This window comes from Schistocerca piceifrons, chromosome 3, assembly GCF_021461385.2.
Source record: "Schistocerca piceifrons isolate TAMUIC-IGC-003096 chromosome 3, iqSchPice1.1, whole genome shotgun sequence".
NCBI classification, from domain to species: Eukaryota; Metazoa; Arthropoda; class Insecta; order Orthoptera; family Acrididae; genus Schistocerca; species Schistocerca piceifrons.
This window is the reverse complement of record NC_060140.1, coordinates 270,587,546-270,659,634: the sequence shown is the minus strand read 5'-3', so window position 1 is coordinate 270,659,634 and position 72,089 is coordinate 270,587,546. Positions and strand designations below refer to the sequence as shown.

At 42.7% G+C, this 72,089-nt stretch overlaps 1 protein-coding gene across 1 annotated transcript; it reads left to right on the top strand.

The window, feature by feature from the left end:
• The first annotated feature begins 13,946 nt into the window (after window positions 1-13,946).
• Window positions 13,947-64,183, top strand: LOC124788583 (histone transcription regulator 3 homolog). The gene is made up of 3 exons (XM_047255856.1): window positions 13,947-14,970; window positions 46,352-46,511; window positions 63,547-64,183. Exons 1-3 carry the CDS (start codon window positions 13,947-13,949, stop codon window positions 64,181-64,183), a joined length of 1,821 nt encoding a protein of 606 aa, XP_047111812.1.
• The last annotated feature ends 7,906 nt before the right edge of the window (window positions 64,184-72,089 follow it).

Genomic DNA, 72,089 nt, shown 5'->3' with positions numbered 1-72,089 from the left:
CTGCATTTATTAATTTCTGTTTATCTTATTGATATTGCTTAAGTTCCTTATGTATTCTGTATTTACATTGATAACTGTCTTTTCTTTTAATTGGTTGTGTATCACTCTCCATGTTTCATACCTCATGATGCAGCCTTGTCTAGTGCTAATTTATTTTATTTTATTAGTTTTGTTTATTAATAGAAACTGTTATGTAGGGACGCTATTCCTATTTTGTGCTAAAGGTTTTCCTGTCTACTACATTGTTATTCATTTACTGTTCAGTTTTTACTTTTTCGTTGCAAAGATGCTACTTACTGTATGTTACTACTTCAGTCTAGATGTGTTACTTTTCTTCCAGTGTTGTCTGCTAACATTTAACTTCTTTGGTGATAATACTCAGTAAATGTCTGAAGATGGCCTTGTAAGCCGAAAACCGGTTAACAATAACAGTAACATTGTAGAACAAAAGCAAACTGATGCTTTTCATTTATTATAATGTTGTTCTACCAAGAACCGACGGAAGATTCTGTTAATATAATAATAAAAATAATATATATGTGAATGGAAAATTTTTTTTTAAAGGACAATACAATTGCATTATTAGAAACGTTCTGCTTGTACGAATTTAGGCTGTTCGGACTTCCTCTCTTACATTTCAGTTGTAGATGCAGGCAGCCGACTTCAAGGACACCAGTGTGTGTCAAAAAATGAAGAAAATCCTCCTTATTTGGTTCCATTTCACTTCAATAAAAATACTTAACACTGTTGTTAAGTCTTCTCTTATTCATACACACGTATAATACGTAACGCTCGTAATACTTCATACTTTAAGCAATACATCTTCACCATCGTTCGACATATGATAGAGTGGAAAACAGAATCATGTACAAATAAAAACGAATGACGTTTCTTTTTTTTAATTCGTCTGCACCTTACCACGCATTCATAATTCATGTCTTTGCCAACGCTTATGGTCGATCGCTGTTTCAAAAAAAAATGTTCAAATGGCTCTGAGCTCTATGGGACTTAACATCTGAGGTCATCAGTCCCCTGGAACTTAGAACTACTTAAACCTAACTAACCTATCACACACATCCATGCCCGAGGCAGGATTCGAACCTGCGACCATAGCGGTCGCGCGGTTCCAGACTGAAGCGCCAAGAACCGCTCGGCCACACCGGCCGGCGATCGCTGTTTCATTTTATTTTTTAAAAATAAATTTTAGCTTTACCATATCTGGGGAGTGTTTCACCATCTACCTACGCAGTTGCCCCCACACTGTCCGTTGACATGGAATGGAGACGTACAGTGTTTTTTGCTTGTACATATTTCCATATACATTTGCCGATAGGCGTCGATGCCCTTTATTTGTCGGCTTCTGTTTTATTTAATGGAATGGATGTGCCACCTTATCCTATGTATGTTAAAGTTCTACAAGAAATTGAAAGAGTAAATACATAATATGATAGTTCATTACGTATTTGAATTTAGCACGCTGACAATATTTTGCAGTTTGTTTCGGCCTTGCTGCCGGGTTTTGCGTTTGCTCACTAGCAAGGTTTGGCGGCTAAGCACTAGTCGTTAACGGTCAACATCCTAGTTGCTAAGGTCGCACGTGAGTGCACTCGTTTTCTTACTGTTGATTTCACATTGAGTGTCACACTGTCACTTGAGTATTACGTATCAAAGAATTATCGTGGCGTTTGTCTTCATTCTGGGTGCAGTGGGTATGTGCTTATTGTTCAAAATCCGATGCTGTGGCAGAAGATCTCCAGTTTTACGGCTCGGGCGAAATTATTACCCGTCGTACTCGCATTTTCAGCAGAGAGAACCTGGCCAACATCGTCAGTAGACGAAGTAAATACTGGCACGAACAACTATAGTTCACTTATTAATGTATCAAGCGTTGTGAGCCACGATACTCAGAAATTATTTCGTTTCGCACGTATGTTAATGTCGCCATACTTGACCTTCTACTTGTTGAAAGACACATACAGCCGATCAAAGCATTGTGTAAATTGCTTGTCTTTACACATAGAGTTTGGTTTCCAATGAAAATTCATACAAGTATTGAGTTACAACATTATACGTACATAACATGATAACTTATACCTATGGCCGACATTGCATCCATCGCTTATATTACGAACATAAATTTCTTAAATTTTAAAACGTCATAAATTTTTTATTAACTGGGTTCTGTAACTACAGTTTGTTTGTTAGTTTTGACTTATCTCCGTTCACATCCCATATACAAATTAATTACATAACATATTGTTATGGTACAATACGAGCATATTAGATATCTATACTTCATTTTGTAGATAGGCTTTTATCACTTACGGGAGCTGATTTCTTCCTTAGGTACAGGAGGGAGAAAAACATTCGAAACAGGACTAAAGCATTACGCAGTGCTGGCCTAGCTAAGCTTGGGGCAGCCTCCTTTGTTTGGGAGGGAAGAAAGGAAATACTCATCTACTGGTTCTAGGATTTATGAGGAAATGTTACTCGAACAATCATGGACTAGTGGCCAAGGGACTTTTATTTCATGGCAATAATGTGTACTGACTAATCACTCACTCAGTACCTTAATGTTTCTTCATGCACTAGTGCTGTTTACTTCAATTCACGTGTAGCTTAGTATGAAATATGAAGAAGTTACAACCATCGTAGACTTATCTTTCTCGAATACCTGGAAATGTCATTATTGAAGCTTTCCTGTGACACGATAAAAATTAATTGGTTTTTGCAAAATCACATGCTTAAACGTTTATGAGTACTGCGCAGCGAATAGGTACTGGTAACTGTCACGGAGATATACTGCGACGATGCATATTTTCATTTTTCATTTGCCTTATGACCTTTGTATAAATATAGTTACAACTAAATTGTTTACTTGAGGTGTGGCCCGTTTCTTTATTTGGTACCTGCTACTCTCGACATAATTCTCTTATTGTGCGCCGTGACGATGCACTGGTCGCTGAAAGACATGAACTTAAAACTAACTTAACATTTTGCCGTCCGCATGTCTTGTACAAATTTATTCGAGTGGCACCGGCAGCGCTAATTTGAGTTACTTGACTTGTCGTCGGCCTCTTGTCACCTTTCCGTTGATGACAAGCTTCAAACACATTGGCGTTTGTGCGCTTTAATTTTTCCGGAAATCCTTTATTTTGCATACAGTGTGATATGTTTAGAGAAAATATTATATAGTGCTACTACGTATCTTACCCCTTTACTTCTTGGATATGAACCAGCTATGTCCAGGGATACTATATTCCGAGGTTTTTTTTGTGAGTATTGGTTGTAGCTCAGTATATTTTGACGCTATGGACTGTTTTGATTTTTCACATACTGCACACTTTCTTAATACCTGTAGAACCCGCCTTCTCAAATTTGAAAAATAACGAAGTGTTGCAATTTTTTTCAGTACATTTGCCTACTCCCCATACTTCATGTGTGTGTTTTATAAATCCGTCAATATAACTTTCAGGAATACATAGACCATTGATCAGATTTTTCATGTTTCCTAAGAAAACAAATGCCCTTGTACTCCTACTGCCATTTACTTACCTTTTCATCTTCATCTTGCTTATGGTTTTGCATGACTTTACTCCATATGCGATCGTGTTGTTGTATAATTTTCGTTTGCTTACAAAACTTATGGTAATCAGAATGTTGTGTTGTATCTTGCATTAATAACGTTTTGATTTCTGCATCTTGCTCTGTTAATTCACTAAATTCCTCTAAACCTTGTGGTAACCTAGACAAGGCATCTGCAATAACATTCTGACTTCATTTAATTTAAATGATCTCGAAATTGAATTATTGTAAATATAGACACCACCTAGCTAATCTACCGTGCAATAGTTCACAAGTTAGAAGAAATGACAGTGAATGACGGTCACAGTAAACTTTGGCATTCTAACCCCACAAAAATTATTCAAACTTTTTAAATGCCCATATTACAGCTAAACTTTCCAATTCTGAGACAGAGTAAGGTCTTCCTGCTTCTGATAATGTGAGATTAGCAAAATTGATGACATTCAGTACTTCTTTAACTTCTTCTTCTTCTCGCATCTGGAACAAGCATGCCCCCAGCAAATGAGATGAGGCATCAGTGCATAGGCATGTCAGGGTGACTCAGAAAGTTTGCATTGACTAATGCCTGCTTAATGTTACTAAAGTCGTCCTGACCCTTATCATCCCTTAACCAAGACTATTTTTTCGTAACAAGTTGAGTAACGCATCACTGTTCATTAGTTGCTGTGATACGAATCTACGAAAAAAGGATTCTAGTCCTAAAGAAACTTTTAGTTGTTTTTTATTCCTTGGGACTGGACAGTTGCGTATGGCATCAAGTTTTTTCGAATCGTATAATATACCTTGTTCTGACACAACATGTCCTAAAAATTTGACTTGCTCCCTACCAAAACTAGACTTTTTTAAATTGGCTGCTACTCTGGAATCTGCAAATCGTTGAAATACCTGTTCAATCAGCCTGATATGCTGCAATGCAGTGCAGAACTGAAATGAAATGGGCGTACGACGTTGTTGGCCGGGAGACCCCATCAGGGGAAGTTCGGCCGCCAAGTACAAGTCTTATTGCAGTCGACGCCACATTGGGCGACTTGCGTGCCGGTGATGAGGATTAAATGATGATGGTGACAACACAACACCCAGTCCACGAGCGGAGAAAATCTGCAACCCGGCCGGGAATCGGACCCGGGCCCGCTTGCACGTGAGGCAAGCACGTTACCATCCAGCTAAGCAGGCGGACAGTGCAGAACTGGTCGCCACTGTAAGCAATACACATAATGGTATGTAACGTTCTCTAGCCATCCTCGAACCCCAAACGCTTCCATCGTACTGCCACAGGGTACACGGTGATTCATCACTCCAAACCGCTCGTTCCCCATCATTTATTGTCCAGTGGCGTCTCTCTTCACTCCACCTTAAGCTTAGCGGTCACTACAGAAGCCTGTGGCTCATGAGGAGCTGCGCGACCATTTGACCCCATTGTTTTTAACAAGAAGACAATTCCAGCAATTCAGTGCAGTATTTATTTGTTTGTATGTCGATATTTCCCGCACAAACTTGCCTGTTTCGACTTAAAATGCCATTTTCAAGTGCACATGCGGGTTTTTGATTTATAAATTTTATTTACATCTTACGTATGATCAAAAATGTATTTTCGTAGAATACATTTTTACCTACGTCCGGGTGGAGCTGTCGAATATATGTCCTCCAGAGGCCAACTATGAGCTTTTTGTTGTGAAATATTGTTTTTGTTATTACCATCAAGCAGCTATTACGATATGAAATTTTTCGTGGTAATAGTTGTTTCGCGGCTATTTGACAGTCGAGATCCTTAGACGCTATACGTTTACAGAATTTTTATCTTTGGGAGTCATGTTTGTATGTGTGTTATTTGCGATTTCACATGTTTATCCTTCCTTCTGGTCGAAAATTTTAATAACATTTTCCAATTAGGGCTTGTGTTGCAGGTCAATTTGTTCACGGAGTAGTTCGTTCGGGAAATTGTACGTATGAGTGTATTCAGTGTTTTCAGTGTGCTCTGGACTGCGGTCTTCATTTTTAAGGTGTAGGTACATTGTTGCATGATTGCTTTCACAAGCTCTCGTATGTTCTTCGAGTCTAGCGTCGACGTTTCTTCGTGTTTGTCGGATATATAATTTCGTACGTTGATGTTTCTTCCCGTTTTTCCGGTGCAGAATTACGCACAGTTTACACAATAAATTTTGTAGACTTCTGCGTTCGAAAATTGTTCCTTGGCGCTTCCACTTCACAATAACATCATGTGACTTGGACGTCTATAGAAATCTTGAAATTTCCCTGATGGATTTGTTACTCAGGTGCCACGCAATGACTAGTACACGTCCGACGCTACTGAGCTGTTCTGACCGACTAATCCCACTGTTACTACTTCTCTGCACACAACAGAATTCTACGAGCCTCCATTCATCTCTAGTGACACTCAGCGGGCAATTCCGCATTAAGTAATGGTGCACGGACGCTTTTGTTCAGATAGAGTAGGCAGATCTCAGCTGCTCTTCCTCCCCAACATGTTCTGTTGTGTCTGCTGGTAAATGTAATAACATCTACAAGGACCTTCACCGACAGACCAGGAACGAAAGCCGCAACCACTCATAAAGAGAGCGTTGCCTCTTACACCACCAGTTCGAAGCTGCAGCCGCTCATTAGTGGCTACTTAAAACGGCCATGTGTCCTGAATAGGCGCGCAACGCCATGCACTACGCTAGTTTTCCGCTTCCGTTTACCTTCCCCTAGAAGGACCCTTCACCAACTTGTGAAATTTCCGCTCCAATAATGCAATCGTTTCCCCTCTACTTCCCAATCCTCATATGCTGCCGTGCTTTTACCAACACATCCCACCAACTCTCCTCTCACACATCCTCCACATACTCTCCCAAGGAAACTTCAGCCATCAGCCCCTCCCAGATCATGAACTCCACACAGAAATTTACCCATCCTACGAACTATAGGTTCTCCCCACCCACTCCACCTCATCAAGGCTTCCTCTCACACATCCCCCCACATTGTCTTACCCCCTTTTTCCCCATCTGCCTTTCTTCCTCCATCCCCGTTTTGCCAGCAACTATTAGTGTCACCAGCACCCCCCTCTACTCCACCTCCACTCCCACCGCAATCCTACCCATCACTGCTATGCACCAGGTCCTCCATCCTTATACCACCACAATCCTACCTTCATCAGCATCCAATATTTTTCCCTCCACCAACCGACTCTCTATACTACGCCAGGTCCTTCCAATGGCAGGAAAATGCTTCTTTAAAAAATCAGTATTCCAGCAACATGTTTAAACTGTTTTAAATGTGCACATATTGCGTTTCATTTCTTCTTTTACTATCACTGTTTTTAACTACCAGTGCAAAAAGTCATCATCATCTTTCTAAATGCTTCCATTTTATTTTTCACCCTTAAAAAGCTGTAAATTCAGTGTAAACATCTCCCATAGTGGTAAATGGAAAACCACATAGAATCTACATCCAGACTGCTCGGTACACGGATCCTTGTCGTTATTCGCCACGTGGATTAAATTCGGGGCCGGCGCTCCTTCCCATCCCGTAAGCGGCGCTTCAACACGCACGGCTGTCTGGGCTATCTGAGCGTGTCACAGCAGCACTAGCGTGCTGTTGGTATGGAAATCCACCTAATAAGAAAACATGCCGTTATCAACAAGCGAGGCCGATTACTATTAGGCCAGTCACTGAAGGGGAGGATACCAGAGCAACCGTACAAAGGTTTCGCACTTCACGTGTGGCAACTATCACACAGCTAGATACACAGGAGAACTTCAGCACTACACTGAGATGCCATAAGTCATGGGACAGCGATATGCACACGTATAGATGGCGCCAGTATCGCGCACACGAGGTATAAAAGGGTAGTGTATTTGGGAAGCTGTCATTTTTACTCAAGTGATTCATGTGAAAAGTTGTCCGACGTGATTATGCCACACGATAGGAATCAACAGTGTTTGAAGGTAGTATCCTGGTTGAAGCTAGAGGCATGGGACTTTCCATTTCGGAAATCATTAGAGAATTTAATATTCCCAAATAAACAGTGTCAAGAACGTGGCGAGAATGCTAAATTTCATATATTATCTCTCGCCACGGGCAACGCAGGGGTCGACGCCCTACTTAACAACCAAGACCAGAGGCGTTTGGGTAGAGTTGTCAGTGCTAACAGACAAGCAACACTGCGTGTAATAACCACAGAAATCAATGTGGGACGTATGACGAACGTATCCGTTGGAACAGTACGACGATAATTTCGTGTTCATGGGCTATAGTAGCAGACGACCGACATCGCCTACAGCGCCACTCCTGGTCTCGTAACCATACCGGTTGAATCCAAGACGACTGGAAAACCCTAGCATGGTCGGATGAGCCACGATTTCAGTTGGTAAGAGCGTTAGAGTGTGACACATACCTCAAAGTGACGTACCAAAGTTGACAACAAGGTGCTGTGTAAGTTGGTTGTCACTCCATAACGGTGTGGGCTGTGTTTACATGGGATGGACTTGGTCCTCTGGTCCAGTTGAAGCGATGATTGACTGGAAATGGTTATGTTCGGCTACTTGGAGATCATTTGCAAACCATTCATGCACTTCATCTCACAAACAACGATGGAATTTTTATGGACGACAATGCGCCATGACACTGGGCCAACATTTTTTTGGACAAGTAAAACGAATGATTTGGCTACCCAGATCGCCCGACATGAATTACACCGTACATTTTTGGTGCATAACCGAGAGATCAGTTCATCACAAAATCCTGCACTGACGACACTTTCGCAATTATGGGCGATTGTAGAGGAAGCATGGCTCAATATTTTTGCAGGAGACTTCCAACGACTTGAATCCATGCCACGTCGGGATGCTGCGCTATTGTCGCAATTAATATTATATTGTCAATTGGCTGAAGAGCGGGTCGCCTAGACCGCTGAGAGCCCACCATCTGCCCACATGAGCCGCGGGCGGATGAAACAACAATAAAGAAAGAAAAGAAAAGGAACGGAGGCGCCTTCGGCAGCCAGCGCGTCGTGCCGTGTGGGCCGGCTGGACTTGGCCCAGCTGGCGGCCGTCCGCGCCGAGTCCTTGACCGATGCCGGCCGCGGATCGTTCACCCGCACTGGTGCGGCGCGGTCCGCCAGAAATACGCGCGTGCCGCTAAATGGGGCGCGCCTAGCAGGCCCTCCCGCAGCACCACCCTCCACGCCCCGGCGCACATCACTCCAAACGGAGAGCTTTCCTCACATTCTTCCGTACACGCCAGGTTACCAGTGATACTCAGTACTCAGATTCGCCCGTGACTTTGCTGTCCTCAGTGAAAGCGAGGGAGAACTGCAGGTCCCAGTGAATGGAATGAGCAGTCTAATGAGCACACGATATGAACTGAGAGTAAACCGAAGAAAGCTGAAAGTAATGAGGAGGAGCAGAAACGAGATCAGCAATAAATTTATCATCGAAATTGGGGACTGAAACGCCCGCTAAACCCGCTGGACAGTACAGGTGATTAGGATTGTGGAAAGGGGCAAATAACGTTGGGGTCAGTTTCACCTTAAAATTGTAATTTATTGCAATTTAATAAAACATTTACAACCAAAGCGGCACATAGCCGAACTTTTACAACCACGAGTTTCAAAATGCAATTCTTTCACAGCTGAAAGCCTCCAAACAAGAAATTTTAAAAATCAACAAGATAAAAATGCAGTTAAAATAGCAAATAATATATATGTTATTGTTGTGGTCATCAGTCCTGAGACTGGTTTGATGCAGCTTTCCAAGCTACTCTATCCTGTGCAAACTTCTTCATCTCCCAGTACCTACTGCAACCTACATCCTTCTGAATCTGTTTAGTGTGTTCATCTCCTGGTCTCCCTCTACGATTTTTACCCTCCACGCTGACCTCCAATACTAAATTGGTGATCCCTTGATGCCTCAGAACATGTCCTACCAACCGATCCCTTCTTCTAGTCAACTAGTGCCACAAACTCCTCCCTAATTCTGTTCAGTATTTCCTCATTAGTTATGTGATCTACCCATCTAATCTTCAGCATTCTCCTGTAGCACCACATTTCGAAAACTTCTATTCTCTTCTTGTCCAAACTATTTATCGTGCACGTTTCACTTCCATACATGGCTACACTCCATACAAATACACTCCTGGAAATGGAAAAAAGAACACATTGACACCGGTGTGTCAGACCCACCATACTTGCTCCGGACACTGCGAGAGGGCTGTACAAGCAATGATCACACGCACGGCACAGCGGACACACCAGGAACCGCGGTGTTGGCCGTCGAATGGCGCTAGCTGCGCAGCATTTGTGCACCGCCGCCGTCAGTGTCAGCCAGTTTTCCGTGGCATACGGAGCTCCATCGCAGTCTTTAACACTGGTAGCATGCCGCGACAGCGTGGACCTGAACCGTATGTGCAGTTGACGGACTTTGAGCGAGGACGTATAGTGGGCATGCGGGAGGCCGGGTGGACGTACCGCCGAATTGCTCAACACGTGGGGCGTGAGGTCTCCACAGTACATCGATGTTGTCGCCAGTGGTCGGCGGAAGGTGCACGTGCCCGTCGACCTGGGACCGGACCGCAGCGACGCACGGATGCACGCCAAGACCGTAGGATCCTACGCAGTGCCGTAGGGGACCGCACCGCCACTTCCCAGCAAATTAGGGACACTGTTGCTCCTGGGGTATCGGCGAGGACCATTCGCAACCGTCTCCATGAAGCTGGGCTACGGTCCCGCACACCGTTAGGCCATCTTCCGCTCACGCCCCAACGTCGTGCAGCCCGCCTCCAGTGGTGTCGCGACAGACGTGAATGGAGGGACGAATGGAGACGTGTCGTCTTCAGCGATGAGAGTCGCTTCTGCCTTGGTGCCAATGATGGTCGTATGCGTGTTTGGCGCCGTGCAGGTGAGCGCCACAATCAGGACTGCATATGACCGAGGCACACAGGGCCAACACCCGGCATCATGGTGTGGGGAGCGATCTCCTACACTGGCCGTACACCACTGGTGATCGTCGAGGGGACACTGAATAGTGCACGGTACATCCAAACCGTCATCGAACCCATCGTTCTACCATTCCTAGACCGGCAAGGGAACTTGCTGTTCCAACAGGACAATGCACGTCCGCATGTATCCCTTGCCACCCAACGTGCTCTAGAAGGTGTAAGTCAACTACCCTGGCCAGCAAGATCTCCGGATCTGTCCCCCATTGAGCATGTTTGGGACTGGATGAAGCGTCGTCTCACGCGGTCTGCACGTCCAGCACGAACGCTGGTCCAACTGAGGCGCCAGGTGGAAATGGCATGGCAAGCCGTTCCACAGGACTACATCCAACATCTCTACGATCGTCTCCATGGGAGAATAGCAGCCTGCATTGCTGCGAAAGGTGGATATACACTGTACTAGTGCCGACATTGTGCATGCTGTGTTGCCTGTGTCTATGTGCCTGTGGGTCTGTCAGTGTGATCATGTGATGTATCTGACCCCAGGAATGTGTCAATAAAGTTTCCCCTTCCTGGGACAATGAATTCACGGTGTTCTTATTTCAATTTCCAGGAGTGTACTTTTAGGAAAGACTACCTGACACTTAAATCTATACTCGATGTTAACAAATTTCTCTTCTTCAGAAACACTTTCCTTGCCATTGCCAGTCTATATTTTATATCCTCTCTACTTCGACCATCATCAGTTATTTTGCTCCCCAAATAGCAAAACTCCTTTACTATTCATTTCCTAATCTAATTCCCTCAGCATCACCCGACTTAATTCGACTACATTCCATTATCCTTGTTTTGCTTTTGTTGATGTTCATCTTATATCCTCACTTCAAGACACTGTCCATTCCCTTCAACTGCTCTTCCAGGTCCTTTGCTGTCCCTGATAGAATTACAATGTCATCGGCTAACCTCAATGTTTTTATTTCTTCTCGATGGATTTTAATACCTTCTCCAAATTTTTCTTTTGTTTCCTTTACCGCTTGCTCAATATACAGATTGAATAACATTGGGGAGAGGCTACAACCATGTCTCACTCCCTTCCCAACCACTGCTTCCCTTTCATGTCCCTCGACTCTTATAACTGCCATCTGGTTTCTGTACAAATTGTAAATAGTCTTTATATATATATATATATATATATTATATATATATTATATATATATTATATATATATATATATAGTAAGATGGCAAGACCTATGCCCCTTACATGAAGTCATTAAAGATCACCTAACTCACGTTGAGCGAACAGTTGGGCTGAACAAAATGACTGACAAGGCACAATGCATCTTGTAGAGGGTATAGTATGGAAGTATTGGTATAATTAATGTCGGGTGTTGGTTTTAAAATAATTCACACGACATGAAAACATTGTGGAAACGAGTCGATTTAGTGGACGCTAGTATACCCCAGGGAAGTATTTAGAGTTGACCGTGGCCGGCTGGGGAACGGCGAAGGGAAGCGACAGTAGGCAGCTTATGGCGGCTCAAGCTCTGAGAAAGTGGTAACGCGGCGTGGCCTCCAGCCACTTTAAGATGAGTGACAGCATGGGTGGTTGACCCCGACCCCATGCTGGTGTACCGGGAAGCAGATGGAGAACTTGTACGCCTGTTGATAAATGTCCATCGTTTTCAGGGAAACATGCGAGAAAGCTGCACAAAGCTACGGTGGAGCGATCAACAGAGGTCAAAATATGCGTGTTCGTGACTATAGAAACTTCATGCTGAATTCACGGTCCACACAGTCTGAAGTAAATCAGGTGAAGAGCGACAGAATGAAATACGCCGGCCTCCGATGGGAACGTAGGGCTGAGGAATTTGAAGTACTCTACTGGGAGTCAGAATTCCGGAAAAATTGGTGTTTGTGCAGATGCTAACCTTGATGGGTGGCCTGGGAGGAGCCAAATAACGGAAGTTGAGAGGAAGGGAAATTTTGTGGGAATTTGTTCACTTCCCAGAGCAGGCACTGGTCGGCGCTGGGAAGCGACACATAATTAACGCGACTTTCGCTGCAATTGGCGTAAGTAATTTTGCTGGAGGGGAAACCGAGGTGAAGAGCAGACTGTGAGAAGTCTCCGTAGGTCTTCTGTTCCCAACTTGCCTAGAGTGCGGATGTGGCGTTCTTTACTCTGCTTGCCTGAGATAGAGTGAGCACCTCTGCAGCTTAGGACTTAGCAAATGGAACGATTGAGCTTGGAGATAGAAAGTTTTGGTTCAGCTATTTTCTGAGCAAGATAGCTAGGAGTGAATAGACAAGCGCAGCCTTGTAGCACCACGAGGTCGGCCGACGTCCACACAATGACGCCGCTCCGCCATGCTGTGTTCGGTGATATTGCGCCCGCTCCGGCAACTGATTAATTTGTTGGATCACGTCGGCAAAGTTTCTACGAGGGTTTCATGGGTCGTGTATTGTGGAATTCTTCTCGCACTTCGCATTACGCCTGGGTCAGTCGATAGGAACTACTTTTGAGTTATCACGCTTTACTCCATGCAAACGCAATTTATTACCAGAGCCTGATAGGAGAGTCTTGTAATGTGATGATTGAAGGTCGGGAGTTAAAATAAATTTGTGCTAATCAACTGCATCTATTTTCAATCAAGTAGTTGAAATCCCAAGTCACTTTCTTAATTAATTTTATGTTCAACATTTGCATCTGGTGTTTAATAGCTGAATATAGCATCAATGTGCACCCCTTTTTAATTAAAAGTGATCAATTCGGAATAAATTAGTGTCAACACTGCCACTGCAGTTCAATCAGGAGTCACAGGGCCATACTACTTTTTTGCGTTATCCGATATTGCGGCAGTTTTGCACTCTCTGTTGATCTGTTAGTTAGTTGGGGTAAACACACGCCAAAACTAGCTAAGTGACGGGTGGAGTGTTACATATGGCTGACCCATGCCAGGATACGTTACTTCGGGATTTGCTAGGAAGTAGTCTTAAAAAAGGGAATTTTTCCACGCGATCCATTGCTTAGCCATCTTTAATTGAAAAACGGGTAGCATTAGTTATAATAAGTGACATTGTCTTTTTCATGTGCTGTCCTTTCAAATTGACATTTATAGGTGCCTCTGCATTGTATTTGTGAGCTGTTGGAGTACTTATGATGTGCAGTGCCGTAATCAGCCGATGCTGAGCACACAGAACACAATCATTGGTACTAGCCTTTTTGGGGGAATTCTTTATGAACTGTTTGTCGGGTCATTGATCACACGCAGTGTATCAATTTGCGTCCTGATATATGTTTTGTGTTATCTAATTATTGAGTGTAAGGGGTATCTGGGTTTTGAGTTTTCGTGTAACTCAAAAGTGCAAATGATAACGAGGGGAAAAGCCAAGACAACGGCAGAATATAATCAGACTGTTACTCGGGAGAACATGGGTGATAGTAGGGAAATCTCTACCGATGAGCATGACGAACGCGAGTTGCAACTTCCTGAAACTGCGTCTCATGACTGGTTTAGTCCGCTGAATAGCAAGGACGTTGATTCAGGCAGTGATACTGAGGGCTCGGGGGACGCAGGGAGTACAGGATTAATCCATAAGTATGGAAGATCCAGCCTAAGAAGCCAGAGTGTGTTGGAACAAAACGGTGTCCGACGATTATCAAAAGATTCATTCACAAGTGATCCGACGGGGGCGCGGAGACGGTACTTGTCTAGATATCGAAGGGTTCCTCAGAACAGAGGAGAAGAGTCGCATTTTCAACCACAAAAGGACGAAGATGAAAATGCGGCTGCTCTCAAAAACATTACGGACCTGTTGCAACAGATGCAAACAGTGAACTTAGAGCAGAGCGCCAACCTTGCCGAAATTAAAAAGGCGAATTCGGAGCTGAAAGAGCAGAGCGCCAACCTTAATGCCGAAATTAAAAAGGCGAATTCGGAGCTGAGCTATAGGCTCACAGAAGTTCATAGGGAAGTAAAAGAGGAGGTAAAGAATCTCGGCGTCAAAATAGAGAAAGAGCTTGTCATCATCAAACGAACGGCAATTGAAGCCAAATTAATTGCGAAAGGTGCAAGGAAAATAGCGAGAGAAACTCGGGGCTCCACGCGAAGCACGACAAAAGTAGGAAAGGTCATGTTATCAAGGCTACAAAGTCGGATAAAACGTGCCGAAGAAAAGCAACAAGAGCAACCGGACATAGGGCCTAACGAGATGTTGAAAGAGGAGGTGGCGATATTAAAAAGAAATTTAGAGGACGAGGTAAAACGTCTCACTACAGAGACATTAAAAAAGAAGAAGGGTGTAATTACTGCGTCGACTGAACCGTCACTTGCCAGAACACAGATAACCGCTTCACGGTGTGACAAAGTTGACACTATAAGCAACGGGAGCCACGCCTTGATTCATAGCTCTGAGGCAGCGACCGAGGTAAATACGGACAGCGCGCAGCAGTCCAGTGGGCACAACTGCTGTCGGCTGATTAGGTGTACCGAACAACTGTCGAACATACAGAAGGGGAGAGATGACGATAGCGTGTCGGAACGAATTAGTCCACGTCCCGAAGTTCATACGAATCGTAAGAACGGGCGAAATAACTGGAATGATGACCAGTTTGACTACAAGCATTTTCTATCAGTCCGAAAGTTCCATCACTACAAGGAAGAAGGTAATAGCTTGCATCCAAAAACTTTTATGGGACAATTCGAGTTATCTTTGCCCCCACACTGGCCATTGATGCACCAGCTGGATTTTGTGTGCCTCCATATGGAGGGCGCGACCGCTGAGTACATGATAAATGTAGCGAAGACGAGCGTCTCGTTCGAAGAATTCAAAAATGTCTTCTTGGGCAAGTATTGGTCTAAAGAAACCCAAGAAAGGATCAAACAAGAAATTATGATGTCCAGAGATATGGAAGAGGTAGGGTACCGGAGTTCGGTCAAATTTTTTGAAAATATGACAAAAGAGAACCAGTACCTAGACAACCCATGTAGCGGTGCGGGAATCATCAGATTATGCTACATGAAACTTCCCATCTCGTACCAACAATTACTTGCCGGTCGTTGTGGTAGCGATACTGAGGTATTTAAAGGCATTTTGCGCGAACTGGAATTCGCATTTCAAGAGGAACAGGCGCGGGAGAAACGCCGACAGCGTGAACAAAATAACAACTGTCGCAATAATGGGCCTCAGTGGGATAGTAGGCCAGTGCCGAACTACAACGGCCGCTATCAAGATAAGAGTAATGGAAACTCGAAAAGAAGGTACACGGAAGAAGAGCGACACTCTCCGGTGCAACATAATAAATTTCAAAGGACTTGGGGCGGTAACCGGCAATCTGGAAGGAACAGGAATAATGGTTACCAAAATAACAACCAGGAAGAGGTCGAAGTCTGCCCTCCTAGAATGACTAGACCAGATCGCGGACGTAGTAAATATAGGCTTAGAATAAGGATTTTTTTCTAAAGTGTCTTGTTTGTTTGTATATGCACTGATCTTAGTGGTAAATTGTCTCGTTTATATGTGCCTATGTTTTGTGTTTTTATTATTAATAATGTTATCTCGCCTCTAGATGTCGAGAAAATGAAGTGCACTAGAGTATTTTGTAAAAACACATGATTAAAGAATGGAAAACAAATATTTCTGGGCGTACCCCTAGAAAATGATAGATTAGGAACTCTGTAAATTACAGAAAAGTTCCCCGTAATTGTATCTCCGTCACTGAAGAACATATTTAAGGTGGCCAGTCCCGTAAGTCGTTACGAGGACGCACCGACGCATCTCGTATGCCCCTGAATACGTAAGAGGTGGACAGCTATGCGAAGTTGCGTGAATTAGCGCACCCAGTGCATGTTAAAAAGAACCGGATGTAATCATCTACAGAGCAAACAGCAGCATTAATACGCCAGAAATACTTGTTGATACCAAGATAGTGTAACAACTGCGAGTGTGAGCAGTGAGCTATATTTGTGTTGTGCCATTGTGACATTGCTAATCCGAAACATGTTCACAGGCCTTATAAAACCATTCGTGACAAAAGGAGAAAACGGGAAGAAGTGTCGCAATAGCACACGATAAAGGACGCTATCCAAACTTCCAACAAAAATCTTGGTAAGACTGACACATGTCTAAGTTTGTTGTGTTTTATACATGTTCGCAGGCACAATAAGAGGGACGTCGGCCACATAGGAACTCAGAAGAAAAAAAACAAGATTAGAGATAAAAAGTAGTAAATAGTAAATATGTAGTCGGGTTGGCCAACACCGTGTTAGTCGTAGGAATTGGTAGTTAGAAATCGTGATGGGATCCTGTCCAGATAATCTTGATTCCCTATCCCTTGATTTTGTATGTGTGTGAACGATTGTGAAGCAAGTTGTCTTGTACAATTTTTATGTTAATGTATAAAAAAAAGTTCTGTTACATTTCTATTTTAATTGATCCTGAAGTTGATTTACAAACACGTAACATTATTTCTTTTGTAATGAAACAAGTTCATTATCTTAAAGCAAAAAAAAAGAAAAAGGTATGGTACTGATGGTTAAACATGAGCACTTTCCATGTACTAAAATTAGTTGTCTTAGTGTGTTAAGGTGGCGTAACTGAGCAAGACGGAGTCGAAGCTACGACACTTGGCACACCACACACGAGCTGACAAGGAATGAGGACGACAGCAATGAGGGGAGCACACAGCTGACGATGGTGATGGCATGCAGACCACGCCCTGAATCGACGGGGACGGTGTTCAACTCAGCAGCCAAGGAGAGGTGACATCCAGCATATCTGTGTTCGACAAAGAGGTCTCCGTAGGTCTTCTGTTCCCAGCTTGCCTAGAGTGCGGACGTGACGTTCTTTATTCAGCTTGCCTGAGAAAGAGTGAGCACCTCTGCAGTTTAGGACTTAGCAAATGGAACGATTGAGCTTGGAGATAGAAAGTTTTGGTTCAGCTATGTTCTGAGCAAGATAGCTAGGAGTGAATAGACAAGCGCAGCCTTGTAGCACCACGAGGTCGGCCGACGTCCACACAATGACGCCGCTCCGCCATGCTGTGTTCGGTGATATTGCGCCCGCTCCGGCAACTGATTAATTTGTTGGATCACGTCGGCAAAGTTTCTACGAGGGTTTCATGGGCCGTGTATTGTAGAATTCTTCTCACACTTCGCATTACGCCTGGGTCAGTGGATAGAATTTCTTTTGAGTTATCGCGCTTTACTCCACGCAAACGCAATTTATTACCACTGCCTGATAGGAGAGTCTTGTAATGTGATGATTGAAGGTTGGGAGTTAAAATAAATTTGTGCTAATCAACTGCATCTGTTTTCAATCAAGTAGTTGAAATCCCAAGTCACTTTCTTAATTAATTTTATGTTCAAAATTTGCATCTGGTGTTCAATAGCTGAATATAACATCAATGTGCACCCCTTTTTAATTAAAAGTGATCAATTCGGAATAAATTAATGTCAACACTGCCACCACAGTTCAATCAGGAGTCACAGGGCCATATTACTTTTTTGCGTTATCCGATATCGCGGCAGTTGATCTGTTAGCCAATTAGTTGGGGTGAACACACGCCAAAACCAGCTAAGTGACGGGTAGGGTGTTACAATATATATATATATATATATATATATATATATATATATATATATATATATATATATATAAACTAGGCAGAAAGCCTCAAGGCAAAAGTGGATAGAAAAACATGAACAAGATGCAGTACAAACTGCTGAAGGCCTACAATAAAATTTTCAAGATTTTAAAATAAATTACCATCACCTTTCAAAGGCAGAAGCCTGGAATGTTTAAGCTTGAAAGATAATTTTAAGAATAAGTTTCCAAGCCGCAATGTTTAAGCTTGAAAGGTAATTTTAAGAATAAGGTTCCAAGGTTGAAGACCCATAATTAGTTTTCCAAAATTTAAAAAAAATGACCATAAGCCTTAAGTTTTAAGTAGCTGAAACCAGACTAAAAGAAAAGACAACACAACGGCAATAACTTTTCTGCAAATATCCAGTTGCCGGAATTCAGACTTACTTACATAAAACACAGTAAACCGAAGAATTTTTAAAATGATTGGCTATGATAAATTATAAACAGACAATTAAACACCAGTGAGAAAGACAGCAAAGACAAAGAAGCCTCCAGGGGGTCGGTCGGCCCTCGTTCACTTTGGTGAGGCAGGTGGTGAGCCCAATTACACTTGATCCGTCGGAACCCAACGAAGGGACAGCTATGGACCGACCGACAAACGGCTTGCTTGCCACCAGTCGGTACATGAGAATTCAAACACAAAATGTTACATGCGTGATTATCCACAATCAAATATGTATATGTATTAAGCTGTCGAAACTTCACACCGTGTTGGACAGCGACAACAGGTGAGGAAAGGACACTGCCTCAAATTACGTTAGTGGCCATGGTAGGTAACCGGAAGACTAACGGCCACAAGGCAGAAAATTCCTCTGGTGCACTTGAACTGTAGTCAACCAATATAGTTAATTCCACCGCATGGCGGCTAAATTTCAGCAATAGAAACACTCAGTGTTGTTCACAGGAAAACCTCTCCAACAGCGAACCACTGAAACGAACCACCTCAACATGAATGGACGTGGCTTGGGTAGTTGAAACCACTACTCAACTTTGACGCGCTGGGTCGGTGAACCACGAAGCTCGTAGCAATCGGACAGCTCCACCACACACGCTCCGACACTGCACAGGGACCGCCAGCGGATCCAGCCGACTGCACCGCGCGGAGATAACTTCCCTGGTCGGCAGCAACCGACCGTCTGCCCTCAGAATGCCGGCAACATCTAAAATCGTCGTCAGTGGAAATAACACCAACTACACACACAACCTGACAAACATTTGCACGAAGACCTGAACGATACCCAACAGTAACTAAGCACGCACGAAGACAAATCGGGAGTCGATGCACGCACACACAGCCGACTCATGAACGATCAGCGGGCCAAAACGCGTCGTCCGGTAGGACGACCGACCGACGATCCACTAAGACCGTGGCCTGGCGTAAGTGATGCCTGGCTGCAGTGATTGGGCGAGCCATGTCGACGCAGGCCTCACTGCTGCTCCAACACTGACTGCACTAATGCCGCATTGCAACTCCCCGACTGGCAGGTCCGGACTGAGCTCCAGGCACGTTCCAACTGACTGGCAGTGCGAACACGCGACCCGAACTCCTTACGACAGACAACGACCGGGAAGTAATAGCAGTCGAGCAAAGATACTACGAGAGGAGATATATCGATACGCGCTGCTGGCGCCGGTCACAGTCAGGCAAAGCAGCAACTCAGTGGCAGTAGTAATTTAAATTAACGTAGTGAGGTGGAAGTACGTTAAAAACAGGATGTACGAGTAAAACACATGATGGCGGGAACACGAGCCACGCACGGCTCAGGGACTACGATGGTTCAATCCCGCGTCCGGCCATCATGATTTAGGATTTCCGTGATTTCCCTAAATGGCTCCAGGCAAATGCCGGGATGGTTCCTCGGAAAGAGCACGGCCTACTTCCTTCCCCATCCTTCCCTAATCCGATCAGACCGATGACCTCGTTGTCTGGTCTCCTTCCCCAAACAACCCAACCTAACTACGAAGTAGACGAAATAAAGCTAACTTGGAACCAAAAGGAAACATCAGGGACGAAGAAATGAGCACTTAAAAAGCAAACTAGCACGGACAGAGAAGGGAAACCTGACCAGGAGAAATCTATTAGTATCGAACATGCACCTCTGCTTGAGAAAGAAATTTCTGACAATATCGATTAGGAGCACAGCATTGTACGAGAGGCGTTCAGTGAATATTGCAACACCTTTTCTCTCGGCCAATTTCCGTTCAATAAATGCAGAATTTGTTGTTGGACATTGAGAAATATTTCCGTTTCAGCCCCTATAGTTTCACGAAGTTCCGACAGGTATCAGCTCTATACAAAGCCATCAAAATGGCGTCGATAACGGAAGTGTGTTCTAAGCAGAGAGCTGTCATTGAGTTTCTTTTGGAAGAAAATCAGAGCATCGCAGATACTCACGGCCGTATGCAGAATGTCTACGGAGACCTGGCGGTGAACAAAAGCACAGCGAGGAGGCTGTTGTCATCGCAACAAGATCGCGCAATCCTGTCCAATCTCCTGCGTGCCGGCCGACTGCACACAGCTGTCACTCCTGCAATGTTGGAACACGGGCACACTCTCATTCGATATTGCTGTTCCTGTGTTATTCTGATTACGATGCAAAGTTCCTTTGGACATGCATGCATGTCCAAAGATCAAAAGGAACTTGGCATGGTAACCAGAATAACACAGCCGAAACGGGCAAGCGACTTTCAAGTACAACGTCTGATCTGTACGGGAATGTACATAATGGATGTACGAGTTCAGGTCGTAGACACATGGTCGCCGCCATATAAGTTTGGGTCTGGCCGTGAGTCGTGCACGGATAGCCAAATGCTGTGGCGACCGCTCGCGATAAGCGCGAAATCCTGGTTCGAGTCCCCGTCCGGCACATATTTTTACTGTCATCATTCCATTCTACAGCTGATGGTAGTCCTTATTCGCAATTGCGAATTCATTTGATGTGGTCCTCATTCGAGATGGTCAGCGGATCACAATCAAACACCTCGCTGCACAACTGGACGTCTCTATTGGTAGTGCTAACACATTCGTCCTCCAATTGGGATACTCTAAAGGTTTGTCCCTTCTGGGATCCTCGGCACCTAACAGAAGACCATTAAGAACAACGATCTGCGGGCAACTGGTTGCGCTTTACGACGCTGATCATGAAACGTCTTGCAGATGTTCTTCTGGAACTCGGGAGGATTTATTCTGTTTAATGTCGTCCCTCACGACGTAACGACCAATTCTGAAGTGTATTGTGCTACCCTCAGGAAACTGAAGAAATGACTTCAGTGTGTTCGTCGCCACAAAAATGCAAACCAACTTCGACTTCTCCGTGACAACACGGGGACTCACAAAAGTCTGCGCACCTGAGAGATCGAAAATGTTTCAAATGGCTGTAAGCACTATGGGACTTAGCATCTGAGGTTATCAGTCCCCTAGACGTAGAACTACTTAAACATAACTAACCTAAGGACATCACACACATCCATGTCCGAGGCAGGATTCGAACCTGCGACCGTTGCAGCAGCGCGGTTCCGTACTGAAGCGCCTAGAACCGCTCGGCCACAGCGGCCAGCCACCCAAGACCAGCTCAAAAAACTTCAATGTTCTGTTCTTCCTCAGCCACTCTACAGCACGAATCTCGCACGTTCCCGTATTCGGAACCAGTGAAGGATACACTCCGCGAGAAGCAGTATGTGGATCATGGAGAAGTTATTGATACAGAAAGACGTTGGCTCCGACGTCGACGAGCAGTGTGATACCATGGGGGTATACAGGCCGTCCCATTAAGGTGGCAAAACGCCTTCGCATTGACAGGAGGTTATGTCGAAAAATAAGGTTTTTTAGCCAAAATAGTGGGAAATAATATGGCGTGTTGGAATCCTGAATAAAACCAACCTCCTCTCACAAAAAACGTAGTGCATTACTTATTGTAGGCCCCTAGTTTGTTACTGAATGATGGACTTTGGGAAAAGCGGAGAAGAAGAGAATCGGAGCCTTTGGGGTGTAGTGCTATAGAAGGATGCCGACTACTAGATGGGCTAATAAAGTAGGGAGTGAGGACGTTATCCGCAGAAAAGGAGAGGAGACGGCCATGTGGAAAATGTTGACAAGAAGAAGGGACAGCATGATAAGACATGTGCTAAGACTGTAAGTAGGCTGTTTAGGTTTTTATGTTGGTAACGCCACCTAGTGCTCTGTATGAAAATCACTGACTGTGCTGTGTGCAGTCTGTGGCTGGCTTACATTGTTGAATAGTCGCTATTGTAGTGTTGGGCAGTTGGATGTGAACAGTGCGTAGCATTGCGCAGTTGGAGGTGAGCCGCCAGCAGTGGTGGATGTAGGGAGACAGATGCCAGAGTTTTGAGAGCGGACGATCTGGACGTGTGTCCGCCAGAAAAAAGAATTTTGTAAGACTGGATGTCATGAAATGATATATATATTACGACTTTTGAACACTATTAAGATAAATACACTGTTTGTTCTCCATCAAAATCTTTCATTTGCTAACTATGCCTATCAGTAGTTAGTGCCTTCAGTAGTTAGAACCTTTTATTTAGCTGGCAGTATTGGCGCTCGCTGTATTGCAGTAGTTCGAGTAACGAAGATTTTTGTGAGGTAAGTGATTCATGAAAGGTATAGGTTATTCTTAGTCAGGGCCATTCTTTTGTAGGGATTATTGAAAGTCAGATTGCGTTGCGCTAAAATATTGTGTCAGTTTAGTGTTGATTAGAATAAGTAAAGAGAGAAATGTCTGAGTGCCCTCAGTTTTGCTCAGCTGTTTGAAAATCAAATAACGTAAGAGGTTTATCAGTACAGTCACTCTTAATTTTTCTAAGGGGATGTTTCAAGACGTCAAGGAATGATTTCCAGGTACTTGATGAAGATCAAGTGGGTAAAAACTGTAGAGGAAGACAGAGACTGGAATACATCCAACAAATGTGTTCAACTGCTACTTCCAGGTTGGCATAGGAAAGGTATTCGTGGCAGGCACATGAAACTAGTAAGAACCTTATGACAAAGAAAGGAAGAATAAGCTATAAGTAGGCTTATAAATGGATGGGCAGTAACCTCCCGTGTTCTCCAGGGAATAATTTCTGAAGTCACATTCAAACGACAGCGACCTTCTTAAGCAGTGTAACAAAACCTATCAGTCTAGATCGCAACAATATTTGTTTATTCTGAAACAGGTTTCAGTCAGACACGATCAGCTTCAGACCACTAACTCCTTGGTGACGTATGGTGCTGGTACACGGATCTAGTGCACGTACCAAAGACTATCAATCAACAATTGCAATTGCTGGTACATTTTGGTACACACACACACAATCTCAAATATCAAATATCAAAAAGGAGTTAATTATTTCAAGATGGCATGTCTGACTGAAACCAGATACCAGAATAAACATATATACGTTTCGAGTAACACTAACTATTCTCGTCATTCTCCAGATAAATATGTTGGGACGTTTACCATTTATGTTGTTTATTAATGACTTGACAGACAACATGAGTGGTAACCACCGACATTTTGCAGGTGAAGCAGATATGTATAATGAAGGATTATCTGTAAAAAGTTGCACATACCTTGGTAAGATTTCTAAGCCATTCTAAGTTTGTTAACTTGCTTTAAATGTGTGTAAATGTAATAATTTGTACTCAGAAACGATCTGCTACTCAACTCGTTTCATAAACATGTCAACATGACGCTACCCCGTTATGTCCAAAAAGCGACACACATCTACACACCTGTGTCAAGGCTGCACGGTCCTTGGTGGCCGGACGCGTGACGTGTCTCTTTGGCCGCGGCAGCCAATGAGACGCTTATTTGGAAGAGGTCAGTTTACTGCAGTTGAACTTGGGCGTTTTTGTGACACTGATACTCTTGCTCCTGTCTTTGTTTCGTTGGCCATGTGGTCGTCCGTAATCGGTCGCTGTGCTGCATTCATTTCACGTTGTAAGTAAATCTACACTACTGGCCATTAAAATTGCTACACCACGAAGATGACGTGCTAGAGACGCGAAATTTAACCGACAGGAAGAAGATGCTGTGATATGCAAATGATTAGCTTTTCCGAGAATTCACACAAGGTTGGTGCCGGTGGCAACACCTCCAACGTGCTGACATGAGGAAAGTTTCCAGCCGATTTCTCATACACATACAGCAATCAATCGGCGATGCCTCGTGTAAGGAGGAGAAATGCGTACCATCACGTTTACGACTTTGATAAAGATCGGATTGTAGCCTATCGCGATTGCAGTTTATCGTATCGCGACATTGCTGCTCGCGTTGGTCGAGATCCAATGACTGTTAGCAGAATATTGAATCTGTGGGTTCAGGAGGTTAACGGAACACCGTGCTGGATCCTAACGGCCTCGTATCACTAGCAGTCGAGATGACAGGCATCTTATCCGCATGGCTGTAACGCGTCGTGCAGCCACGTCTCGGTCCCTGAGTCAACAGATGGGGAAGTTTGCAAGACAACAACCATCTGCACGAACAGTTCGAGCCGGCCGATGTGGCCGAGCGGTTCTAGGCGCTTCAGTCTGGAACCGCACGTCCACTACGGTCGCAGGTTCGAATCCTGCCTCGGGCATGGATGTGTGTGATGTCCTTAGGTTAGTTAGGTTTAAGTAGTTCTAAGTTCTAGGGCACTGATGATCTCAGATGTTAAGTCCCATAGTGCTCAGAGCCATTTGAACCATTTGAACAGTTCGACGACGTTTGCAGCAGCATGGACTATCAGCTCGGTGACCATGGCTGCCATTATCCTTGACGCTGCATCACAGACAGGAGCGCCTGCGATGGTGTACTCGACGACGAAACTGGGTGCACGAATGGCAAAACGTCATTTTTTCGGATGAATCAAGGTTCTGTTTACAGCATCATGATGGTCGCATCCGTGTTTGGCGACAACGCGGTGAACGCACATTGGAAGCGTGTATTCGTCATCGCCATACTGGCGTATCAACCGGCGTGATGGTATGGGGTGCCATTGGTTGCACGTCTCGGCCATCTTTTGTTCGCATTGACGGCACTTTGAACAGTGGACGTTACATTTCAGATGTGTTACGACCCGTGGCTCTACCCTTCATTCGATCCCTGCGAAACCCTACATTTCAGCAGGATAATGTACGACCGCATGTGGCAGGTTCTGTGCGGGCCTTTCTGGATACAGAAAATGTTCGACTGCTGCCCTGGCCAGCACATTCTCCAGATCTCTCACCAGTTGAAAACGTGTGGTCAATGGTGGCCGAGCAACAGGCTCGTCACAATACGCCAGTCACTACTCTTGATGAACTGTGGTATCGTGTTGTAGCTGCATGGGCAGCTAGCTGTACCTGTACACGCCATCCAAGCTGTGTTTGACTAAATGCCCAGGCGTATCAAGGCCGTTATTACGGCCAGAGGTGGTTGTTCTGGGTACTGATTTCTCAGGATCTATGCACCCAAATTGCGTGAAAATGTAATCACATGTCAGTTCTAGTATAAAATATTTGTCCAATGAATACCCGTTTATCACCTGCATTTCTTCTTGGTGTAGCAATTTTAATGGCCAGTAGTGTATTTGCGATATTGCTACATGCTTTTGGCTTTAAACAACGCATTCGTGTACGATGAACTTATTTTTCCAACGTCGTGGTTACGTACAATAAATCTTGCCTTTTTCTTTGGCATTCTGATTTAATACATTTGTGGTTATCTCTGGACTGCTTTGACTCGTATGACGATGTGAACTGGGATATCCATGCATTCTATCCACTTCCTTGATCATACTAGAGACTGAACACCATTCGTATTATGTAACAACTCAGTCAGACTTTTTGTATTCTGTAAGGTGACCTAAGTTTTTATACTTAGTTTGTATTTCATTGTTGATCACTGGCCTTCAGTGCACATCTGCTAGCCCTATAAAATGACCAGCTTTCTAATAAAGCAAGTTATTACCAAATCAGCATCCATATAATTGTATTTTTGAAACTGGCTTCACTTTTCCTCTTCTAAGTGCTTGTGTAATGTTAGGATCTGCAGCAGGCCATACGATGTTCACCTGCCCAGTTATGTGATTTAAAGCGTTTTCAGGTAGGTAACCGTAGAGGAGACTGGCGGTAAATGCAACACCGTAACCATCACTCGCCGTAAATCCGCTGTCAACAAATGCTTAGATAAAAGTAGTTTTCGTATTCAGACATTACTTTGCGTGTGCTTAAATAATGCTCAGCGTTGTTACTCATTACACGAACTTGTAGACTCCATAGTTCATTTATCTTTTTCTTTCTTAACTTGACTATTTTGTGTGAATGTAAGTAATGCTCAAGGTTGTACTAATTATACAAGCTCTATGCACTCCAGAGTTATCTTTTTCTGTAGGACTAAATAATCATTCTCACGATCAATCATTTCTTTGTGATAATCAAGAGTCAGTTTAATGTTGCATTTGCGAAGATTAAATACTCCCATCTCACAAACAACAGACAGATGCCTATTTATATAGAATTGCCGGAAACGACTATAAGCAACGAACAAATAGTACTAATTTAGGTTCGGTTTTTGATTCTGAAGACGACAGTTGGTTTTCAGCTTAAAAAGAAAAAACGAAAATAACGTAGTATTCTATGACTAAGATATCAGTGCATCAGAACTGGAATAATTCAAATCATACAAATAGCTGGTTGTAACAGTCCGTTAGGATATGAAACGGAATGATCATTTAATATTATTTGCAGGTACAACAGGTTGCAGACTTCGATTCATTGGTAGGACACTGGAAAAAAGTCTTCATAAGAAAATGCTTACAAAACACTCGTACGACCTTTTCAGAATATTACTCAAATGTGTGCTACCCGTACTAAATAAGTCTGAAAGGGGATATTGAACGCATGCAAGAAAGGACTGCACGAATGATCACAGGTCTGTTTCACCCAGGATAGAGTGCTACTGATATGCTGAAAAATCTCAACTGGCAGATACTTGGAGATATAAACCAACTATACCGTAGAGGCCTACTTACTAGTTTTGAAAACCAGTATTACCTTAGGAATCTAAAAATATACCGCAACTCCGTAGATATCGAGAATTGAAGACAAGATCAGACTAACCACAGTGTGAAAATTCGTGTGTGAATAACCATTCTTAATACGCTCTATACACGAATGGTAAAGACAGAAACCTTAATACGTGGCACAATGGATAGTACCCTCTGAAATCCAGTTCACAGTAGTTTGTATAGATGTAGATGTATATTTCCTATTAGATGTATACGCACAATTCACAAGCCACCTCACTGTACAAAATTGTCTTCCCTTTGAAAGTATCACGGGAGTAGACAATATTTCGTTAATGAAGTCGTCGATACCAGATTTCATGTTCGTGTTACGATACGAAATTGTACATGATTAAAGCGATTCCGTTGGCCATATAAAAGTAAGCATACTATTTACAATGGATTGTAATTAACCGAACATGTAACAGAAGATGTAACATATCCCAATAAATATTGTTCATCTCACTGACAACTCTGAAACAGAGAAGGATTGGTAGAGGTATACTCTTGGAAACAGCTGTTTGTTTAGAAATGCACTCTTGTATTACACAATCTATTGAATCTGTAATGAGTAACAGGCAGGTGAACGAAATTCCAAGAATTTTAATTAAAGAAAACTCCTTCCTAACAGGCCATGAAGGACCAACGGTACCGTCCGGCCGCCGCGTCATCCTCAGCCCATAGGCGTCACTGGATGAGGATATGGAGGAGCATGTGGTCAGCACACCGCTCTACCGGCCGTATGTCAATTTCCGAGACCGAAGCCGCTACTTCTCATTCAAGTAACTCCTCAGTTTACCTCACAAGGGCTGAGTGCACCCTGCTTGCCAACAGCGCTCGGCAGACCGGATGGTCACCCATCCAAGTGCTAGCCCTGCCCGACAGGGCTTAAAGAATTTTATTTAGGATAGTTTAAATTCATATTTATTACTCAAATTACAAGTAACTGTTATGACTTAAAAAAAAAATAAGTAGTTTAAAGGAGAAAACTTAATAAAAAGAAGAATGTGATCGAAAGTTGCAATGCACACGAAAGTCATTCTACATAATATTATTACACAGACAAAAATTATTAAAAATAACTGTCCCATACGTTACAGAAAACACTTTGCTGTCATTTAACGAAAAACCAGGAAGTTTTGTTCAAAAATATCTTATTTCAAAACTTGAGAAGTGAAGAAAACTTGCAAAGTCTAGAAAGTTTGACGTTAAATTTGTAATTCAACTAAATGATAAAAATTTCTGTTTCGGAACATTAAAATTATAGATTCCAAAAGTATATTATTTTATTGCAGATGAAGTCTTAATTTGAAAGTTGTTATTATTAGAAAAGCAGAGTACAAATCTTTCTGGCGTGCACAGAAAAATTATAAATAAGCTTGTAGTGTACCAACTACATATTCAGTACGGCTTTTGTTCTCATGTAGTTCAGATGTCAAGTGACGATACATATTAACATTTCTGGGACACTATGTTGTTGAAATTAATTCTGTAAAAATAATATTTTTGTCGACATGTATTTTTAAGATGATCATTATCATCTTTGTTGGCAACCGGAATAAAATAATAATTGGAAGCTTTTACCGACATGACAATTCAGACGATACAGTTGCTGAAAGGTTCAAAGAAAACTTGAGTTTGATTTCAAACACGTACCCGACTCATACGATAGTAGTTGGTGGTGACTTTAATTTACCCTCGATATGTTGGCGAAAATACGTGTTTAATTCCGGAGGTAGGTATAAAATATCACCCGAAACTGTGCTAGGCGCATTCTCTGAAAATTATTTCCAGATCATGAGCCCACGCGAATAGTAAACGGTTGTGAATACACACTTGACCTCTTAGCAAGAAATAATCCTGAGTTAATAACGAGCATCAAAACCGATTCAGGGATTAGTGAACACAGAGTTGTGGTAGCGAGACTGAATATTGTAATCCTCGAAAAATAAGCGAAAAATATACCCATATATAAAAAGCAGATAAAAATTCACTTGACGCATTCGTAAGAGACAATCTCCACTCACTCCAAATTAATAATATAAGTGTAGGCCAGATGTGGCTTAAATTCAAAGAAATAGTATCGGCAGCAATTGAGAGATTTATAGCAAATAAATTAACAAACGACGGAACTGATCCTCCTTGGTACACAAAACGGGTTAGAACTCTGTTGCAGAAACAACGAAACAAATATGCCAAATTTAAACAGACGCAAAATCCCCAAGATCGGCGATCTTTTAGAGAACCTCGAAATTTAGCGCGGACTTCAATGCGAGATGCTTGTAACAGTTTCCACAACGAAACTGTCTCTAAACCTGGCAGAAAATCCAAAGAGATTCTGGTCGTATGTGAAGTATGCTAGCGGCAAGAAACAATCAGTGCCTTCTCTACGCGTTAGCAATGGAGATACTATCGAAAACAGCGCTGCCAAAGCAGAGTTACTAAACACAGTCTTCCGAAATGCCTTCACAAAAGAAGACGAAGCAAATATTCCAGAATTCGAATCGAGAACAGCTGCCAACATGAGTAACGTAGAAGTAAATATCCTCGGAGTAGTGAAGCAACTTAAATCACTTAATAAAAGCAAGTCTTCTGGTCCAGACTGTATACCAGCTAGGTTCCTTTCGGAGTATGCTGATGCAATAGCTCCATACTTAACAATCATATATAACCGTTCGCTCGACGAAAGATCCGTACCCAAAGACTGCAAAGTTTCACAGGTTACACCAATATTCAAGAAAGGTAGTAAGAGTATTCCACTAAATTACAGCCCATATAGATAACGTCGATAAGCAGCAGGATTTTAGAACATAAATTGTGTTCGAACATTATGAATTATCTCGAAGAAAACGGTCTATTGACACACAGTCAACATGGGTTTAAAAAACATCGTTCCTGTGGAACACAATTAGCTCATTATTCACATGAAATTTTGAGTGCTATTGACAAGGGATTTCAGATCGATTCCGTATTTCTGGATTTCCGGAAGGCTTTTGACACGGTACCACACAAGCGCCTCGTAGTGAAATTGCGTGCTTATGGAATATCGTCTCAGTTATGTGACTGGATTTGTGATTTCCTGTCAGAGAGGTCACAGTTCGTAGTAACTGACGGAAAGTAATCGAGTAAAACAGAAGTGATTTCTGGCGTTCCCCAAGGTAGTTGCTGTTCCTTATCTATATAAACGATTTGGGAGACAATCTGAGCAACCATCTGCGTTTGTTTGCAGATGACGTTGTCGTTTATCGACTAATAAAGTCATCCGAAGATCAAAACAAACTGCAAAACGATTTACAAGAAATATCGGAATGGTGCGAAAAGTGGCAGTTGACCTTAAATAATGAAAAGTGTGAGGTCATCCACATGAGTTCTAAAATGAACGCGTTAAACTTCGGTTACACTATAAATCAGTCTAATCTAAAAGCCGCAAATTCAACTAAATAATTAGGTATTACAATTACAAACAACTTAAATTGGAAGGAACACATAGAAAATATTGTGGGGAAGGCTAACCAAAGACTGCGTTTCTTGGGAAGGACACTTACAAAATGTAACAGACCTACTAAGGAGACTGCCTACACTGCGCTTGTCCGTCGTCCTTTAGGATACTGCTGCGTGGTGTGGGATCCTTACCAGATAGGACTAACGGAATACATCGAAATAGTTCAAAGAAAGGCAACACGTTTTGTATTATCGCGAAATATGGGAGAGAGTATCACAGAAATGATTCAGGATATGGGTTGGATATCATTAAAAGAAAGGCGTTTTTCGTTGCGGCGTAATCTTCTCACGAAATTGCAATCACCAACTTTATCCTTCGAATGCGAAAATATTTTGTTGACACCGACCTACATAGGGAGGAACGATCATCATGATACAATAAGGGAAATCATAGCTCGTACGGAAAGATATAGGTGTTCATTCTTTCCGCGCGCTATACGAGATTGGAATAATAGAGAATTGTGAAGGTGGTTCGATGAACCCTCTGCCAGGCATTTAAATGTAGATGTAGATCAGAATAATCTTGCAATAATACCAAGAAAGGCAAAGTGTTTCAATCAACCCGCCTCCAATAGCCAACGAAGTCAGTGTTCATTTGTAACTTATCTACTAGACCAGGAGAATAAAGGTGACTACCTTTGATGATATTTGTATTTGTTAATTACCACCAGAAAAAAGTATAGTTCGAAGATGGTTCTTAAATACGCTAAAATTCACTTCTCATTGTCTATATTGTGTGTTTTATTTAACACTATTGGGCTACATGAAAATATAAGGAGATTTTTTCATAGTGAAACATTGTGTATGTAGCTAATCTTGGAAGTAATATTACAAAAAAATGGCTCTGAGCACTATGGGGCTTAACTTCTGAGGTCATCAGTCCCCTAGAACTTAGAACTACTTAAACCTATCTAACCTAAGGACATCACACACATCCCTGCCCGAGGCAGGAGTCGAACCTGCGACCGTAGCGGTCACGCGGTTCCAGACTGAAGCGCCTAGAACCGCTCGGCCACTCCGCCCGGCGTAATATTACACCTTTCTTCCCTTTTACCGTTCTGAATAGTGGGACTGTTAGTAATCGTACAGAAGATACAGAATAATGTCTCTACTCTTACTTTCACCGTCCTACCTCGAGATCAAATGAGTGGAAACGCACACGCTCGGGAATTCAAAAGTAGACCTGACAGTGACGCACAATGCCTCTCTCGCAGCGTTATTTCATGCTTACTAAATAAAAGCATGAGAGAATGTGAAATTTCGACACTTGTGAAATATCTATTTTAGCGAGGTTTCTTTTGTGCTTTATTTTACTGTTACTTATTCTAAGTCCTCCTTTCCCCGCCCTCCTTGCTCTACTCCCCTTTTATTGATATATGTATCAGTTTGAACTAACTTTAATCATTGTTTTATTTTGTCGTTGCAAAGGACTGTATGCTATGCAATTCATAATTTCTTGTCACACTCACTTACAGTCCTCTATGGACCGACGTTAGGTCGGCGTATTAGGAATGACCTTCAGTTTATTTTGCGCTGTATGCGTGTTGTCATGGACACTTGGCTTCAATGATATTTCGGTTTTTTCTTTCGTAGGGTTCATACAATTTTTCGTTTATGTTTTGACACTATTTCATGATAACTCAGTAATTATTATTGCGTTAAGTTTATTTGAAGTTTTTTTCTGATTTTACGGATGGCACAACATCCATGTCATTTTATGGAAGAATGATTTTCATGACTACACTTCTCCTTGCTACTCAATTCTTCCTTCTCTATATACTCGTGTTCGGTTCAGCATGGCTTCAAATTTACTTTTTCTAACATAGTCTGTCTCTATGTATTTAATAAATTATATTATCAGTTTATTGTCTCTCATTTTAGTTTAAAGGTTGATACATCACATACTTTTCTGATGTTGTATACTTGACTTCCTTTTTTACTATTATATATCCTCGAGTAAAAAAATAAATAAAAATAAGAAAACTGTTTCATGTTACAAATACCTATGTGGCAAGTGCTTATTTAATCTACGCCATTCCCACGTCTATACTGTAATATTTTATGAAACTATGTTATAATGTGTAACACTACAGTGAGATGGTCAATTTGTCTCTTCTGATTAATTATATTTTGTATAAAGTATAATCACTGTAATATGTGCTTTATGATATACTATGATATGTTTTGTCTTTCCCACAAATAATCTTTGGTTATCTTTAGAACTGAATAATTTTGTTTAAATAATTTTACGTTGAACTGTCAATATGAGCAAATGATATGTTTTCTTTAAAATGTTTGTTGGCTACTCTGTAATAGCTGATCCTCACTTAGGGTTCTTAGTTCTTTACATATGAACGGTGTTGTTGTTCGCCTCTGGAACGATAACCAAGCAGCGCGCGCAAAATGTGGTTGGTGCGAGTAAAAAGGTGGACAAGGTAGTCAGTCGGAGAGTGGCTACCGAATCGCTGGCAGCTAATGATCAAATAGTGCATGGTGCAGGTCCCGAGAGAGGCTTTTTGTGCCAGTTTCCACTACCCCAAAGCCTCGTGTGATGGATGGATTAATCATTATGCTCTGTTACTGGAAATTACCTTAAAAATCGGAGGAACATCGCTACCAAGAATATGACAGAGCATGCCACTTCCAACAGCAAATCCATCTACCATAATGTACTCGCCACCACATTGCGCAATCACTATGATGAAATGGAGGGATTATAGAAGTGTAAAGTGAAGGATCAGCACTTTTAACGTTTTTAAAATACAAGGTAACTTAACCTTGATTTGTTTCCTATTATAAAACCTCTCAGGGTCCTTTCGAATTGAATTATGATTACCCAGTGACCTTGTTGTGAAAAAATGAAAGTCTCAAAGCCTAACAACTATTTAACTAATGTTGTTTGATATTAAGTGAAAAAGAGGAATCAAAAGTATTGTGGATTTGGCAAAAATTGAGGGAGGTAGTAAGTGTAGCTTTGTGAAAGCCTTCCAGTGATTGAAATAGTTCAATTTAAAGTCCTGTGGACTTTCAAAATTATTTATGTAATTATTGATATTAAAGTAAAAGACTGTGCTAATAAAGAATAGGCAATAAACCACTTAGAGCTTAGTTGCAAAAGTAAATGTTATTAAAGGTTGGCTTGAAATGTTCTTCTTGGTAAATAATTTTTGTGCAGCCTGTTGAAATAGCACAAAAGGTGAGTCAGTCTTTGCGAAAGTTTGTTGGTTTGCTTTATAACTGTGGTAAAGATTAAGGCCCCCACTGTTGAAAGTTGCTCAAAATACATAAAGTTATTGTATAAAAGAAAATGCTAACTAGTTTTGAAACATATGTTGAACTTTATGCTCATGGTGTGTGTTAGAGGTATGACCTCAGAAGTTAAGTCCCATAGTGCTCAGAGCCATCTCTTGGGTAACGATCAGTTTGCATTTGGGACAAGTAAAGTTATCAGAGAGGCAGTTCTGTCGTTCAACTTGATAATGGAATCGGGACTTAAAAAAACATCACGACGACTTCATGAGATTTGTCGACGTAAGAAAAGTCTTCGACAATGTAAAATCGTGGAAGATGTTCGAAATTCCGAGAAAACTAGGGATAAGCCGCAGGATGTTTAAGGCGGTGAGCACATAACTTTTGCTCTCTAAGTAAAACTACAAATATGCTGGGGAAAATACGTTTAAATGTTCAACTTAATGGGTCTGAATAAGACGTTTAGATTGCGTCAGAAGATATTTATTAAATTTTATTAAAATCCAGTTGATCTTAAAGATATAAGCAGGTACGACTTTCCAGTTGACAGTAATAGAGTAGAATAAAGATTCACAACGGAAGATATAGTCAGTTTCTCCCAAATTTTCGAGAAAAATAGAACTCAATAACTTTGGTGGTCTGCAATCGAAGATGACAGAATGCACTACGATTTTCCTTAGTGAAATTAGAGTTGATTTGAGAAAATGACAATTTATCTTCTGATTTTCTCAGAAGATACTGTCATTATTGAAAATGATTTTTAATGTAGAGGGAGGTGTTGCTATGAGATAGTTCGCTAATGTGTCGCAGCTAGATTCTGAAAACACTAAGTGCTTAGCTATGTTAGGTGGTATCAGAACTTACTTCTCGCAACGCCTGATGTGCAGAGCACTGACAATAAGACCATTACGGAGCTGGTCGTTGTCGATAATACATAATTTCAAAACAGTTAATTTTCATGTTTTTTTGAGTGTATGTGCTTGTAGGAATTTAATAACTGAGGTTGTGTATCTGCTGCAACAGTATTCATGTGTTTATATTCATAAGAAAGTACTTTTTCATTCGCTGTAATGCGACAAAATTATTGTGTAAGATGACTTATTCATAATATGCAATACCATGCGTATCCTCATACACTTCGGTGTCACAAAATAAGGACGCGCTATCTCATTTTAGGATAACTTCAGCTTGCTACTCTAATAGCTGGATTTAGACCCATATTGTTAGTAAGTGGTTTCACAATTTTGTGCACTTTGTGAAGCCATCTGGTAATGATCTGGCTGTGGTAATACTTGTGGGCATCACATTTGTTTGATGGACGAAGCAAGAAAAAACCTTATCCACATCATCTGTTTAGCACCCTATCCCTCTACAGTGGAATTCGCGGAACCGTTTAAAAAGCGTTATTACCAAGAAATAGAGAGCTGGTACGCAAATAACCCTGGTCAATTAGTAACCTTATTTTTCATTACGAAGTTGTTCGAGGCGTCCTATTTGGGAGCAGTAACAATGGAAAATCCTATAAACGGCCCCTGGAAAAGTGGGACCCTGAGCATGTATAAGACATAGAGACAACGCCATTGCAATACACCTGACGTTTGGCGTACAAGATCAAAACAACGGAGTACATATGAGTCCAAATGGTATCCAGCCAGCTCCCAGGATCAGTAATCCACCAGCTCTAGTTAAATCAGCAGGTTCTGAATCTGTTAAGTAACTAACAGAGTCTTCATAATTGGGAACGTTTGAAAGAATTCATGGACGAGAAAGCTGTAGTGGAATAGAGGGAGACAGAATTGAATGTTTTGTTTTTGAAAAAGAGAAAGGGAAAGACACAGAAAAAATAAACTTCCAGTCATTCACAGAACACCAAAATAACAGATGTCCAAGGCCCGTGTTATGACACAGAAACAGAGAACGATAGTAGCATTCCAAGTAGCGTGGCAGTGAACTTTAAATGCGAGTACTATGGTAGAAATCCGCATTCTTACTTTTCTAAATACTAGTATTAGAAGACAGTATTTTTCATTTACACTTTGTGGGTGAGACTGGTAGTCAAGTGTATTTATTTGTAAAGCCGAATGCTGCAATTTCGCTGCATGGCTGTTATCAAGTGGAAATTATGTTTCTGATTACAACCATGTGCGTATTGCACTCTTTGAATTGTAACGTAAATATGTTGCTCGTATTCTGCTTAATTTTTGCTCTCATCCGTAATATTTAGTGGGTAAATGATTCCATATTTGTTTTTGTTTCATATGAAACAGAAATTGGTTTCGTCACATGGTATTCTGTGGACTCATGGCAATCCTGCTCGACTGAAATGCGTTGAAGGATATTGCTCGTCTTCTAAGTTTTTCTTTTTTCTTTTTTTACCATCCATTTTCCGTCTTCTTCCATTTAATGGAGACCACCGAAATTTTCATTCACCTGTGCTAAAATGTAATGTTTGTAGAGCCTGTTAGTAACATATGAAAACATTCTCGTATCTACTGTCGCATTTTAACATTTGCAAAAAAAAGACTGCTCTAGTCACTAAGACTACAAACATAGGACCTGTTCATCTAGATTTACAACCGTACTCTGCAAGACACAATGCAGTCAGTGGCAAGAAGCAAACCCTTTCAAAGTAGAACAACATACTCATTCCGTCTGAAGATGTAATAAAACTGAATACCAATACTGCCAGAATCTGCTAACATGGAGTTCTCCATTAAATGCGATGAAGTACGGGACACAGATGCGAACACAGAACACAGAATACGAGCAACACACTTAGCATGCATTTAAATCGAGCAGTTCACACTCATAATCGTGAACAGTTACAGATACACATAAGTTCGCAGAACACCATACAAAGAAAGTAGTTTCTCTTCTACACCAAACAAAATCAAATTTGTAATCATTTGTTCCACCCATTATTAGGGCTGCGAGAAGAACACAATGCAAAGACTGCACTACACACGAGAAGTCGTAATCAGAAACACACTGTGGATAAACCAACTTCTGTTAGTTATGAAACGAATACAAACATCGGAGATTAAAAATCTGTCAATGGGAAAGTGACATTCTGGACCGATAGAGTCAAAGTAACAGTTAAATCTTTCCACTTTAGAATGTAATATTAGTTGCAATTAAATGGCGTTCCTCGGTGTAATTTTTAACGTCGCAAAATTGTATCGCTGGCTATTCACTTCTTGAAACTTACCGGAGCCGAAGTTATACACTTAGAAAATCTAGTTCCTTTGCAGCAATGCTCTTTAAATAGGCGATTCTGATATTTTTACTACAATATTTATACGACAATTCAGTGTTAATTACTTTCACTTAAATAGTATAAATTTTTCGTCTACCGTCAGACATGAACGTAACTACACGTAAGCGATATACCCCTTGATTTTATGAGAGTCAATAATCTCTTTTTTTCTACCAAAGAAAATCTTTTGTAATATTAACCATTCGAAATGTGATTCTCTTGTCATATAACTCAACATATTTTGGAACATTTCCTTCAAAAAGTATTTAACATTACTTTAAAAATCTCACGAGCTTTTTGTGTCAATAATAAACTTTAAGTATCTTGCCCATTATCCAAATGTTAATGATTCTAACTACGTAGTAAATTTCTCTGCATTATTTTACGTGACTCTTTTCCTTAAAAATGCTTATTTTTATTTAAATATTTTTCTTTCTTTTGGCAATCAGTAGGTGGGACCCTATTTGTTGATAAGTCGGGACGCTTTCTTTTTCACTTTGAGCAAATAATACTTTATTTCCCTGTTATAGTGTGGTACAGTTAATCGTCGTTATGTTACGAGGGCAGGAAACCCCCTACCAAGCGGACTGAATGTTAAGATAAATCAGAGATAAACTCCTTAGGGACAGCACCACTGACACTCTGACATTTAAACAAAGTAAACAACAGAGAAAGTTTTTTATTTAGCTTTATGGACGTACCCACTCAGCCATGTCAATAGTAGAATGTCAAGTATTACGATAAGTACTACAAACGTAAGGACAACATAACATCCAGTTCCAGAGCGGAGCAACAGATTTGCATCAGGCGTTGGACCAACATACAACACGAACTAAAGACGCTAAATTAGCCACTCGTAAATTTCTTTTCCAATAGATTAGACCACTATATCTGCTTGTTTAAGGTTCCGTGCTGAAACAGTTCTCTCCAGTGGGAACCAAAAATTAAATCTGGAGATCTGCATCGTAAAAGCAAATCAATTGCTTACTGCTATTCCCATATAAAGTTCCGCCTCGGCGTATGTAACGTCTTCCAAAAAAAATCATCTAACCACACAACAGAGCTACTTTCATTTTCCCACAGATTCACAATTATATACGAACGCTGCAACTCGACTAGCCTTGAAGTAGTACGACACGCACACTAATAAACTGCAGAACAGTTGTATCTCCGACCCGAACTTTCTGACAGAAAACCGTGCAAACTGACCTATTCTCACACAAACAAAGTCAACAACAGTTGCAGTACCTCCAATATCGGCGCATTATAAAAAGTCTCAGTTCTATACTTTCGCTTTAACCTTCAATACGTCTATCTCCCGAAATTCAAACCCTCAACACACAACCACGTAAACAGGCTCACGGAAAAAAAAGCTTTCATTCCATCCTATATCGCTAGGGTGTTATCTGCAATAAGCCGGCTGCTGTGGCCGAGAGGTTTGAGGAGCTTCAGTCCGGACCCGCTCTGCTGCTACGGTCGCAGGTTCGAATCCTGCCTCAGGCTTGGATGTGTGTGGTGTCCGTAGGTTAGTTAGGTTTAAATAGTTCTATGTCTAGGGGACTGATGACCTCAGATGTTAAGTCCCATAGTGCTTAGAGCCATTTATCTGCAATAAATCGGTGGCACGCAAGCACAAATACGGCTGCCAATTCCCGACTGTCCATTAGTACCGTGTGCTCCTCGATCGAGTCAAGACTGTACTGACTTCAGCTCGAGTTCAAACAATATCGATACCCACTCGAATCCAAGCGACACTGCCTATCTGCCGCATGTTTAATTAATTGAAACCTTTTTTCCATGCAAGAAAACAGCATTCCACTCCTCCGTTAACAATCTAATTATTATTCTACGCCGCTGCTCGCTGGTGCTGGTAAGGACACCTGCGTGATCGTACACTCCATGTGGTCCTGGGTGCTGCCTTGCCGCCAGCAGCTTCCTCGCTGCTGTGCTACACTATTACAGTTGTCTCCATTACTAAAACACCACAAAGAAACAAATATAAGAAACACACAAAATTCTTATTTACATATAACACATTTATCAGACTTAGCTACAATTGATCGCCAATGTGGTTGAGGCGACAAATTTTAAGTAAAATTTGTTCTAGAAAATTTGGACCCTTACTGTACCTCTGCTGCATCTGCTGACGATCACTCCCAACACGATACTATGATGTGGCCAACAAGCGAATTTTGCGACACGTTTTATAGGTCGTAACGTGCTCCCCATGGTCCCCATAGTTCGCGAGTCCTCATTCACTGACCTCAATACACTGATCAGTCAGAACATTACGACCAGATATCGAAATGACATTGTACGCCATATGATAGAAGGCGCAGGGACAGTTTTTTGGTGAATGATCAATCCATTTAACATTTGCATCAACAGAGACACTCAAGGAAGTTTTTTTTAAAATGGAACGATGCACTTTTTTAACGGCAGTCAGAATCTCTTGAAAAGAGTAATACAGCGATATAACAGTTATTAAATTTGGTGTGTTGACATTTTTGCAAAACGGTTCTAGAAACGAAGTGAAATTGAAAGGTGTGGCGGCCGGTACAGTTACAGGGGTTTAAGCACCAACAACTGGGACTTTTGTGCCAGGCTCCGTCTTTGTATAAGGCTGTGCGACTGACTGCCTTGTTCTATATTAACTGTTCACTTAAAACATGAGTACCTACACACATTTGAAATAGTTTTTCCGATCCTCTTCTGATACGCTTAAACTTAGCATATAGTTCTAGTTACAACGTCGGCTCACCTTGTACCGGATTACAACAAAAATATGGAAACACAACGCAAACTGCATATTTAAACATTCACTTCTTCGTCAAAAGTATTCGGACAACTGGCTGAAAATGAATTACAAGTTCGTGGCGCCCTCCATCGGTAATACTGGAATTCAATATGGTGTTGGCCCATCCTTAGCCTTGATGACAGCTTCCACTCTCGCATGCATACGTTCAATCAGGTGCTGGAAGGTTTCTTGAGGAATGGCAGCCCATTCTTCAGGGAGTGCTGCACTGAGGAGAGGTATCGATGTTGGTCGGTGAGGCCTGGCACGAAGTCGGTGTTGCAAAACATCCCAAAGGTGTTCTATAGGATTCAGGTCAGGACTCTGTGCAAGCCAGTCCATTACATGGATGTTATTGTCGTGTAACTACTCCGTCACAGGCCGTGCATTATGAACAGGTACTCGATCGTGTAGAAAGATGCAGTCTCCATGCCCGAATTGCTCTTCAACAGTGGGAAGCAAGAAGGTGCTTAAAACATCAGTGTAGGCCTGTGCTGTGATAGTGCCACGGAAAACAACGAGGGGTGCAAGCCCCCTCCATGAAAACCATGACCACACCATAACACCACCGCCTCCTAATTTTACTGTTGGCACTACACACGCTGGCAGATGACGTTCACCGGTTATTCGCCATATCCACAGCCTGCCATCGGATCGCTACATCGTGTACTGTGATTCGTCACTCCACACAACGTTTTTCCACTGTTCAATCGTCCAATGCTTTCGCTCCTGACACCAAGCGAGGCGTCGTTTGCCATTTACCGGCGTGATGTGTGGCTTAGGAGCAGCCACTCGACCATGAAATCCAAGGTTTCTCACCTCCCGCTTAACTGTCATAGTATCTGTAGTGGACCCTGATGCAGTTTTGGATTCCTGTGTGATGGTCTGGATAGATACCTACCTATTATACATTACAACCCTCTTGGACTGTCGCCAGTCTGTGTCAGTCAACAGACGTGGTCGGCCTGTACGCTTTTTGTGAAGTAAGTGTCCCTTCACGTTTCCACTTTAATATCACAAAGGAAACAGTGGATCTAGGGATGTTTAGGAGAGTGGAAATTTTGCGTATAGACGTATGACACAAGTGACACCCAATCACCTGACCACGTTCGAAGTCCGTGAGCTCCGCGGAGCGCCCCATTCTGCTCTCTCACGATGTCTAATGACTACTGAGGTCGCTGATATGGAGTACCTGGCAGTAGGTGGCAGCACAATACACCTAATTTGAAAAACGTTATGCTTTTGGGGGTGTCGGGATACTTTTGATCAGATAGTGTAAATGCAGATACTAGTCAAGCCTGCAGATTGCGCTGTTGTATTTTACTACAAACGGGATCTGTACAGCGTCCTCAATACGTTGTAGGTGTTAGTCATTATCATAATTGTGTTCAGTGTAATTGCGAGTGCACTATATCGGAGCTAAGTGACTTTGAAGGTGGACAAATTCTTGATGCTCGCGTGGTGGGTTCTTCCATAATCATGGAAGCCAAAGTGTTTGATACTTCAAAAGACACTGCATCGAAAATTTATACTGCATACAGGGAAAGCTGAAAAACATCATCCACAAAACAACAATGGAGGCAAAAACATGTGTTGAATGATTCAGACGGACGGTTGTTGGACTGTAACGAATAATAAGAGGACGGCAGCTGGAAAAATCACTGCAGAACTTAGTGCTACACACCCGAGCTTGTCAGCAACAAAACAACACGAAGGAGCTCCATATTCTGGGAAAATCAGGATGACCTGAAATCCCAAAACGACACATCGCTTTCTTAATTGCACGTAACAGGAATATGTGGCGCTGAAGTCATAAATCCTGGACTATGGAGCAATGGAAGACATTCATTCGGTCGGATGAGTCTTGTTTCGCATTGTTTCCAAATTCTGGCCGACTTTACGTGCCAAGAGTGAAACACGACGGGGTTCGATGAGGATTTGGACTGCCATATCGCGGTATTTAATTAGACCCATGGCATTAGCCTCATGGTAGGTGAGATCACTGCCAAGGGTCATGTGACCTTTTTGTGTGATCACATCCATCCCATTGTACAGTGTTTGTTCCCGTATGGTGATGCTATTTTCTAAGACGACAGTGCCCCCGTACACACAACTCGCATCGTCCAGAAATGGTTTTGGGAGCGCGAGGATGAATTGTCCCCTGGCCGCCACCGACACCAAATCTCAATAGTATTGATCCTTTTAGGTCTACATTGACAGAAGGGTCTGAGGCGCCCTGCAAAACCCGCAGGAGAGGACAGCTAGTTTAAGTTGTGGAAAGGGGCAAAAATAAGCGGCTGTCAGTTACACTCGAACATACAACCTTTTACCTGATTAAACATAACAAGAGCCAAGAAGATTTTAAAAAAACACAGCTTTAGTTTTGGAACTTAATTAGCGGCTGAATGCGCCGTACAATCTCATGCCTTAGGGGCAAGACCACTTTAATTCAGAAAACGGCTGAAAGCCAATAACATAAAGCTCAACCAAAATCAGAAATTTAAAAGGCAAAGCCTTATCTTAAAATTAAGATCAGCCTAATTAAGAATTAGGCTGAAGGCCCAAAGAGTCTGACACTTTAAGAGCAAAACAACTTAAAGTCAAAATCGGCTGAAGGCTCAACAGTTAAGACATTAATTTTAAAAATGCCAAAGGCTTTATGTAAAACAGTTCTTAAATTAGGCTGAAGGCCCAAACCATCTGACGCCTTAAGGGTAAAACAACCTTAATCTAACAATCGGCTAGAAGCCATACAATTACAAACAAGAAAAGGCAGTACACCCAAGGACGCTCAGAAGTTCTGAGGGTCAGCCTGTAATTCAAACTTACTAACGCTCGCTTAGTTGAGACAGGCAGTCGGCCCAACCATTGTCGATCCGCCGTCAACCCAACTGACAGATAGTTAACGGACCCACCGACAAGATAACTTCCGCTTCACCCGACCAGCACACAACAGGGAGTTCAATGGACAACGTAGAAGGTATTGGCGCCCACAACCAACTATACATTGAGCTGTCAAACTACACGCCGTGCTGGACAGCGGCAACACGATGAGGATAATACACTGCCTGAATTTACGTCAACAGCCAGGGCAGGTAACTGGAACGTTAGCGGCCACAAGGCAGAAGATTCCGCTGGTGCACTTCAGTTCAAATAACCAAGTACAGTTAAAGTCCACCGGAGGGTGGCTTAAATTTTCCAACTTGAAACACACGTTGTTGATTGCAGGAATATCCCAACAGCCGACAACGAACTCCGAATGTGAACAGTGGTGACTTGCTGGTAGATTAAGTCAAAGCTCAACTTTCATGTCCAGGATTGGTGAGCCACGAATCTCGTAGCAGTCGGAACAGCACCACACACTCCGACACCACATAGAGGCCGCCAGAGGGCCTGGCCAAACTACGCGCTGCAGAGATTTCATCGCTGCTCCACGCCAACCAACCAACTGCCCCGACACAGCCCAGCCGGAAACTACAAGCGCCAGGCCAAATATAGTCCAAGGTGGGAATATCGATACACACCGCTGCTGCCACCCGTGGGAAGAGAGGATAACAGCATAATCGCGATAACTGCGGGAGATTAAACACAGAACAGCATCCAAGGTTTAATCCAATGCATAGCGTGAGCCAGCCACGGCTCAGGGTCCATGATCGCTGTCCACCTCCGTCATCGTTATCTGAACTTACCACTATTTTGCAGGAGCAATGGTGTAAGATTCACTTGGTAACCTTGTATTTATCCATTTTGAGACGACTGGAAGCTGTTTTGAATGCAAGTGTTGTCCTACACCTCATTAGACTTGGTGACATGTGTTTTTGGTGTTTCCATATTTTTGTCCACCCCTGTATCTTTGACGCATAAGATACTGCCAAGAGGAGTTACTTTTAATCTTAGCAGCGTACGCCTATCTACGTGCTGCAGCTAACGACGTAGCCTGACACCAGAGGCCTACTTGGCTGTGTTTCAACCGCAATAGCCTGTTCTGACTAACTTGCCTTTCAGCTTTAGCTCATTTTTCGGATACTTCTGCGAAATGCTTCAGCGGCAACATTAACGAGCGTTATAGCACTGCACTCCTATTTTCAAGAGTTTTCAAGTGCCATCAGAAAAAGTACAACGTTCCATTAAAAACACAGCTTACTTCAGTATTTATGTCGATTGAAGAATTGAATGGATTAAACCTGCAGTAAAATTACTTGACTAACGTATAGTGAAAACCTCATTTCGAGATCTTTAACGGTTCGCGAAATAAAAATATTGCAAATTTTACGCGGTTAACCTGATGTATTTCGCGCAATCGCACTAGGACTACTGTTAAATACTGAATTGAATCGCTTAAATCAGCTTTTATTTTCTTCAGATCTAAATAAAACTTAAGAATCGAAGATTTTGCTAAGGGGTGGGGCAGGGACGATACAGGTACTTTATAAAAAGTTTCTAACGCCAAGATCGCATAATTCTTTTATTTACGAATAATTGGCTTCGACAGAATTTGCTGTCATCTTCAGTTCTTCAAAAATTATTGATATAAAATGAGTTCATTTTGAGCTAGATTGCACGCCAGGTTGTCGTGTGGATAAAATGTAGCTTCTTACACAGAGGTTTAACATAAGTGAAACATTTTATTAATGACAAACTTATATAGAATGTACTACATTTTATCCACATAACAACTTGGCGTGAGGGCCAGCTCAACACGAAGATATTTTACAACAAAATTTTTTGAAGAACTCAAGGTGACAGCAAAGCCTGCCGAAACCGAATTCTTGTAAATAAGGAAATTTTTATGCAATCTTGGCACTAGAAAGTTTTTACGAAGTAAAACAGGTCGCTCCTCTTCATTACTCAGTAGGTGCTTTACCTCATATTAGAGATGGGGAAAACCGACCGGTTGATACCGATACCGGTATTTTAATTCTGAATAACCAGTATTTTTCTGTATTTTTTTTGGTCTCGGTTATAACAGGTGCTTTTTATCTTCTTTTAACTACTAACCGAGTAGAAAAACTGAAACATCAATTAGTCATAGCAGCAGTGCTAAAATTTTTCGGTTTCAAGTAAACCTTTTTAAAAAGAGGAATAATTTTTGTACGTAAAATTTACATTGGTTAGAAATATTCCGTTGTTATAGAAAATGGAAAAAACGATCAGTGCTATTTTAATAACAATGGCTACAAAAACGAGCAATAGACACATGGCACAACAATTGGTACAGCGTGGCTGGGTCAATAATGTCCCGGTTGCCGCGTGTCATGGCTTAAGGTAGGGGCGAATGGGCAGAGTCGAAACCGTGCTCCTATCTGGTCTATACGCAAGTTCCTTAGCGTCGTCACCGGATATCAGTTGTATTGCAGAATGGCACCAATGCTACTGTGGAAATATTTTTACGAAGAGATGTAGTAATGAAGTACAGTGCTCCACTTGCTTTAAAACATTAAAGACTTGGTTCAAATGGCTCTGAGCACTATGGGACTTAACATCTGAGGTCATCAGTCCCCTAGAACTTAGAACTACATAAACCTAACTAATCTAAGGACATCACACACATCCATGCCCAAGGCAGGATTCGAACCTGCGACCGTAGCGGTCGCGCGGTTCCGGACTGTAGCGCCTAGAACCGCTCGACCACTCCGGCCGGCATTAAAGACTTGGCTCTGAGCACTACGGGACTTAACTGCTGTGGTCATCAGTCCCCTAGAACTTAGAACTACTTAAACTTAACTAACCGAAGGACATCACACACATCCATGCCCGAGGCAGGATTCGAACCTGCGACCGTAGCGGTCACGCGGTTCCAGACTGTAGCGCCCAGAACCGCACGGCCACTCCGGCCGGCATTAAAGACTTGTCTCACATCTCTACAAAATAATAAAAAGGGATGGAAAATATAGAAAAAGTAATAAATGAAAAACTTGAAAACAATTCTTTCATAGTATACAACACAAAATAGAATGTAGCTCATCTACTGCCTTTGTCTACATAATATGCCTTTATATGTTTCTAGCCCTTGAAAACGGCTGCACGAAAAATAAAGTCCTTCAACCTCTGTTTTCACTCTTTAGCACCGAGTATTCGTAATGCGCAAATAGCACGATGTCCCGTTACATGATTTTCGAGCGGAGTTTCTAAAAAATTAGAATCGACAAGAGAATACTGGTTTTTTTTGTGGTGTTCAACAACTTATCACGTTTCGGAAAAAGCAACGAATGGTGGATGGTCGATGTTTTCTTTTATTGGCTATTTAATTTAATATTTTGATTATATGTATCTTGAAACTGCGAGAGTCAAAAATTTTTTAGTCTTCGTTCGTAACCACCATCCCTACCTTATATCTGTGTTCAGTTTTCTCCATTTCCACAGAGGTGTGGAACGAGCACCACCAGTGGCGTTTCAGGGTCAGGGCCATTCGAGGGCCCACAGCGCGCCACAGCTGCATCGCCCGCAGCAGACTACAAACAGGTGCCGGCGCGGCCCGCCGCGCTGGCCGGCTATTCATAGCGGCGGCGCTCACGCCTTGCAGGTTAGCCAAGGTCGCGGCGCTGCACGAGACGACACACTGCCGCCGCCTCCTCCTCTCCTCTCTTCCAATAAATATACCACACGAAATCCTATTCTACGTATCCTCTTCTTCCCGAAAATTTTCTGCCCGTGGAGGTCGTATACAGTGCTTCTTTCACTCTTCTCTTTTCTTCCAAGCCGGCCGGAGTGGCCGAGCGGTTCTAGGCGCTACAGTCCGGAACCGCGCGACCGCTACTGACGCAGGTTCGAATCCTGTCTCGAGCATGGATGTGTGTGATGTCCTTAGGTTAGTTAGGTTTAAGTAGTTCTGAGTTCTAGGGGACTCATGACCTCAGACGTTAAGTCCCATAGTGCTCAGAGCCATTTGAACCATTTTTTTCTTCCAAAGTCTATCATTCAGCATCTCCTCCTACTGCAGTCCTGTTCGGTTCACATCACCCTTCGCCTGGTCTCTCCGTCTTGTTCGCAGTCTTCCAATTGGTATTCGTCCAGATTTCGTTCATTCTACGGTTCTTCTCGAAAGTCTTTCTGGTCCTATTCTTTTAATGTAGCCAAAACATTTAAACCCATTACTCTCCGTTGCTTCTTCTAGGGCTTGATCTGCAGAGTGTTTCGTATTGTTTTATTCCTTATCCTCCCCGTTCTCATCTTACCTGAGATCCGCAGTAGAAAACGCATCTTTGTTGCATCTATTCTGCTTAGAGAGAGGGCCATCATCCTGATACATTGGTCCAAAGTGGCAGATAATATGACTTGTACAGCCTGATTTTTACTTTGGCACGTGTTATCTAATTTCTGATTGTGTCCGGTGTACAAAAATAAAATTCTGAACAATTTCCTATTCCCTCCGAAATTTCATCCTTCATGTCTCCATTTCTGGTTAATGTACTTACTAAATACTTGAAAGCATCTACTCGTTTAGCAGTATTTCCATTGCAAGTTACATCTTTTAATTTTTTCCATTTTTCCTGCCGATTTTCATTACTTTATTTTCTGTTAAGCTTATTTCCATGGGTCTTTCTTCAATGACTTTCTGCCACGTGCTCAGTTGTTTTTCAAACTTCTGCTCATTTTCTTCCCAAACCATCGCTTCAAATGCGTATCCTATGGTTTTCATGTCATGTGCTGTCGATCCTTGGCTAACTTTTCTTATAATATCCATAACATTGTTAAAACGCACCGGTGAGAGCATGCTTCCTTGCCGAACCCCCCTCATTGTTACAAACAATTCTGATTTTTTGCCGCCTATTGTAACACAGTTCCGGTATTTTGTGTACAAGTTTCTGTTAATCAGTTGCATTCCCTTTGACAATTTCAGTCTATTCACACTTTGCATTTTCTCTTACCTTCTAACAAGGTCATAAGCCTTTTTTACATCTAGGAATGTGACTACGATATCTTTCCCAAATTTCCATTTCTTCTCTACGACGAAATCCATGTTTCTCGCACATGTCCGACCCCTCATCTACGTAATGGGAGACAAGCAAAGGCATGAAGTAATGGGCTGTCTGTAGGGATGAATCACACTGGGGACTGTGTGTGCCCCGACACCGATAGGTAGCCGTGAAGGCCGCACAGAAGCCCCAGAAAGTGAAGGTCAACGGGGCTCTGGTGAAACTGCGATAGGCCCGTTCACTTTCACAATCGAACAAGCCTCGGATCAAAACCAATACCGAAAGAGAAAAGTCTGAGATCTGTCAGATATCACTACCAACCAAGTCCACATGAAAGTTAGTTTTATCCGAAAAAATAAATAAAAAATAAGAATTCTTCATATGTGGTATCACAATGTCCATTTTCGTACCACAAAAGGATGAAGACGTACACGTAGTCGTCGACTAGGTATAAATTTCTCGGTATTGTCTTATGTTACATTCACCAAACGTTCTTCGTGTTAAATACACATATCAAGAAAAGTTTTGCATCACCTCGGTTCCGAGATTTCCGGAATCTGTGCAGAAAATTGGAATAGAGATCAACATAAACATCATTTCCGCCCTTTTTATTGCTTATGAAAACCACACATTGCATGTTCTACCACCATACAGCAAGACCTTCAGAGGTGGTAGTCCAGATTGCTGTAAGCACCTGTACCTCTGATACCGTTTATCATGTCCTCTTGCATTGATGCATGCCTGTATTCGTCGTGACATACTATCCACAAGTTCATCAAGGCACTAGTGGTCCAGATTATACCACTACCCAACGGCGATTCTTTGCCGTAGATCCCTCAGAGTTCTTGGCGGGTCACGTCGTCATTAACAGCCCTTTTCTATCCCAGGCATGTTAGATATGGTTCATGTCTGGAGAACATGCTGGCCACTCTAATCCAGCGATGTCGTTATACTGAAGGAAGTCATTTACAAGATGTGCACAATGGGGGTGCGAATTATCGTCCATGAAGAATGCCTCGCCAATATGCTACCGATATGGTTGCACTTTCGGTCGGAGGATGGCATTCATGTATCGTACAGGCGCAACGGCGCCTTCCATGACCACCAGCGGTGTACGTCGGCCCCACATAATGCCACCCCAAAACAGCAGGGAACCTCCACCTTGCTGTACTCGCTGGACAGTGTGTCTAAGGCGTTCAGTCTGACCGGGTTGCCTCCAGACACGTCTCCGACGATTGTCTGGTTGAAGGCATATGCAACACTCATCGGTGGAGAGAATGTAATGCCAGTCCTGAGCTTTCCATTTTGCATGCTGTTGGGCCCATTTATACCGGGCAGCATGGCGTCGTGGTTGCAAAGACTGACCTCGCCATGGACGTTGGGAGTGAAGTTGCGCATAATGGAGCCTATTGCGCACAGTTTGAGTCGTAACACGACGTCCTGTGGCTGCACGAAAAGCATTATTCAACATGGTGGCGTTGCTTTCAGGGTTCCTCCGAGCCACAATTCGTAGGTAGCGGTCATCCACTGCAGTAATATCTCTTGGGCGGCCTAAGCGAGGCATGTCATCTTCTTCGTCCGAACAACATCGCTTCGGTTCACTCCGAGACACCTGGACACTTCCCTTGTTGAGAGCCCTTCCTGGCACAAAGTAACAATGCGGACGCGATCGAACAGCGGTATTGACCGTCTAAGCATGGTTATGCTACAGACAACACGAGCCGTATACCTCCTTCCTTGTGGAATGACTGGAACTTATCGGTGCTGCTCATGCATGATTGTTTACATCGCTGGGTGGGTTTAGTGACATCTCTGAACAGTCAAAGAGACTGTGTCTGTGATACAACATCCACAGTCAACGTCTGTCTTCAAGAGTTCTAGGAACCTGGGTGATTCGTTTTTCATGTGTATCTATATGGGCGGAAGGAAGAGAACCCCTTACCACCGAAAGTAGTTGCTGTTATTGAGGTGGCTTGCTTGCACGCGGGAACTACACAGCCTCGTCACAGGGCCAAGTGGGATTAGGCAACATTACGTCGAAAGTGATAGCAACACAGATGAGCAACATCCTAAGCTGTAATATAAAGATGTGCGTGGCAATAGTCCACGGTGACTTTCACTGGTCTGTCTTTAACTCTGGTCTCGTCCTGAACTCAATAAACGACATCCACGATCACTTCTACAAAGTTCAGTTTAACTTGAAAGGTATCTCGTTGAAAACCATTCTGCTTCTGTTTGTGATTCTATTCATACTTGATTTCTGATTTTTTGTTTCAAATTTTTTTGCCACATGCCAAGGACTTTTGGAAACTACTATGATTCTTATTAATTTTGGGAAAAGTTACTATATCTCAGTCTTACTGTGTGCAGTGTCATGTGATATCTCTATGAAAGTTTATGTATTGTGACCAAATAAATTATTTGGGCAGTGCAACGTCAAACATACCTAGTAGGAGATAATTATTTTTCATTTTTTAAAATCTTATGATGGAATAATTACTCTGCATGAGAACTGTGTAAGGGAAAATAAGTGAAATGTCATTCATAATTGAGCTGATATTGTGTGCAAACAACAGACTGTACGAGCGGGATGTCAAGGATAACTTCTAAGTATCTTTCAGTTTTCTCAAAAGCAAAAGTTTGGGAAGCGAGTGCTACCTCTTCTTGTAACTTCACTTCATTTGTCAAATTCATAGGTACATGCTGGGTGCTCTGTGGAATTTCTAATTATTGTTTAGTAGTAATAGTCACCATTATGTTAAAAGTTTCTACACACATTTACAGAATCCCTTAGAAAGAGCACATTAATTTTGTTGTAAGAGTTTCACATTACAGGTCAGTGTATCAGGATTGCGGGTACATTGTTTGAGAGCAAAACGGTCGATAGCTTATCGCGTCGTGTCGTTTAAGTATTACGTTCGTATAAAGTCTAACCTTGCAATCTTTACGACGAAGTCAGATTCTATACTTATCACTACTTTGTGTGTGGAAGTCACTAATGTATTTCACGGTCAGTGTTTTCAAACAACGGCAATGTACAATAGCCACCAGGGCCTGATAGAACAAGAGGAAAAGAAACGCGCAATTGCATACGTAAAACATTAAAGGTGATTAAATGTAATAAAGCAAGTAGAGATTAATGATGTGTGTTAAAGTAGTAACGAGATCGTGCCATCACACTTGCGATATATTTTTAGCGAGGCAAATCTGTCTTAATGCATTGCTTATTTTTACCAGATTTAAATATTTCTTGCATTTTTTTTATTCTGTCAGTAACGAAGGATACGTTACAAACGGAAATCAGTATTCATCAGCATGACGATCCGGCGAATTTGTTTTATTAAACAATCGTTATTCATTCTTTAAGCAAGGTTCATTGACTGCACCGACTGCGGATCTTTGGTGCAGAGCCGGGAGGAGGGTCTGAATCAGAGGCTCAGACGGTTTTGCGACCGTGTTGGCTGCAGATTCCTTGACTTGCGCCATAGGGTGGTGGGGTTTCGGGTTCCGCTGAATGGGTCAGGAGTTCACTACACTCAGCTGGCGGCTACATGGGTAGCGGTGGCTGTGTAGCGTGGACTGGGCGTTTTTTTTTAGGTTAGAAGGCCTCGGGAAAGTACGGGCTGTGCTGCAATTTCAAAGGGTGCATGGCAAATACAGGACGTGCTTGGATCTAGGAACAGTCGGAATTGTAGTTGTAAATTGTTGTAGTTGTGCTGGGAAAGTCCCTGAGTTTCAAGCACTAATAGAAACCTCGGAAGCTGAAATCGTTATAGGTAGTGAAGTCGAAGTAGATACTCCGTGCGAATTGATATGGGTGGAGGTTATACTTAACAGCCGAACTAAGTTAATAATTGACCCCTTCTACCGACCCCCAGACTCCGATGATACAGTTGCTGAACAATTCAGAGAAAATTTGAGTCTCGTAACAAATAAATACCCCACTCATACGGTTATAGTTGGTGGGGACTTCAACCTTCCCTCGATATGTTGGCAAAAATACTTGTTCAAAACCGGTGGTAGGCAGAAAACATCTTCCGAGATTGTCCTAAATGCTTTCTCCGAAAATTATTTCGAGCAGTTAGTCCACGAACCCATGCGAATTGTAAATGGTTGCGAAAACACACTTGACCTCTTAGCCACAAACAATCCAAAGCTAATAGAGAGCATCTTGACTGAAACAGGGATTAGTGATCACAAGGTCGTTATAGCCAGGCTCAATACCGTTTCTTCCAAATCCACCAGAAACGCAAAATAATTTTATTTAAAAAAGCGGATAAAGTGTCACTAGAAGCCTTCCTAAGAGACAATCTCCATTCCTTCCGAACTGACTATGCAAATGTAGACGAGATGTGGCTCAAATTCAAACATATAGCAGCAACAGCAATTGAGAGACTCATACCTCATAAATTGGTAAGAGATGGAACTGATCCCCCATGGTACACGAAACAGGTCCGAAAGCTGTTGCAGAGGCAACGGAAAAAGTATGAGAAGTTCAGAAGAACGCGAAATCCCGAAGATTGGCTAAAAATTATAGACGCGCGAAATTTGGCACGGGCTTCAATGCGAGATGCCTTTAATAGGTTCCACAACGAAACATTGTCTCGAAATTTGGTAGAAAATCCGAAGAAATTCTGGTCGTATGTAAAGTACACTAGCGGCAAGACGCAGTCAATACCTTCGCTCCGCAGTGCCGATGGTACTGTTACCGACGACTGTGCCGCTAAAGCGGAGTTATTGAACGCAGTTTTCCGAAATTCCTTCACCAGGGAAGACGAATGGAATATTCCAGAATTTGAAACACGAACAGCTGCTAGTATGAGTTTCTTAAAAGTAGATACCTTAGGGGTTGCGAAGCAACTCAAATCGCTTGATACTGGCAAGTCGCCAGGTCCAGATTGTATACCGATTAGGTTCTTTTCAGATTACGCTGATACAATAGCTCCCTACTTAGCAATCATATACAACCGCTCGCTCACCGATAGATCTGTACCTACAGATTGGAAAATTGCGCAGGTCGCACCAGTGTTTACGAAGGGTAGTAGGAGTAATCCATCGAACTACAGACCTAATCATTGACGTCGGTTTGCAGTAGGGTTTTGGAGCATATACTGTATTCAAACATTATGAATCACCTCGAAGGGAACGATCTATTGATACGTAATCAGCATGGTTTCAGAAAACATCGTTCTTGTGCAACGCAGCTAGCTCTTTATTCGCACGAAGTAATGGCCGCTATCGACAGGGGATCTCAAGTTGATTCCGTATTTCTAGATTTCCGGAAAGCTTTTGACACCGTTCCTCACAAGCGACTTCTAATCAAGCTGCGGGCCTATGGGGTATCGTCTCAGTTGCGCGACTGGATTCGTGATTTCCGGTCAGGAAGGTAGCAGTTCGTAGTAATAGACGGCAAATCATCGAGTAAAACTGAAGTGATATCAGGTGTTCCCCAGGGAAGCGTCCTGGGACCTCTGCTGTTCCTGATCTATATAAATGACCTGGGTGACAATCTGAGCAGTTCTCTTAGGTTGTTCGCAGATGATGCTGTAATTTACCTTCTAGTAAGGTCATCCGAAGACCAGTATCAGTTGCAAAGCAATTTAGAAAAGATTGCTGTATGGTGTGGCAGGTGGCAGTTGACGCTAAATAACAAAAAGTGTGAGGTGATCCACACGAGTTCCAAAAGAAATCCGTTGGAATCCGATTACTCGATAAATAGCACAATTCTCAAGGCTGTCAATTTAACTAAGTACCTGGGTGTAAAAATTAGAAACAACTTCAGTTGGAAAGACCACATAGATAATATTGTGGGGAAGGCGAGCCAAAGGTTGCGTTTCATTGGCAGGACACTTAGAAGATGCAACAAGTCCACTAAAGAGACAGCTTACACTACACTCGTTCGTCCTCTGTTAGAATATTGCTGCGCGGTGTGGGATCCTTACCAGGTGCGATTGACAGAGGACATCGAAATGGTGCAAAAAAGGACAGCTCGTTTTGTATTATCACGTAATAGGGGAGAGAGTGTGGCAGATAGGATACGCGAGTTGGGATGGAAGTCATTAAAGCAAAGACGTTTTTCGTCGCGGCGAGATCTATTTACGAAATTTCAGTCGCCAACTTTCTCTTCCGAATGCGAAAATATTTTGTTGAGCCCAACTACATAGGTAGGAATGATCATCAAAATAAAATAAGAGAAATCAGATGAACCCTCTGCCAAGCACTTAAATGTGAATTGCAGAGTAATCATGTAGATGTAGATGTAGATGTGGATGTAGATTCCACTCCCGGACAGCGCGCGGGAAAAACGAACACCTAAACCTTTCTGTTCGAGCTCTGATTAAGTAGTGTGTAAGCCTAGGGACCGATGACCTCAGCAGTTTAGTCCCATAGGAACTTACCACCACTCTCTCGTCTCACACACCGCATGCAAAAAAAAGTCTTATCAATATGGTTCCTTAAGAGAGGAGGGAATAAGCCTTAAATATTCTTTATATTTTTCTATAACCAGCAAGAATACAATAAAAATACCACAGCTCTGTAGTTTATTAACACAACAGTGATATAAATAATTCTGTCACCAAGCTCCAATTGGTAGGAGAACACTTTAAAAAAATAATATAAATAGATGGTGGTTGTATGGCTCTGAGCACTATGGGACTTAACATCTGTGGTCAAGAGTCCCCTAGAACTTAGATCTTCTTAAACCTAACTAATCTAAGGACATCACACACATCCGTGCCCGAGGCAGGATTCGAACCTGCGACCGTAGCGGTCACGCGGTTCCAGACTGAAGCGCCTAGAACCGCACGGCCACACCGGCCGGCCAGATGGTGGTTGCACCAACGTCCAGGAAGTGCAAGTGGAATGTGGAATTCTGGCAGAAATCAAAAGTCTGTTGACATACTAAGCCTAACGAACGTTGGCCGACCAGAGTGGCCGAGCGGTTCTAGGCGCTACAGTCTGGAACCGCGCGACCGCTACGGTCGCAGGTTCGAATTCTGCCTCGGGCATGGATGTGTGTGATGTCCTTAGGTTAGTTAGGTTTAAGTAGTTCTAAGTTCTAGGGCACTGATTACCTCAGAAGTTAAGTCCCATAGCGCACAGAGCCATTTTTTTAACCTAATGAACGTTGAAATCCAAGTTCCAGTATGGCAGCCACATTCTAAGTCCAGAGCGCAGCCAAGTCAGCACCGTGCAGCAGGTACACCAATCCAAGAGAAGAAAAGTCCACTGTAGCGTAGCATTTCCGAGTTGTGGAGTAGAACATAGCATAAGGAGAACTGGCTGGTAGACGTCGGCGTCAAATAAAGCTCCACAGTTAATGGAGCCGGCGGCTGTGTTCGCTGCATATTCTGGGCGGCCAGTCGCTGTGTTTTCTGGGTGGCCAATTGCTGCGGATTGAAGCGCGCGTGATGGCGGCCTGCGACACTAGCAGCGGGACGCGCCTAGAGAAGTGCAGCCAACAATGAGTTTCTCGGCAGCGCGTAATGGAGCGGAGATTTAATAGTGTTAGTTACCACATATTTAATACTAGCAAGGGATCTTTGTTCGGAGATGATGGGGTATGGATACTCATCGTAACGCAATAAGATCTGAAGACCGCAACACTCGTACGAGACAAAAATTACAGGAGGAAGTTGCACATGATTTGCGTACCAGCATGCACATAGACCTCAAAGAAAATCAGAAGCCACGTCCACCATACTTGCTAAAGGTCTAATAATTCCAATAAATTCTAATGTATCGAAATCATCGCTGGATTGTGAGTATTCATTCTAATCAGTAAATTGAGAAAGGATACAATTTTGTGGTCCTATTGTGGGTGGACGCCAACTTCAAAGTCAACTCATCAACAATAGACTTCTAAAATTCGGCACACGCAAATCTGTATTTATATCCAGGTGTTCGTTCCACTCAGCAAGAAAAGCATTTATTGCTTATTAGGACGATAATTTGATGCAGAGATCGTACTCACCGTTCGCAAAAAAGAAACCACGAATCTAAGGAAATCTTCCCTTCACACTACACGAAACAGCATTAATTCAGGGCGCTGATAACCGCGCAGTTGAGCATCCCATAACCGAAACATCATCATCAGCAGCAGCATTAATTCACTTTGTTGATAACTGGAAGTACAAACGACGATAACGTAAGTCGAAAAGCTAAATGTCTGATTGAAGCCGACCAGAATTGAAACGTACACTGACGAAGACCAATTGCAACACCAAAAAATAAACACTGTAATGAAATTTCTGGAATACATTCGTTTAGGTAACATATGCAAGTGGTTAACACTGCAAGATCACAACTTATTGTAAGCGTGAGATAAACCACTGCAAATCTGAAATGCTGGTCGATTGATAACTGGCGTAATCACCACAATGTTGAATGAAAGAATGCAAATGTGCGTGCATTATGTTGTACAGTTGTCGGATGACAGTCTGTGGAATGGTGTTCCCTTTCTGTTGCACTTGATCGGTCAGTATACAGGGGGCACTTGGTCGGTCAATATACAGAGTCCGCCAGAAAAATGTATACACACTTTAAGGAACGAAAAGTATTACTTAGTATATGTGTTTATTTTACATTTAATAATTGATCACATATCTTGTACAACCTTCAGCACATGGTTACTTTAAATGTGCAAAATGTTCACCGTTGGCAGCTATACACATAACAGAATGACCAGCGATCGCCGCAACTATGACAGTGTTCCAGTGGAGATCGCTGCACGTGTCGCTGTAATCTCTTGACGAATTTCTCCAGCGTGCGTGACTTACGTCGATAGACGTAATCTTTCACAGTTCCCCACGAGTATAAAACTCCATATGTGTTAGATCTGGCGACCGTGGAGGGAAATCAATGGGCCCTCTTCGTCCAATCCATTGCCCCGGAAAATTGTCATTCAGGAAACATCGTATGGCTAGGTGGTAGTGTCATGGCGTCCTGTCCTGTTGGTTCATCAGCTCCATAAATCGCACGAATACCTGTAAAAACAGGCATTTCCAGGTTACTTCCATAGTGACAGTAGCATCAAAGAAAAAGGGTGCTACTAAGCCCCTAGATGATAGTCCACATCACACATGAACCCCTGGTAGATTGACCGCTTTATCCACATAAACATGCGGATTTTCCGGTGCCCAGTACACACTGTTATGCCGACTTACGGTTCCATTAAGTTTAAATCGTGGGTCATCAATCCACACTACCCTCGTCGCAAATTTTTCTTCATCACTTACCATTTGCTGATACTACTCTCAAAATTGCATTCAGCGATCAGGATCGTCATCGTTAATCGCGTGCAGTAATCGTGGAATGTAAACTTTAAACTTTCCTTTGTCAAAATCACAAATCGTTCCATGCAACTCAAACTTGTCAATGATGCGTTTAATTGTTAGACGGGTTGGCGGTTATGTTTCAAACACCAGCCTCCAATGACGTTGCACTTCAAAGGCATTATCAAATTTGAAAAACCACTTCACATTACATTTTCGTTGCTCGAATGTCAATTGTGCTCCAGCCATTTTGTTTTCTCAATACCGACATGAAAGTACTAAAATCTAACATCTGTTGAGCCAAAGACCATACTACAACACACTCGTAATTCAAATCGAACGACAGTATCGATATCTCGATAGAGCTTAACAAAGAGTGTATACATTTTTCTGGCAGACTCTGTAGATATGGTTAATGCTGTTGGTAGATGACGCCGGAGTTATCGACCGATAATCTCCCATGTGTGCTGAATTGGAGACGGATTTGGTGATTGAGCAGGCCAACACAACATGTCGCCACTCTGCAGAGCATGTTGGGTTACAACAGCGGTATGTGGACGCACGTTATCCCGTTGGAAAACACGTCCTGGAATGCTGTTCATGAATGGCAGCGCAACATTTCGGATCACCAGACTGACGGACAAATTTGCTGTCAGGGAGCATGCGACAACCACGAGAGTTCTCCTGCTGTCATATGAAATCGCACTCCAGGCCAGAACTTCAGGTGTACATCCAATGTATCTCACCCGCTGTCAGGCTGGTTGAAGGCGCTCACTTGGCCTCCTTCTAGCCAACACACACCACCAGTGGCATCGAGGAAGAACCAGCTTTCATCATGAAACACAACATACCAGGAAAGAGGTCTCGCTCGACACCACTGAAAGTGAAAACAGATGTGGTTTTGGGTCAGTGGAATACACGCTATAGGCCATCTAGATCGGAGCTGTCCTTGAAGTAACCGGTATGTAATAGTTCGTTGTGTCACAGTTGTGCCAACTGCAGCTTAAATCGCAACTGCACATGCAGTAGGATGCTTCAGGGCCCCCCCTACACACGATGGTCATCCCTCTCGGAAGTGACACGTGGCTGATCGGAGCACGGTCTTCTTGTGACCATACTTTCTCGTCATCACCATAGCCAGCAATTACGTACCGTGGCTACATTCATGCCAAGTCTTTCTACAGTATTGCAGAAGGAACATCCATCTTATCGCAGCCCTATTAAACGACCTGTTATAAACTCAGCGAGGTGTTGATAATGGCGTCTTCGTCTCCTTAAAAGCATTCTTGACTAACATCAACTTGTAACACGCCCGGGAGTACTAATGGGTGGGGGGAATTCTAGAACTGTTTTCTCCGTTTCTTGACCGTGCGCCCTGTCCACACCACTTACCTGATAATCCCGCTGTGGTCGTATTGTTCCGCTCCACACTGCTGTTGGCTTGCCTGAAATTATCTATCGAAATATGCAAGCGGGTTTAGGGGAGCCACTCAACGTTAAGACACAACACTGTTCGACGTCTGCTATGAACAACTATACAGGGTGATACAAAAAGAATACCACAACTTTAAAAATGTGTATTTAATGAAAGAAACATAATATAACCTTCTGTTATACATCATTACAAAGAGTATTTAAAAAGGTTTTTTTTCACTCAAGAACAAGTTCAGAGATGTTCAATATGGCCCCCTCCAGACACACGAGCAATATCAACCCGATACTCCAACTTGTTCCACACTCTCTGTAGCATATCAGGCGTAACAGTTTGGATAGCTGCTGTTATTTCTCGTTTCAAATCATCAATGGTGGCTGGGAGAGGTGGCCGAAACACCATATCCTTAACATACCCCCATAAGAAAAAATCGCAGGGGGTAAGATCAGGGCTTCTTGGAGGCCAGTGATGAAGTGCTCTGTCACGGGCTGCCTGGCGGCCGATCCATCGCCTCGGGTAGTTGACGTTCAGGTAGTTACGGACAGATAAGTGCCAATGTGGTGGCGCTCCATCCTGCTGAAATACGAATTGTTGAGCTTCTTGTTCGAGCTGAGGGAACAGCCAATTCTCTAACATCTCCAGATACTGTAGTCAGTTACAGTAGCACCTTCGAAGAAAAAGGGACCAAAAACTTTATTGGCTGAAATGGCGAACAAATGTACAACTAAATGAAACTTTATAGCTCCCTTAATTCACCGACAGATAGTGCTTAGCTCTGCCTTTTGTCGTTGCAGAGTTTTAAATTCCTAAAGTTGTGGTATTCTTTTTGAATCACCCTGTATTTTGAGACGGTTAAAGAAAATCGCAGGTTGCACTGTTTACACTCTAATTCAGAAGTGTTTATCCTAATTAATGGATGATTACCAGTCCACAAAATCACTCAGACGAGCGTACGCCTAACCGAGACGACGCGGGTGATTGTTGATGATGCGGAAGCTGAATGATCGCACAAAGTTCTTAAGTTCGTCACGCATACACAGATTTCTTTTGGTACCAGTCCTCCTTGACACTAGTAATGATATAACACTGATTATAGAGTTAATTATCCAGTTCTCAGTTCTCCCATGTACGAGCGTGCGCGCAACGGTCGTGGCGCGGCTGATTGTTGATAATGCGGAAACGCGATGATCGAACGCACGTCCTCACGCTCGCTACAAGACACTGGCACTTGACTGCACTCTTTTATGGTAACTAATTCCTACTTATTCACATCAGTTCATTCTGGGAGACCGAGCACGGCGCAGATGATTGGTACAGTACGGTATGACACGCAACGAGAGGATGCACAAATACGTTATCAGCAGCACTGTTCATTTTTAAATTACATCTTGACGCACTTTCCTCTGAATCATTTACTTATTTTCTCACTTTACTGTAATAGCCCTTGTAGCAACGTTTCAACTTCCACACTAACAATTCTTCTCTCGTGCAGAGCTACACACTACACAACATAACAGTTGCGTGTCCCGCGCTCGACTCTACAGACGCGGCTGCCCACAAAGATATCACAGTACGCTTACAAACTTCCTACGTCCCATCTCAAAAGTAATTAACACTCGCGATCGTTACAGCGTGTATTTAAATCAAACCTGATCTGCATCCCGACAGTTGCGTTACAAGCGCCATTCATATGGAGAAACACGCCTACCAACCTTCGTTTGTATCGCCCAACTCCTTGATGCTGCTATTATTTTTTTTCCGTCAGTGTGTATTAAGCATGCTCCGGAAAGCACGACCCACTCACCACTCCACGAACAGTGTTTTCTCCTCGAGGCCCTCTAGATTCCCTCGGTAACAGCCGTTGTCTTGCCGCATCTTTACAGAGTGGAGAGCGGGCGGGGGACCAATTGCAAAAACGGCCAGCGACTCGCTGGGCGTTTTCCCATTTGGGAGGACGCTAAAAAAGGCGGGAGGTCCTTGTTCGAAAACTACACCAGTTCACCGGGCAAAATTTTGAACAGAGCTCGGTGGAAAATTTCCACTTCGTGCGTAGGCTTGGTTGACCAATTGCAAATGATAAAACAAAAAAGGCGGTACGTCCGATGCCCTCGGGTACAACAGGCAACAAGGCACGTTCAAATAAGCTTCAAAGGGAAGTTCCCAGGACTCTGCAAAGAAGTAAAAAGAAAACTGCACTGATCGCCTGTAGTGCATGTGCACATCCAGCTACCTGCACATCCATGCATTGCAGAGCTTATTCATGGTTGGGATTACAAAAGGGATAAAACAGATTGCTCTTCTCTACATCTTATACCAATGGATGAACGTATATTCAACATCTCCTCCGAAACAACCTATTCGATTTCATCCAAACTCGGAACACATATCACATGCTGTTAGGAAAGAATCACTATGGGGGAAAGAACCACCTACCTGTAAAAGGGGAGGGGGTGGGGATGAAAAAGGAGCGGAACTCACTGTGCGCCAATATTCACAATTCATCCAGTATTCGGGAACGAGAGCATTTAGCGACTTGCAACAAACTTTACAAATAAATTCACATCTTTACGAAATTTTTATCGCTGATACCCATCATAAAATTATGAAAGTGAGAAAAGTTTGTTGCTTACTACATTTTCGCTGTTCGTGTAGTAAAATTGTTGCATTAAATCAACCATGAGTTTTAATTTATTGCTTCTTTGTTACTAACTATGTACGCTGCGTATTTTACAGAGAGTCTCGACGTATACATTGTATGTACCTGTAAAATTATAACATTATACGGCACATAGTTGAGAAAATATGACGCCATAAATATTGAGATGCAAGAAAAATTGCCGAGTCATGCATGACATGTTAACTATTATTTCTTTGCTACTAATTCTGTTCGCAACATACACTATGTGATCAAAAGTATCTGGACACCCCCAAAAACATTAATTTTTCATGTAAGGTGCGTTGTGCTGCCACCTACTGCCCGGTACTCCATATCAGCAATTCAGTATTCATTAGACATCGTGAAAGAGCAGAATAGGCGTTCCGTGGAACTCACGGACTTAGAACGTGGTCAGGTGATTGTATATCACTTGTGTCGTACGTCTGTACGCAGGAGTTTTCCACACTCCTAAAAATCCATAGGTCCACTGTTTCCGATGTGATAGTGAAGTGCAAACGTGAAAGGACACTACAGCACAAAAGCGTACAGGCCGATCTCGTCTTTTGACTGACAGAGACCGCCGACAGTTGAAGAGGGTCGTAATCTGAAATAGGCAGACATCTATCCAGACCATCACACAGGAATTCCAAACTGCATCAGGATCCACTGCAAGTACTATGACAGTTAGGTGGGAGATGATAAAACGGATTTCAAGGTCGAGCGGCTGCTCATAAGCCACACTTCACGCCGGTAAATGCCAAACGACTCCTCGCTTGGTGTAAGGAGCATTGAAGTGGAAAATCGTTTTGTGGAGTGACTAATCATGGTACACAATGTGGCGATCCGATGGCAGGGCGTGGGTATGGCGAATGCCCGGTGAATGACATCTGTCAGCGTGTGTAGTGCCAACAGTGAAATTTGAACGTGGTAGTGTTATAGTGTGGTCGTGTTTTTTATGGGAGTGGGGGGGGGGGGCTTGCACTCGTTTTGCGTGGCGCTATCACAGCGCAGGCCTACATTGATGTTTTAAGCGCCTTCTTGTTGCCCACTGTTGAAGAGCAATTCGGGGATGACGACTGCATCTCTCAACACAATCGAGCACTTGCTCATAATGAACGGCCTGTGGCGGAATGATTACACGACAATAACAACCCTGTAATGGATTGGCCTGCACAAGAGTCCTGACTTGAATCCTGTAGAACACCTTTGGGATGTTTTGGTATGCCGACTTCCTGTCAGGCCTCACCGACCTACATCGATACCACTCCTCACTTCAGCGCTCCGTGAAATATGAGCTGCCATTGCCCATTCCCTAAGAAACCATCCAGCACCTGATTGAACGTATGCCTGAGAGAGTGGAAGCTGTCATCAAGGCTAAGGGTGGGCCAACACCATATTGAATTCCATCATTACCGATGGAGGGCGTCACGAACTTGTATGTCATTTTCAGCGAAGTGTCCAGATACTTTTGATCACATAGTGTATGTTGCAGACAATATTCACATATAACGCCAAATGTGACTGCGAAATTGTATGATTGTAGGAAACACAGCTAAGGAGATATGACGTCATAAACAAGGAGATGCGTGAAAAAATGTTATATTAGAAAATGGAGATGCAGGAATTTCTTTTATGGAGTTCAAATTACACAGAATATACTCATCAGCTGTTTCAGAATGAGGATACTTGGCGACTTCCAACAAACCTGAAAAGTAATTTAAAATCTTTCCTATACTTTTTCTCGCTTATATGCTTAACGGCAGATATTTAACACATTTTTAAGGTAATCAGATTTTGAAGCTGTTTTGTACAGGAGAGTTCGATTTGTTAGAGAATTGTTGCCGGTTTCTTAGTGTCTGGAAAGAATCAGTGTGGGGTTAAGAAGCACCTAAATCCCGTAGGGGTGGGAATGATAAAGGGCTGATATTGAAACATAGTTCAGGAACATCTGGAGCAATTTCAACATTTGTTAGGTACATAATTTATTATTTCTGTAAAGTATTGTGGGAGTAAGGTTCCCCTCTACCACTAGATGTCTCAGTGTGGATGAGAAGGGGTGACCAAAAAATGTTCGAAAACGGACTATTGGCATTTATTTCCTGTATTTAGTTGACATAAAATACTTTTAAAAGCATGAAGTGCAGTTGGTCTCTTATTTGTGCTGTTCATTGCATCAAACAGGGAATGGGGTGCTGGACAGAAAGTGGGGGGGGGGGGGGCGAAGGAGGCGGACTGAGTGTGGGGGTGGGGGTGAGGAGATAGAGTAAATTGCCAGATAGAGGGGGAGGAGGCATTGGAAAGAGAGAGGGGGAGGAAGAGGGGGAGAAAGAGGGGGAGAAAGAGGGGGAGAAAGAGGGGGAGAAAGAGGGGGAGAAAGAGGGGGAGAAAGAGGGGGAGAAAGAGGGGGAGAAAGAGGGGGAGAAAGAGGGGGAGAAAGAGGGGGAGAAAGAGGGGGAGAAAGAGGGGGAGAAAGAGGGGGAGAAAGAGGGGGAGAAAGAGGGGGAGAAAGAGGGGGAGAAAGAGGGGGAGAAAGAGGGGGAGAAAGAGGGGGAGAAAGAGGGGGAGAAAGAGGGGGAGAAAGAGGGGGAGAAAGAGGGGGAGAAAGAGGGGGAGAAAGAGGGGGAGAAAGAGGGGGAGAAAGAGGGGGAGAAAGAGGGGGAGAAAGAGGGGGAGAAAGAGGGGGAGAAAGAGGGGGAGAAAGAGGGGGAGAAAGAGGGGGAGAAAGAGGGGGAGAAAGAGGGGGAGAAAGAGGGGGAGAAAGAGGGGGAGAAAGAGGGGGAGAAAGAGGGGGAGAAAGAGGGGGAGAAAGAGGGGGAGAAAGAGGGGGAGAAAGAGGGGGAGAAAGAGGGGGAGAAAGAGGGGGAGAAAGAGGGGGAGAAAGAGGGGGAGAAAGAGAGAGAGGGCAAGAAGACATGAACAGGAGAGGGGTGAGGAGGGGATGAACGACGGAGGGGAAGGAGGATATAGATAAGAGAGGGGAAAAGGACTGATAGAGGTGGGGACGCGGAGGTGCACAGGTGGAGGAGACTGGAGGAAATAGACTGATACAAAATGGAATAAATAAATACCCGAACAACATCAGGCTTCTTGGTCACTAATCAATCACTGGCTAACATAGAAAAAAATTTGAGTCATAAAAATAAAAAGAACACTGTTTCTGGAAGATAATTCATCCCTGAATCCAGATCTAATTTCAGATTTTCTGTGTCTTTCTCAGTTGCCATGTGATAGTGAATAAACATACATAATAAGATCTTCTTTCTAGTTTTCTTTACTGCAACATGTTCGTCATAAAACAGCTCGTAAATTAGGATACTGCACAATTTTCATTGCTTTATAGGTGATTACAACTATTTTTCTCATACAGAAATATGTTTAGTGTGTGATCTATTGCTTCCCTACAATTCATGGGGACACCAAAGGAAATGTGACTTGATCGTTTTAACTAGCCTGTCAGAAGTATAACACATGTCAAGCAGCATATGGCGCGGGGAGCCGGGGGCCTGCTGGGCGGGGGGGCGTCGGTCGCCAACCTTGCACCCACAATAAAGTTTATAGCACTTTTTTACTAGAGGATTAAGATTTTATTTCTCCTATTTCAGAGTTAACTCATCATAGACTTAACAAAAAGAATTTGTGTTATTTATATAGGTACGAGGCATTTCTTCTTTTGAATTCGCACAAAACACAAACCTTCATGAACTCATAGCAACTCTCTTCACAAGCTCGGGAGCTCTGTCATTACTGAGACTAATGCAACAAAGACAACTAGATGCAATGCAATGTAAACATGACTCATACGCCTCCATCTCCTGATGGAGAATGTCGGCACTGAGGATCATCTCTGGGAATCCTTGTGTGTATTTCGACTGTTTGCCAGCAATCACACCCACAAAAATAAATAAAATCAAGTTAATTAAGCAATGATAAAAGACCTTCAACAGCCTAGATCGCATAAGATAAAAAATGGCTCTGAGCACTATGGGACTCAACTGCTGAGGTCACTAGTCCCCTAGAACTTAGAACTAGTTAAACCTAACTAACCTAAGGACATCACAAACATCCATGCCCGAGGCAGGATTCGAACCTGCGACCGTAGCGGTCTTGCGGTTCCAGACTGCAGCGCCTTTAACCGCACGGCCACTTCGGCCGGCCGCATAAGATATTTCTTTATTTAAGATAACCAGTTTCGACAGACTTATCATCTTCAGGTCTTAAAAATCTTTTTGTTGTGAAAGGTGTTCAGTTTACGATGAAACTCATGTCATGTCATTTTTTTAGCTACTGAAACAGACAGCTCCTTAGTACTCTCAAAATGAGAAAACTAAGTAATACCGAATTTAACAATATGCAGCATTATCAGTTTTTTTTTTCAGATATAGGTTACCGTATCACGAAAACTGAGTCCGATAGGTAGGTAAAGATTCCGTTTTATAATTCAGTGATCATGACTAAGCTATGATCACCATTCACTTTCTTTATGACGAAAACCCTATTGACCAGAGAAATGTGCCCCTATGCAATCCATCTCTCAGGATAGCCAGCCTTAACTCCGTTGCACCTGAGTTCTACGCAGCCTGGCGCTCTTTTATGTATGGCTGTATTTCGTATTTTCTGGAGGATACAGTATCTTTCCATTTAGCTGAGAATTTTTAGGGACGCGTACAACCAAAAGGTCGCCGATTTTGCTCACCTTTCACACGACAACAGTTCGTAATTGTATGCAACAAATTCTGGTCTAGAATGGTGCCTTACTCGTTTTTGAGAAATCGAGTTTCGAAGTTTGACGAGCCTGTTGAGTACCACTCGATAGAGCCAGCCGAGCAGCGGCGTTACCACAACCGAGGTTTTTCCCCTAAACTTCCACGAAGCACTTTTAGCACCACAGCGAACCACGCATCTTTGAACGATTATAATAATAATGACAGGACATTAATGAGAAATAAATATTAATGTATCGATTTATTTATGCACCTACTAAAAAGGTATAACACTGAAGCCATTACAGTTATAGTTTGTCATCATTAGCAGCTCGACTGCATTTGTGATGTTGTCCATCATAGAAACATGAAAAACATTACACAGACGTAAATAAATCGCCTTTTATGAATGTCACTTTCTAATATCCACATTTGGTAATAATTATAGCTTAAAAGAGTTATCATTAAAATTAAAAAACCTGCCGACCATGGATAATTTTTAATGCAAAACATTCGATATTTATGAAAGCATTGATAAATAAATGCTCGCGATCCATTATAGCAGCTTGAGAGTAATGACCTCGATGTCGACGGGACGTTAAACCCTAATTCTCCTTCCTTCCTTCCTTCCTTCCTTCATTCTCAGCTCGATGATACTCCGCCATGAATGTATCACTGTGATTACCTTTGTTATTATTGTTCCTTTCTGAAGAAACAGGATTCGTTGAAACGATACAAGTGTTCGGTGGAAGAACAAAAGAAGAAATAATGAGACTCAGACGTAATACGCGCAGACTTGTAATCCGCCGCGTTAGCAGTTTGCGCAGCCGCCGGTGGGCGGTGCTTGGAATTCTCACATGATATTCACCACGCTTGTCAAATTCTGGAGCTTGATTTCTTAGAAATAAATTTGGAGCGCAACCTTCTATAGCAGGGTTTGTTCAAAGAAAACTGCAACGCCACGAAGATGGCATGCAAATAATGTCAGATCAACATGAAATGTGATACCTGCTTCGATATGTTATTGATTTACGTTTCACCGCAACTATATTAGAATTAAAGCCATCTACGTTCTGTTCATAGGAAAAGATTACACAACAGGTACGTCATTCGGAAATTTCATTTTAGCGTTGTTTGTTTGTGAGAACATAATATTAGGCTTCACGTATGACGGAGATAAAATATGTGCTGATATTCTGCGTATAATTCATAATAAAAAGATGGTAATCTAATAGTGATGGAGGATGAAATGCGGCAGTAGGGAGAGGAAACAGTTACGGGAGCATATGGGTTTGGCAATACGAATGAGAAAGGAGAAATAATAATTGCGTTCTGCAAATGTTTTCAGTCACTAGCAACGAATACATTGTTCAAAAACCACAAAAGGGGAAGGTATACTTGGAACAGGCCTGAAGATACACGAAGATTCCAGATGGATTGCATCACGGTGGCACAGAGATTCCGAAATAGGGGATTAGGTTGTAAGGCGCATTCAGGAGTAGGTGCAGACTCGCATCACAATTTAGTAACGATTAAAAGTAGACTGAAATTTAAGAGACTCCTCTCGAAGAATCTATGTGCAAACAATTAGGATACGTAGTACTGAGGAATGGTGAGATGCGTTTTAAGTTCTCTGAGGTAATAGATACAACATTAATATAGCAGGAAGTTCAGTTTAAAATGAATGGGCATATCTGAAAAGGAAAATTACAAAAATGAACACATAAACATTGGTGCAAGGAAGATAACTGCGAAGAAACCTTGGATAACAGAAATACTTCCAACATCGACGAAAAAAGGAAGTACAAAAAATTCTAGGAAGGACAGGAAGAAAGAAGTACAGCTCACTTAGGAATGAAATAATTAAGAAGTGCAGAAAACTCAAGGCGAAATGGCTACAGGAACAATGAAAAGAAATTGAAAAATAGATGATCACCGGAAGGACTGTTTGAGCGTACGGATACCTTCGGTGAAGTTAAAAGAAATGGTGTCAACAACAAGGATGCAATGGAAAAACCACTGTTCAGCGCAGAAGAGAGAAGGGATAGTTGAAAAGAGAACGTTGAAGACCTCTACGAGAGCGAAACTTGTCTGATGAAGTGATTGACGAAGAAAAGGGAGTCACTATGAAGGACATAGGGGAGCCAGTAAAATAAATCTTACGGAAACCAGGCGACTATTCGAGTTGTTTTGCAAGCGCACCATCAGATTTTCAGAAAAATATCTTCCACACAGTCCTGAAGATAGTAAGAGCATGTAAGTTAAGGAACTATCGCACTATCAGCTTACCAGCTCATGCAATCAAGTTTGTGATATAAATATTACATAGAGGAATGGAATGATACATCTGATGGCTTTCGGAAACATAAGGACAACAAGTGGTCGTTCTGAAGCAGAGTTTGATAATGGAAACAAGACTTAAGCGAAATAAGATTTGTCAAATGGTCCAAATGGCTCTGAGCACTATGGGACTTAACATCTGAAGTCATCAGTCCCCTAGAACTTAAAACTACTTAAACCTAACTAACCTAAGGACATCACACACATCCAAGCCCGACGCAGGATTCGAACCTGCGACCGTAGCGGTCGCGCGGTTCCAGACTGCAACGCCTAGAACCGCTCGGCCACCCCGGCCGGCGACCAAGGTAATGATAAGTTGCAGAAGCGAGATTAGCTTTAAACATAATATCAGAACTGGGGATCACGAAATAGATTAGAATAAACAAAACACACGACGAACGAAGAAAGGAGAACATAAAAAGCAGATTACCACAGGCAACGAGGCCATACGCAGCCGAGAGAAGCCTGCTAGTATCAAACATCGGCCTTAATATGAGGAAGAAATTCCGGAATATGTACGTTTGGAGCACAGCATTGTATGGTAGTGAACCATAGTCCGTTGGAAAACTGCAAAATAAAATAACCGAAGCGTTGAGACGTGCTACATAAGGATGTTTAAAATTAGGTGGACTGATGAGGTAGGAACTAGTCCACGCTCGAAGTTATTAAGCACTTCTGACTGACATTCTGCCGTTGCCGCTTCTCTACTGACAACACAATACCCTCTACTTCCTTTTACACTAGTAAAAGTCCGCCTCTTGTTGCAACTAGTGGTCAATTCCGTTTCACATAGCTTTTCCGGATACTTTTGATCAGATAGTGTATATCTATTTTACTCCAAAGTTCAAAATATCTCTGAAGCACTTCGACTCAGCCAGGGCGTTTGACTGTGATGCAGCACATCACCGTAACTGCTTTCTATATCTTCCTAAAAAGGTTCGGACTGGTGATGTTTGAGAGTATGACTGCGGATGAAATTTGTTGTACACGACACCACATTCATAAGTTTTCTCATATTGACAGTCTTTGGTCAAATTCTCTTGGTGGAGAATGTTAGTGCCGAGAAACTGATATTTCAGCCAGCTATAGCCTTTGGGTCGTTTGTAGCCACAGAAGCGAGAGTCTTCCATTTCCATTTGTCAACATTTTCTTGCATACGCATGAGAATACCTACAATTTTTTGTATCCCGCCTGGATAGGCGGCGCGTGTATCTGCTCCTGTGAACTGCTTAGATGCTAATAAAATACTTATGAAGCAGACAGGTAAAATAATAGACAATTAAAAAACACGGCGACAGTCTGGTTTCTGTTCGCAAAAGACATAAAATTCACACCCAGCGACAGCATGGTTTCTGTTCGCAACACTGAACATTCACTTGAACACTGCACTAAAAAGTTGGCAAATATGACATACCACAGCCGAGAGCAGGTGGTGGGAAACTGGGCAGATGGGAAAATGCAAGTGGGGGGGGAGGAGAGGAAAAACGAAGGAGGGAGGGGGGAAAGGAGCCGATGGAGGATGAGGACCCATAGGAGGGGTGGGAGGTGCTGGGCAGACGCGACAGGGAGTCGGGAAGGCAGAGGAGGGGAATACAAAAGGACTCGGGGGGAAGGTGAAGTACTTCGGTACTGCCTTTAGAATTTACAAGTTTACTAAGATATATGAGTACATAAATGGTTACTTAACTTTGGCTGAGATGAGCACGTAGGTGCGGAGCCGTACAGGTATCAAAGCTGATAGCTACTAGAAGTTACAAAGGCAAAAATCTGTAGTGGCTTGTCTACTATGAAATAGAACAATGTTGCTTGGTCGTCTACTCGTGGTCAAATGGACTGAACCTGGAGCGGCGCTCGTCGAGCTCCACAGCATCGGCTAGAGGGCGCTGTGGTCGGCGTTCTTCGTCCGCTCTCGTAGTGCCAACCTACGAGAGCGAACCTACGTTGTGGCATCGTAGCCATCGATACCACACCATCGTTATGGTGTATTTCATCGGAACATTCTCGAGTAGATATGCTGTGACAATGAGATTACTTTCTAGTTCACGAATGTAAATTGTCAAATGAGCAGTATCAGAAACGTCTGCAAACTCATCCAGAGCCAGAGAAAATGCAAAAAATATTTTTGCAAGAACCATTACTTTACATGAAACATTTCTTGCATTCTGTTTTAAATGATTCAATGTGAGATACTAATCACCCGAAACACTTTGAAGTCTCTCAGGCGCTGTGTGCTCAGCTGTTGTCATTAAACACATATTCACAGCCTTTATTTCAGTGGAACTGTGCCATACTTTGGCAATCCGAAAAGCAATATAGTAACTCGCTAGAATTGCAGATGCATTTGTAGGGAGTGCCTCTTGAAAACAAACAATTTGTTTTCACAGTGAAAATGTTGAGAATAATAATTCAGACATATATTTCTCCGCTGCCATATGATGAATGCCTACTTCAGTCATATTGCTTAACAGTACTCATCTGTCCTGGTTTCCATCCCATCACCGCTACCAGATAAGATGGGCTAATTCACCCCTGTGCGCTACCTCCAGGAAGGAAGGGGGTGGGGTGGAGAGGGATACTGTAACAGGCTCCGATAGCGACATGAAGCTATCACAGCCCTCACCACCGGTGGTGCCACAGTCTGCAAACTGTCATATGATCAGAGGAGCCACATCCCTGGAGTGCACATCGCATCACCTGGTGGACCCCTTGATCACCACCCACAGCTCGGAACATGGATTCATCCTCGTGTGCATGCTTACATGGAACTTTCACTTTCCTGACCGTTATCAGCTGATTGCCTTCGCTTTGTACTGGCTGGTTACCTTCGATTTGTGCAACTCCAAACTTACATGTGTTTGTATTAACTGTGGCCACCTGCTGTGTCACTGCATTTCGTCCAGTAAATTGTGCTGATAATTGCAGACATTAGCGATCAAAGATTTACTAACACACTAGTGTATTACCAGAGGAAACCTACTTGTGTTATGCAGAAACTTAAATAGAACTACATGGATGAAGGACAATAGCTTTCCAAGCCAATCCTAACGCCTATACGCGGGCTGTACCAAGAATCAGAAGCTTAACACCTGCATGCCGCCTTATGATGTCTGTTGGAGAGCATTTCCATCAACAAACTCATCTCCATGCTCTAGTCACACGGCAAGAATGATTGTCGATGAAAACCCGGTATTGATTCTAATTTCTCGCTGTGGACATTTTGCGAGGCATATGTGGGAGGAAGCAATATATTGCCCAGACACACTCCCACAAATTTTTTCAACAGTAAACCTCTCCATAATTCACAAAGCCTCTCTTGCAGCAACTTCCACTGTAGTCTGTTTACCATTTCGCGCAAACTAGACAGTTGTGTGTGTGTGTCACTCTCCGTTGGGTCTTCTCTATCTCTTTTATTAATCCACCATGATACGGTTTCCAGACTGACAAGCAATAAAACTGGTCGAATAAGCGTTTTGTAAGCCACTTCTTCTGTCATGAATGAATTATATTTCCCTAAGATTCCTCCAAATGAGAGTCCTGCGGTATTTGCATTTGCTTTACGCAGTCGCTCCACTATAGATCGCTCTGGATGGTTACTCCAAGGTATTATATGGCTGTTATTGTTTCCACCAGTATTATACAGTACAGGATTTCTTCTCCTGTCTACGTGCAATAAGTTATATTTATTTACATCTAGTTTCCCTAGCAATCGCCGATACTCTGGAATTCACTACTCTCTTCTGGCGCTTCTATCCTCTTACAGACAATGGCATCGTCTGCGAACA

Bases quoted from the DNA above. Each gene is read 5' to 3' on its own strand.
- LOC124788583 (XM_047255856.1), top strand. From the start codon at position 13,947: ATGGGTGATAGTAGGGAAATCTCTACCGATGAGCATGACGAACGCGAG. The intron at 14,971-46,351 runs GTGGGCACAACT...CCATTTCCACAG, and splicing joins GGACAGCGCGCAGCAGTCCA to AGGTGTGGAACGAGCACCAC. The intron at 46,512-63,546 runs GTTAGCCAAGGT...ATTGCCAGATAG, and splicing joins GCGGCGCTCACGCCTTGCAG to AGGGGGAGGAGGCATTGGAA.